The following is a 71,428-nucleotide window of genomic DNA, read 5'->3' on the forward strand; positions in this document are numbered from 1 at the left end:
CATTCATTAAAATAAGTAGTTTGGATTGCCTCCAAAAGAGAGGGCATTTTATATGGATATATCATGAGATCATGAATTATATTTTTGATGTTTCAGTCATTTGTTTCCCAAAACATTTCTACCATAGGTCATACAAATCTTAACTGATGCAACGACTCTGGGTTATCCTGATTATGAATGAGAATATATGGTCATTATTTACGGAGCCGCTATTTATCCAGTCCAACGCAATTTTAATAAAGCCAACATGACTGATTACACATGCAAGCGTGCATGTTTTTTAGAGAATCAGGCTGCTGTTGTCTGATTGCTATGGAGGGGGGATCTGTATAATATTTGTTACCAGCGCTCTTCCTTCCACAGGTCATTTGTCTTTGAAACTCTTAAATTCAGAATTCCTTTTATATCAGTCATGTGTTGTGTCACCTTATAACCCTAAAATCAGATATGTCCAACAAAGTTTGTGTCAAAGGAATAATTATCTTTTAAAAAATCGTCACAGTCATTCATTAAGGCTGAGGAAACTGTATACGCAATGATCAAGTGTCACAGTGTATCAGAGTGGTTCAGCCTTTCCCCAGGAAGTACTTGAAAGGGCCCATTGAGGAGACAATGCCATTTCCCTCCCCACACATTTCCTTGAGGGACATATAATGCTTCCTCTTAAAATATAAAAAAGTTGAGAGTGTGATTATAATCAGTTTGAGGGATGTGAGCTTCAATGATCTTGGTGTAAAAACGTACCTTGTAACCCTATACTATAATAAAATAAACCAGCCAACCTTCAGGCATTCTAGAGGGCTGAGATTAAGATATATATATATTTTATTTTTTATTTTGTTATTGCTAATTTTTGTATAACTCAGTGAACAAAAAAAGTTGTTATCAGTGTGGTGCTCTGAGCCGACAAAGATAAAGATTCACATTGTGATGCTGTGCCTTCCCACCCTGGCTGTAGGCCTCCTTGCTTTGAAATGCTGCCACTGAATATCTTTTACACCCCTGTAAATGATGGACCAGACGGCTCGAACAGATCAGGTCTTTAACAAGTTCCACAAATGTAAACTTTTATTCTCTGACCTCGGTGGATAGCTTGCAATCCAGCCGCTGAATCGGACAATTTGCGCCCTGTCAGCAGTTCTGCCTTACTCTGAGCCAAAAGTAAAAAAAAAATGACTATGTATCATTGGACTGACCCATCATTGCCCAGCTGTCATGCCCTTTGAATGACTTCTGCAGAATAGCGGCTCATTGACTTTTGGATGCGATTCATTTTTGCCACTCAATAAGTCTAATTGTCAAGTGTACTTACAAAGAAAGCTTCAATCAGATGATTTGTATAATTTACTGAATATGAGATCTTGAACTCAAATCAGCAAAACCACTGATCCTACACCAGTTTAACGCTGTTATGAAGGGCATTTTACCTTAAGATGAATTAGCGAGACTCTGCCAGCTCTGCAAGGAGACAGTGCACGCAGTATCAATGCCCCGCTGAGAGCTGGTGCCGTTGCCCTGACTTCTCACCTTGAGAAAGACCCAATGAACAGCAAGAGGTCTGCTGAACACGGTGGATAAACACAGCTCAAATGACAAACCTGTGTCCTCTCTTTGCCTGCGTTGACCTTTTCAGAATTTCAACAGCACCAACAACAAAACTCGTACATGTCAACTTTGAGGGATCAAGTTTACTTTTAATGTGGTTTTATGTTTTTATGTTGCTTTTTCTCTCACTCTCACAGCCACCAGGTTTGTCGATGCCTTTTTTTTTTTTGTCTGTTCGATATATTCATTGATGATCTTGATTGGGTCACTGGGTAGCTAAATTCCAATTCACCCCAAATGTACTGTGCCAGTTGAAGTGGGATATTTTTAGCACTGTTGTCTGGCTTTTCAATCCATACTTACTGTACTCAAAGGGAAAGTGGGGTAACAATTGTAAAACCGTTGTATTTTTAAGTCTGTGCATTCAGCGTGGTTCTTTTTTGACTCAGGACAAAATATACCACGCAATTTTAAAATACATTAGAAATGAATCCGATTAATCACAAAGCAAGAAGCAATTCCTCAAACACTTTCTGGTGGACAGTGGGCATGTAGCTAAAGAAAATAAACATTTAAATAAACACAACTACAGCTTTTTGTGCCTCTGGTTTCATCTGCTAATGCAAAATGTCAGTAATTCAAATGTAAACTGAATCTGGGTAATAATAAATGCCCGAGTTCGTGTGCATGTTTGTGTCTGGGCACGCAAATGGGTTTTTTGTGGCGTCATGGGAAATGCAAATAATTCATTTGGATCGGCTCGGACCAATGAAAGGTAATACGAGGACACAAGATGGTCACGACCACGCACATAAGAAAAAACAAATATGGGATATTTGTCAAGACTGCATTTCTGTCAGTTCAAACGGTGAGTTGTTCGGAGTCAGGTTTCTCAACTGAAATGAAAATGCCCCTTTTTGTCACTTTCGGCAAAAACTGCACCAAGTGGAACGACTGAACAAAGCAACGCTTCACGGTTTCCGTGAACACCATTTGTTGTGTTGCTATTGAATTACTACTAATGAGGAACCACACAGCAGTGAATGCCCCGTTGTTGCATAAGAGATTAGACGCGCTTGAACGCCACAACGGGGGCCACGGGGAGGCGATGCTTCTGAAGCAGCTCCTGCTATATTGAACTGGGGATTAAAATCCAATGTTGACAAGTTTTTTTGGAACGAACCCCCCCCCCCCCCCTGTACTTTTCCCAAGAACAATTCAGTGGCAGTTCTTGGCGGGGACTTTTGCTTCAACTAATTTACAGTCGGCCTGCCCTGCAGAACACGTTCACAGAATCCCCGATAAGACACAACAAAGCTTCCCCTTGTACATCTTGTTTGTTTGCATGTTATTCAATGGAGTGGTATCTGCTTTCGTGATGACTTAGCATTACCACGAACACAGCAAGATGTCCCAGCATGGGTGCATTTCATACAGGAACAGGTGCGATATTGTCCATTCAAGAAGAAAGATTCTTCTGTGCTCCTTTAATCTACATTTTATTCATTTGTAGTGATTTCCATTTGCTCTATAACCCTTGAGTGGGACTGTGCTCATTGTTTTACTGCAGAAAAGTGGATGACATAAGCATCCTTTTTTTGGCAATTGCCCACGTTACATTAATTGTGGAACGCAGCCAAAGTGGTGACTATGTGATATATCTCACTGCTGTGTTTGCCGTATCCGTGGTAGCTGCAAGCACACTGCAAAGCATGCTGTTGGCTCAGTGCTGTCAGTGAGGGAAAGTAATACCCTTCATTGACTAAGATAAGGCACACTAACAATTCTCTCTTCTGGCAACATCCTGAAAAATCGGCTATTTCCTTTTTCGTCAAATTAAGGATATTTAAAGCTATTCTGTGCTCTTTCCCAGCTATTTTAGCAGAGGAAAGAGAATTTAGCTTGTCACCTGAAGGTCTCAGTGCTACAGTTTGTTTACTTACTTGTTGTGTTCGCAGTTGTAAGTTAATACTTCTTCACTGACTATCAACCAAAGAGAAGTGGTTGACAAATATTGACCAGTAAGGATTATAGACGAGGCCCCTGAGGTAACAGCCAGCCGCTGGATTACTGTGAGAGAACACGCCACTAATTGGTCTCAAGGGCTTTTGCAAGTAAACAGGAACGCAGTCTTGAATGCTCATTTGTCCAAACAGGTTAATTGCTAACCTAGCTGTGTGCATCCTTCCTTAATAAAGCACCGGCAGTTTCTACAGTGCTGAATTTCTGCGTCGTTAAACCTGATGAGAACGAGCGCACATTGCTCAGCGATCATTTTCCGTATGTATTTATAGAAGAGATCAGAACTTCATTCCGGCAGTCAACTTGTGATCCCATCCAATTAAATATCCCCAGCAAAGTTACACGCAAACCCACACAGACAAACAAGCCCGCTCATCGTTGTCTGCGGAGAAGGAGCTTCTGGGATATTGGTTGGTCATGTAGCTCAACCTTTTAGCAGTTGTCTGTGTCAGCAGCAGCATGCTGCACACTCAGTGTTAGGTGCTGTGTGTGCAGATGGAGACCCGCGGGACCTTAGCGTTACAACATGACAGTGAATGCAACAGCAGCACAGTCCATTGCTAACTGCTGATGAAGATGCAGAAGGCCAGCTGCTCAGTTGTAGCCCGGGCCGGGTCACAGAGTACAACACATTTAGAGGAATGATGAAGTTTAGTCGAATTTGACGTCTCTCTTACTTCTTGCACACAAACAAATCCCGTCACGTTACCGTCTTATCGGGCTTCTTGTTACATAACAAGTGGTCACTCCAGTCTGATATTCCTATCAGGTGTCTCTAAAAGCAGCTTCTAAAAGGATTGCCCTGCATTTGAGCTCACTGAGGCTCCACCGTGCTATCACCTCACTTTCCCTGATGCTCTTATCCCCAAAAGCATGACAGGGTTAGTCTCCTGCTTAAGTACACGACAAGATTGCAAATAATTCCTGCCTTTCAGTGTGGGACAGTCAGTCCAACCACTCGGCCAACCTATAGTCCAGTGCCTGCTTTGCCATTGCATGCCAAAGTAAACACGCCTGGGAAACTGGTAGCAGTTCGAGACATTCATCGAATAGTTTTGCTGCCCAACCGCCAGCCAACGCTCGCAGTCCCTGCCAATAATATTCCGTTGCTGCTTTTTGGTCATGGCTACAATCAAAGTTCAAAGAGAGTTCATGCCTGCCCTTGATGAACACGGCTCAATATTTACTGTGGTGCTTGGCAGAGCTACTGGCCGGTTGGTGTGTTGTACATGCCGTGCTCCTGAAGAGGCTGGCAAGAGGAATTTAATCGGACAGAAAAAAAAGCAGTGGCACCCGGGAGCTGCACATTCCAACGGGTCTCCGACAGAGGCGAGGAATGCTGATGCTGGACTGAATCACAAGGCTGAGAGGCATTTAGCCCACGAGTTCCTTTTTAGAGAAAGAGAGGATGTCAATAACTTTCACAAAATCAAACACAACCTTTTCATCAGACAGAGAGCACTCATGAGAATGCAAATTTTGCGAGCAATTGAACTAAATTGATTTTGCCGGATAAAGTGGCATCCCCTATAGGCCTAATGTTATTGTTAAAACCAATGTGGGTGAAAGACCTAGAGAGATTTGACAGGTAGGTCATCGATTGCCTTTCAAAGGCTCTAAACACGGCGACGGCTGAGCCGGCGTCTCGTAGCTGACGATGGTAAGGCAAAAAGTGCTGACAGAGGAACAGTGTTAACCAGAGGGGGTACAAGAGGGTGGGGGTGAGAGAGAGTGAGAGAGAGAGAGAGAGAGAGAGCGAGATACTTTATTCTCTGCTCAGGTAGATATTACTCCGCCATATTAATGTATACAATATATGTATCACAGACCTGTATCACAGTGTTACAATAGTTTTGTTATTCTTCAGAAATTGTTAAAAACCTACCCAAAATAAGCAGACAATGGTTTAGGACAGGCACCCAGCCCGGGTCACAACAGGAACACAATGTTTGCCGTCCATCACCCGGTTTACAAATCAGACCCATCGCTTGCTTATCCGACGTCAAAGCGCAGTCGTGTATCACTACGCCACGTTATCTAACATACAACACACTGGTTCATTGACAGACCGCTACACCTAAAGTGAGATCGAACCCCTCCTAGTACAGATCATCCTAACTGACCTTCAGACTGTCCACCATTCAGCATCCCTCACATCACATTTTGAACATTTTACACCAAACCTACAGTTACCAGCAGCAACCTAATACTCGCAGAAAGGTCAAAGCAGCTTTAATCTGTGGTCACAATGGAAATGAATGAACATGCTCTTCCTCTGGCTTTATCCGTGGACTCGAATGGTCAGTGATTACAATGATAATGGACACGGAAAAAAGGGCTGTAATATATTTGCCGCAAGTTTTCTTCAGCAATTAAAAACTCGTTGAAGGAAGTTTGTAAATACATACAATTAACACAACATAATTACTCAAAAACTTGAAATTCAAGACAGGGCTGAATATTTCACTCTGCTCTTCTTCCAGCTGAATAAACACACGGCGAGCTCGCTGTACATGAACCTGCAGGTGACTTTCAAATCGGTTCGCCTCTTTTCGCTGAAGCCTGTTATGTCTGTGATGAATTCCTAAACGCTGTTTATTAATAAACAGACAGACAGATAAGGAGTGGGCACGGCTCATCAGGCTGCCCTCCCCATCAATCATGTATCGTCGGTCCCTCACACGATGCGGTAACTGATGGGTTTGCATACAAATTGAACACACAGGCACGGCATCATTCACTCAAGTGATCCTTCAGTGTAGCTCAGACCAACTCACTGTGAAATGATCACCCGGGGGGCATGTTGCGGAAAATATGTTACCGATTTGCGTTCATGTCCAAATACAGAAGCATCTCGAAAGCGTGCATATCAGCAAGTTTTAGTGGCAGAAAATGAAATTCAAGCACTTCTGTCAGACTTGTTGCATTCGACACCATTTTATTGAGCAAAAACCTGTGTCTGCAAGATAAAATACTCTTATGCACATTCATTTACAATACATTCCATGTGTTCTCTGCTTACTGTACAGGATGATTCATTCATTTTTAAGAGCAGTGCAACAGTTAACATCCCTGGAAAACAGTGGGATGCTGCATTCATGGTAACTTGAAGCTTTTCTCTCTCACTGACTCTGTCCCGTCCGTGGCGTTACCCTGCCCACCTTCACCTCTGGTGCAGCAACTACGTAGACAGCATCTCTGTGTGACTTCATCACGGGTTCAAAGGTCCTCTGACTCAGGGATGAGCACGGGCTCAAGGGAAACAGCAGAGAGGGGGATCGGACCGCCGGTCGACACCCACCCCAGAGCAGATCTGTTGAAGGAGGGTCGATCTACCTCCGCGTCCCCCTGGAGCTCAGGGTAGTCAGGGAGCGGTTCCACCTGGAGGGACTTGATGGTGGGATGTCTCGGTGCTTTGCCGAAACCACCGAACGGGGTCGCCACCCTGGAGGCGACGGAGTGACAGTGTTTTAACAGTAGTCGTCATGTGCTAATGAGAAGGACTGCGGTGACATTTGAAGTGACTCATTAAAGCCACGCAAAGACTTTGACCGGAGGACATGCTCTAAGAGATGGCTGCTTTGAGTGAGAAGCACACTTTTGTACATCAGGAGTTAGATGAAGGACAGTACTCGTTTTGCCCACTCAGCATTTGTGTGCATGCTAAATAAAAGCAAAGCTAAGTCAGTTTTGAATAAATAAATATCACAATTTCATCAGAAAAAATTAAAATGACAGAAAGTCACAAAGGCTAAATAACAGTTCAGTTTACATGTGTATGCTTCTTTAAATGTGACATTTTGTTGATCATTTCATTTTATTAATGACTTGCCGTCCACATGTTAGATTGTACCTGTTGAAACTTTTGTATCCCGGTTTGTCTGGTCTGGGCTCCGGCTCCAGCATATGGGCGATGAGCATGTCAGCCAAGGCCGGGTCACTGCTGATGGCCTGCTCCCAGGGTGAGTGGTAGGACTTTGGTACAGCTGTACTGTTGAACTTCTCCGGAGGGATGTCTTTCAAAGGACCTCCGTACCCTGGGTGGGTTTACAACATAGAGAGTGATTGATAATAAGGGCTGATCCTTCCCTTTGATTTCCTATTGTATGAAATGATGACAGGCTGGTCAGCTGGTCATGGGTAAATTTGAGTAGGCGTGCATGCAGTCTGCTGATGGCTCATCATATGATTTGTTGGTACTGAAGTTAAAACAACCCAAAGTTCAGACCAGGAAGCAGAGTTGCAGTCTTTTACACACTTCTCTGAGCTTCCATTAGAGCAGTTAGCCACCCAAAACCATAGAGACTGTCTGCCCCACGGCCACTGAAATTAATTAAATCAAAAGTATACACACACACACACACACACACACACACACAGATATATAGTGTTCAATACATGAGAGTGCAACATTGCAGTACTTTCCACTGGTTTTGCTCTCGCCATTCATTCCTTGCCAAAGCAAAACAAATCACGGGGCAGCCTCCCTGTATTCTGTGTGTGCAGGCCTTCATGTATGCCTCCCTGCGTAGTCTATGTGTGTTGACGTGAGAGGCCTATCCAAAGCACTATCCTTCAAACCTAGTGCTTCACTCAGGGGGGGCTTGCAAGCTCAGGCATTACATAACACAGGGCGTCATGTCACGTCCGAACCTCTCACAATGAACAATCCCCCCCCCCCCCCCCACCCTTCCTGACTTTATGTCTTGCCCTGAGGAGGAAGCAAGAGAGACCAAACAGACCCGCGGGGAGGTTTACAGATTTGGGCGAAATCGATGACAAAACATGGTGGAAAAGATTGTCTGAGGCCATGGAATATTGTTCTTGTTGTTGGCTGAGTTATATGTGAATGTTTTTGAGGGAGAGGACTGTCACACACCCAGCTCTGTGTACTCTATGTGGAGATGAAAGTGGGATCCCGAAAAGCAAGAAAAAAAGTGTTTTTGCTCGTTTTCTAAAACAAAACAATGGTCCTATAACGAAAGACATGTATCTGTGCTTTGTTTTGCTAAGTGGCACAAAACAATTAAAATGCACATAGGTGACCCTTTATCAACATCTATGGCACTATGCCTCCTATTGGAAATTGTCATACACTCATTTTTCTCAGTTTCTACTTTCTTCCATCTTCAGCATATTATCTGTCTTCACCGTATAACACTGTAGCCTGGTTAAGACATGTTGCTGGACAGGAGTATGGAACATGCACCCCTGGGTAAACGAGTGCTATTTTAAGAGTTCTTACCATTTGACACCTAATGCACTCTGGCCTGATTTCAGCGAAGGCTGGAGTGACTTCATTGAGACACTGAAGGTTGGTGTCTGGTTACCTACCCGGGGCGATGCTGTCTGGATTTGGCCCCATGCTTGCATCTGGTGTGTCAGAGGGCACAGCAGGCGGATGGTCGACATCCACGTTGTTCTCGCCGCTGTGGTTGTCCGTGGCACTCCCATTCTCATCAGCTTGAGAAAGTAGTATGTTCTGAAAGAAAGATCCAAGAGGTGAGTTGAGTTTAAAAGAAAAGTTAAACAGGAATTTAAGATTGAGATTTAAGTTTAAGATGTCAATCCGTTGAGATTGAAATTTCAATTTTGACCCAGAACAGGAGTGGATTTTTGAGCTTCTCCTCAGCAGGTGTCGTCGCCCAGTTGTCTTGGAAATGTAGATGTTTAAATTTCCATTTTAACAAGCATGCGTCTACCAATTTATTTTTGATAGGTCGTGCAGTATGATTGAAAGCTCCAGAAGAGCTATTTAAGGTGCAGTGTGTAGGATTTAGCGGCATCTAGCGGTGAGGCTGAAGGTTGCAACCAACTGAAACTTCTCCCATGTGCTCAGCATGAAGGATCTCACCACTTCGTATGTAGATATGAACGGCTTATTCTGAGGTCACGTAAATATAACGATTCTTATTTTCCGGTGATGATACACTGAAGAAAACAGCTCTAAACATTATATTCCATTTCTGTCAATAGATACCCCTAAATGCTACACACTGTACCTTTAAGTGGACCATATGATGGCATTGTTTTATCAACAATTTCCTGTCTCCCAGCTTTCATCCCTCTGAAAGATATTCATGATGATTTACTCCAGGACTTCCTCAGGAAATGTTGACAACTTGAAACAAAATCCCTCTGTTTGCCCCGAGCAATAAACAAACCAGAGATATGAGAGTTCTTCTCACTTCAAAGATGAGGCGAAACATTTCCCTGGAGCATATTAATTATTTTATCGATGGACTTCATGAGGGCAATAAGTACACAAGTCACCACACAAGTAAATGAAAGAGGATATAACTAGTGCTGCTAATTAATTATATGTAACAAAGAGAAACGTAGTTTATCTTGATTCAATTTTACTGAGAGCTTTGGTACATAAATTGCTTTATGTGCAACCAGGCCACGCGAACATAAATGCTGACTTGGCACACTGCCCATCTATACACAAAAGGGCATTAATAACGTTACTTATGACCGACTGGAAGACTTTCGTAACTCCTATTCTGTGCCACTCAGAGTCTGCAGCACGAGTCAAATAAACACTTCGAGTGCTTAATCTTTCCCACGTATACTTTGTCAGGATGTAAGGTATTGTGTGAGTGTTTTTCGAGTGATGGAGGGGAAAGATGTGGGGAAGATGGATGAATGTGCTTGAAGAAAACACGCTCTGAAGGTGACAGTGTAACAATAACCTGCTCATTAATCTGTGTTTTACCGGTGTTATAATAATCCATATTAATCTGCTGTGAATTTATGAGTTAAAAAAAAAAGCATTTAGGGAAATACAATTATTTGCTTGCTTGCTGAAAATTGCCAGAGCCATGCTAGCCGTTTCCCCCTGCTTCCATTCTTTATGCTAAGCTAATTAACCTGTAGCTCAACAGTTAACGCAGTACTATTGATCTCCTCATCTAACTCCTGGCAAGAAAGGGGTTCTGTGTATTTCCCATAAATGTGCAACTACTCCTGGAACAAACAATGTCGACAGAATTGACATAATAAAATGATTCTTCTTTTCTATCATGCGTGTGTTTTGTATGCATCCATTCACAAATGATTATTGCATCACGGCTTCTACTTACATTGAGCTGTTGGTTGTTCTCATTACGGACGCTCTCAAAAGTGTATTTTTCGGAGCGTCTCTGGCGCATTTTGAAGAGACGGGAGCCCCGGTTTGAGGCAAGAGACAGCTCCTCCAGCATGATGTCCTTAGGCACGTTCATTTTCTTCCCAAGATCCATCTCTATGTCTGGACACAAGGAGACATTCAAAAGACTATAAACGGCTTGTGTACACAATATATACACTTGTAAATTGATCTGATTTCAGACAAGATATTATCCAATTTCCCATACTCCCACCTATCAAACCTCATTGAACATAAATTATATTCCCACAGGAAAAAAACTAAAAAAAACTGCTGCAACAAAAGCCCTCGACATGGACTGCTGACTTGGTACTACTGCCAATATGATGAATGAGCAATTATCTTCTCTCGTAATCCACTCGTGTCTTGTTTTGTGGTTAGCACCACTCGCTACTGCATGCTGATCATGGAGATGTCACAGGCCTATATCCAAGTATGAGGCGCATCATTTGCCAGAATATCTTTCAGCTGTCGGTAGCCTTCAGACCGAGCCACACAGTTGTCCTCGCCCTGAAATAGCGCGTTCAAAGGACAACGACGAAAGGGATTCGTTACTTTGGCCCATAAAAGTATTCATTTACTTATTTATAGTCAGGGTCATAGAAGGGAGGGTTGGCAACTGCTACACTGGCAAATGGTGGGCTCATACCTTCTGTGAAGTGAATGTGGCAGTGTCCAGTGCGTCTGGCAGGTTGATCCGCCGTTTACAGGACAGTTAATATGACTGAGAATTAAATGTGTACTGCAAGGAAAGAGCAGGATGTGAGGAGAAGGAGAGAAGGTGTGAAGGAAACCGAAGCAAAGAAAGGATGCAACAAGAGAAAGAGAGAGAAACTGAGAGGTCAAGGGGGGGATTAGAAAACAAGGAAGTGAAGAGGAAATGATACGGCTACCTTCCTGGGCTTGAACCTCCTTGCAGATTGCTGCCGCCTGCATTTTCCTCTCCGTGGTCGTCATGGTGGAGAACTGTGACATGGCTGCCCCTGGGGAGTCGGGGGGGGTGAAGCAAAAAGTCACAGGAGACAAAGCACATCAGTGCAACCTGTTCATACAATGAGACACAAAAGCAAGACAACACGGCTGCACGTTGGCCATCGATTTGGCCGACATTGAGAAGCCACACAGCGCACAAAGACCCACCAAAGCAGATAGAATTCATTACGGCAGTGAAAAGGGGCGAAGTTAGCACATCCCTTTAAATAACCTCGGGCTGTGAAACGCCAAGCACATGCTGTTCAGACATGGCAACCAGCTGTGTCAATCCCTCATCATTGTTTTGGTTCAGTAGATATGAGGCAAGTTTGCAAAGTTTTCAACAACAAAAAAACTTCAGAATACTATTAGTTGTATTCACTTTGAAAAAATAGATGTAAGCTATATGATTTATGTATACTTGCTGCTGTTAAATCTGATTATTCCCCACATAAAAACGTCAAGCAATAAGACGAAAGGGGGTTTCACTCTTCAAAAACACAATTATAAAAGAATATCGAAGAGAAACAGTAACACGAGGCAAGCAGTTTGATTGACAGGAAAATTAAGAGGGAGCAACTGTAGGTGGTTGTGAGAATCATGCTCGAGTCAAAGTGGAAGTGTCACGTTACAACTAAACAGCACACCTTTGGAGAGGCCCGAGTGATGGCTTACCTGTCCTGAAGGACCCCTCTTTGGGCGGAGTCTTAAGTTGTGCCCGTCTCCTCAGGGAAGGAAGTCAGAAAGGTAAGCGGAGAGAGGGTCAGACAGGGTAGTGCAACCCGTGTGGCTGCTCGTGCTCCACGGCACTGGGGCTCGTCATGGGGAGGGCGAGCAGAGGGGGCTGCAACCTAGCCCGACTGAATGGGTGGGTGGGTGGGTGGGTGTCACTTTGACTGTTGTCATTGGTATTTAGTTCACAAGCAGAGGGGTGACTAAATTTAGAGCAATGCCACTGCTGCTCGCTTTGCCCTCCATCTAGCTATCCATCTTCCTGCCAGTAGCAGGAGGATCAATATCACTGATTTCAAACCAGGAGTGCCCCAGGAGGGATGTCTGCACTTGATTAAGAGTATGTGAAATAAAAAAATAAAAAATGATATGAGCTAAAAATTGGCATGCTGGCAGAAAAGTTATGGATAAATGGTTGAAACTGATGAAGGATTCTAACATAAAATCCAATTCATTCAAATGAAAAGAAATGATGGGGAGAGTCTATATTATTCCTGTTTGGCCCACTGTGGTTCACCTCTTCTAGTCAACATGACTGCATGAGAATGTGCTTTATCTGTGGCATAATAAAGGTCAATAAAATGTAAGCATTGGAGTAAACTGCCCACATAAACAGCAATAATCTGTTGCATTAGCGCAACTTTGCACATATAAATGAATTAAAAAGCACCTAAGGGTTGAAAACACTCTCAGAAACTACTGACAAAGCTTTCACATAAAAAATAAAGTTGTGTCAGCGCTCCAGGATTGTAGTGCGCAGCTAACAATAATTATATTCAGTGGGAAGGCGACCCCTTCAGGGCCTACCGGCCAATCAGATACTATTTGTTTTACAAGCCATCATCTGATATAGGAGCAAGGCCTAATAGGGTGCACTCACGTTATAATCCAGTCACCATGTTTTAATTGACCTTGCTCAATTTAATTTACCTCCAATATAATTCTTAACTTGATAACAGAGACAAATAAAGGACGGCAGGTCCGCGGGGGAGCAAAGCATTAGGTTGGATGTTAAAAGCAGCCAGTTCACTGGCATACTGCGATGCCTGGCATGACGAAAACTAGTCCAGCAACCCCATACACAAAATGAAATATTTCAAAGCGTGCATTGCGCTTTCCCCTTTTAATGACATTTGAATCCCAGACACAACATTTTCTAAATCTAAATGAGTAGGGAAATAATTTGTGTTCGTCATCTCCCTCTGCGTCCTTATCGCTCATCCTCTAATGCTTCGGCTACAGTCGGTACCCACTGTTATTATGTAACTGGTGGTCACCATGGAAACAAGTCCCTCCCAACCCCTTCGCTGGATACGGAGCGAGTGACTATTCAATACAACACATCGTACAAAAAGCTTCATGGGACGGTCCAGCAAGCAACAAATGGCCCGGAGCGAAGTATTTCATGCTTGGAATAGAGAGCAAAGAGCACAAACACACAGTGCGATTTGTGAAATAGTGCGATTTGGTTGTGTTTATTTTGCAACTGGCTTTATGTGAATCCATATCTGAAATGGTTTGGGGCAGAAATTGATGACTGGTATTGCATTGTGAGCATAATAAGAGTTGTCTGAATGGAAGCAGTGCAGTGTAACCCTCACAGATACACTATATGTCAGGATGCTCAGTGAGTCAGTTGAGGCCCGACACAATGCCGTGTGATGAATCTTATTCACGCTCATGAGATTGCTTGGTGAGAATCACATTAGGACATTATGTACTCTCTGTGGAAACAACAACCTCTCTTTAATCTTAGGAGTCTATAGCGAAAGCCCAAATCAAACGCAAGCCACAAACCCATTACATACATACCACAAGCAATTCTCCCAGTCGCAGCAAACCCATCAACAAGAATAATCTGTTATTGTAGTCATAATTAGGACTAATCAACATTCCTCAATTCAAATTTCACACCCAGCTATGACTGGAATGGGCCAATTCATTTCAGGTGCCCGAAAGAAAAAAGGTCAGCTTCTCATCTCCCATAGTTGGTGGTGAAATGCTTATGCACTAATTAAAATGCACCTGGTGAATAAGTATATTAATCGAACTTATTAGAGCTTACACAACATGCTGAGTTATAGCACTAACCTTTTAAGCCTCTTGTCTAATGCATCAATAATTGGATTTTGTGACAGTGAAAATATTTGCTGACCTGGAAACACTGCAAATGTAGTCATTTGTTTGATTGAAAATCAATCAAAACCAGCAAAAAACAAGTGCGCAATCACTGCATGCTAAATACATACATCCACGGCAGAAAATTAAACCAAGAGAATGACAAATCCACCAGCTCAAAACAATTGGGGGTCAAAAAGGGAGAGAGAGAGAAACTGTTCTCTCTCCCTTTTTGTATCCTCACAAATCTCTTTTCTTAAGACACTGTAATAAACCTCTGTCCTATATTCTGAAAGCTTAACCGAACAGTTGTTTTTCAGATATCATGAACAATCACTGAATTTGCGCCATTTTTTTTGCACTGCACATGTCTCTTCACGCTCATTCTAAGCAACATACTCATTGCCTCATCTTTCAGGCCCCCTTCAGTGTACTTACCAAACTACAAAGTCAGTTTAATGTTCGAGAAATTATCTTTCAGTCTCCATATGTTGTGAGAGTAATCATCCCTTTTTCACATTTCATTATGGCATTCATTAGATTGGATCTAAAACAGTTTATGCTAGATATTTACCGGGCAAAAAGCTTAAAGAATTAAAAGAAACAATATTATCAGAACCACAACAATTCTAGCAATCTCTCCAGCTCACTCTCCTCACTTACCATATTATTGCTTGTTAGAATATATATGAGTTAAAAAAAGGAAAAGTACTTCAATGCATAATGGAATCAGTGCAACTTGGGAGTTTTCTTCTATTGAAAGGTCACACAGGTTGAGTTGTTTTCTATCGCCTCAAACTCCAAGTGTTGCTGGTGTACACAGACTTGTAAGTTGGTTTTCCCAAGGGCCTCTGAAACTCTGAGGAGGACACTGGGGGCCCCATGTTTGCCTGTGTAACTGACCTCTGAGGCTGCCACTGTCTGGGCAGAGACCTGTAATCAGCATGACTGGCAGGGGCGTAGACAGTGCTCCTTGTTAGGGACCCAAATGATGGTAGCGGGGCTCGACTCTCACTGCCGCGTCGGCTCTGGCTCCAAGTCTGGGCGCCTGTTTTCTGCTGGGCTTCGTAAGACACCCTGGCCTTCCACTCTGCTGGCGGCTCAGGCAACATTTTGCGCTGGGCTGCCAAGCGGACATTGGTGGCTAGGCTTTGCTCGAGGTTCTGGAAAGCAAAGGCTTCATCCACCAGGCCCAGGGGATGGCGGGAGGCGGCCTCCCAGGGCATAAGTGGTTTGCGGCCTTTCTGTAGCCAGGATGCCTGTCTTGCTGGGGGGGTTGTGGAGGCCCGAGCCGGAGGCTTGGGAGAAGAAGAAGCCGAAGCTGTGTTCTGGCCCGTGGATGGTACTCTGACTGGTGGGGAAAGGGAGTAGCTCCTGCCAAGTAGCTGTAAAGAAAGATCCAGACATGTTTATTTTCGTAAAAATTCCCGCAGCTTGGAAAACATAGGAAAATAGAGTAGCTCTTTGACAACACATGTCTTTTAGGTGCTGTAATTTCATGTTTCATTTTCATCTTCTTTATTTTTCGTATAACTTTGTAAAACAATGTAAAGATCTGAAATAGCCAGCAAAATGAATGAACTGTTGCAAACTCTATACACGTATTATTGTTAACTTATTGTGGACTTGACCTTCCATTCCACAATAAGACTCCTCAACCCAGTGCTTTAGCATTTGTCCAAACATAGCGGAATGCCCTCTTGTTTCTCAGAACAACTGGATTATGGGAGAGCATGGGCTTTCCAGAATAAGCTGCATTCCCCTTGTTTTTATTGGATCTACTCTGCTTTATAGCAACAGTTGAACACTTGAAAGTATACCTTTCTGTACCCTTTATGGTCTCTGACGATACATTCTTTTGGATATGGCAGACATGCAGAAAAGGCAGTGCTGCCATCATCTGGCGGAAGATGTGTAAGATCAGCAGAGAGCAAGAGATTGTGAAAAGTGAAAGAACAGAGCAGACGAGAGTGCCGTCATGAAGAAAGAGAATTGTAGCTGAATGAGCAAAGAGGGAATAAATGATCTGCTGACTCAGGTATCTGGTAGGCCTAAAATGCCTCCGGCAGTGTTATCCTGGATTGGAGCTGACACAAGAAGGGACGAGCAGATTAGATGATGATCTACGGATATGTTTTCATACTGAAGAAAATTGATGAAATAACCATACAGTATGCCTTAAATTGTCTATTTCTATCACGATGCAGATTTTAACATATCTCAGAAAAGACTGGTTATATTTGGGGTCCCAAGTCTATTAGATAGACTATTTGCGAGTAGAAGGTGTGTACAAAATCTGTCCTGCATTTCTTGAAATAAAAATGAGATAATAAGCATGAGATACCAAAGTTTAGTCGTATCAACACACATTTAACACGTAACTAAACCATTATTGTGTGGTCTCTGAACCTAGAGTAATTATTTTGTCTCTATTATATTTAAATTGTATTGCATAAAAGGATTTATGTCTCACACAAACACTTAGATGTCTTTAGGGTGCACTGAAAACAAGTACAGCTGACATAACGACCAGAAAAGCTGGGGGTGAAGTAGGAATCAAATTCCTCCAGATATAGCCAACCAAGGACAGATATTAAAACTTCCACTGAACAAATAACTGCCCTTTCTAAAAATGCATGACTCAACTCAGCAGTGGCCCACTCACTTGTCCTCCAGAATTGTCCAATGAGGTCGCCTGTATTCCTTGAAGTCACCGGTCTCATAATACCCTTCATGAATGCATCATCAAGTTAGTCATTCTGCAGGAATGTGCTTTTCAGCCATTCACCTCAACTGCTATAAAAGTAGGTGATTTGGATAACGAGGTGTTTCTGGCTTAAGCTCTTTCTAGTTGATATTGACGTTGAAAACAGATTTTTAACCTGCACAACCTTTGCAAAAAGATAGTAGGTATTATATAGGTAGGAGTTAGTCTGACATAATGGTACTTGAGAATAAACTGACTGATTTATAGCTTTTTGTTTTAGAAAATATGGAAAATGGAGAAGTCGTGAAATTCAGCAAGATGAAAAGAAAAAAGTAGCCCAAAGAGCATGCTAAAAGGACAAAAGAAAGGAAAGTCAAACAAGGATAAAATACATTTTAATGGCAGTGCAGGAAAAACATACAGAAAGAGCACTATGAAGAGAAACACACAAAGGAAAATGAAAAGAACATAAAGAACAAAAGCAGCCCTGTACCAGCAATATATTTGTGAACATTACTGGGCTGGATATTCTTTTAACAATTCCTTTTTTGTATGTCATTCATCATCTATTTATATAATACAATAGCGGGAGAAGACGTATGAACGAGTGAAGATACGATATCTTTCTCTGTTATCAGGGAAAATACAATCAGGGCCTGAGTAGCTCTTACTGGCTTAAGCTGAAATTCAAGCCTACTATCCCTGGACTTCAGCACTCCCTCTTATAAGGCAGTTTAAATATAGTACCTAACATGACGCAACAGCTGGTAAAAGGCTTGGAATAAAACTAACCCACTTAAGTAGGTGCTATGGACAAGACACTCGGGAGAGCCACTGACGAATAAATCTAATTTGACTTTTGAAGTTCAAGCAAGTCAGGGCTAGTTGTCACTTTTTGTATGAAGTAGTGCAGTATTCTCCAGCCTTCACTTACATCTCCAGAGTTGTTACATAATCTGTACTCTGAAATCACTGACATTCAAACTTTTGCCTTCATGTTGGTATCATTGAACCCCAAAGACCGACCCTTCTCCATTACTTCTCATTGTTGTGTTAATTATGCGATCCAACTTGATTATATTTAAGTTGTTTTGTCTGTTTATTTGTTTGTTTATCAAATAAGATTGGAGACAGTAAGCATTTTCTTCTTTTCAAAAATCTAATTCCTGTTGTCACTGTCCGATACCATTCACTTCTGAGTTCTTTTTTCTCTCACACCCTTCTTTCAATTCTTACTGAGCAGATTGCGCCCCCTACATTCTTACATTGCCACGACTTTAGCTTTTCCCCCCCGACATAATAGTACATTCATTTTAATTAAGTAACCATATGCATAATTTCAGATAAACATGTTGAAATGTACATGCTTTATAAACATGTAAAGTTAATTTTAGCTCCTTTGTATCTCGCTTACATCCAACTCTTATTGTTATGTTCTCATTTGTTTGCAATGCCATTTGTATTAGTTCTTCAAACCGTGAACACCATCAAGCTCTGTGCTATGACAATAACGAGAGCGGGTGGATGTAAATATAGGCCTTGCAAAAGCAAGTTTATATGCTCAGAATAGTCCACTTGCAAGTGGATTGCAAGAGCACCAACCCTTTGACTCTAGCATATTATGATTCTACCAGAATCACTCTTCATCAACTGTGGCAGGCTTCCAGACCTGAGCGGAGCTCTTTTTAGCTGTGAACTTGGGTTTAGGAGCAGCTCCAGAGTTGCCACCTGCTGCAGATTCAGGCCTTGCAGCTACAGGAAAACTAGGAGCAACATAGACACTGGGAGGCTGTGGCTGGTAAGGTACTGAGGGAGGTGTCAAGTAGGGAGGGCTATTGGCTGGTTGGTAAAGGGCCTGCGGTGCCTGTTGGTAGCTAGGGTTTGGAGATTGAGGAGCTTGGGGATGATAAACAGGTGGGGCAGGTTGCTGATACGTTTGTTGATTATATGCTTGTTGGTATGGACCACCAGGGGGGTTAGGATTAGAGGGAGGATAAACATTAGCTGGGTTTTGCTGATTGTGGTCATCATGCATCATGGGCTGCATTGGCATTCCATAGGCTTGCTGGGGGTATGGGGCATGTAATGGTCCAGCTGGCTGGGTGAGGGCTATTTGCTCATGTCTAATTGGTTGGTTTTCAATAGGTGGATTAGGAGGTGAACAGTCTGGCTTAGGTTCAGGGGGCTTGGCAGCCTCTGCTGCTGGGCCAAAGATAAAGAGTGAGGAATTGAGTTGATAGGGTTGATGCTTCATAACATCGATAACATTGAGTTTAGGTACAGGCTTATGTTTCTCTTTGCCTTTTTTATTGGCTTTGGTTAAAGGGCTACTTGGAGGGAGCGCCTTTATTGCTGCTGGGGGGTAAGAAGGGGACTGAATAGGATTATATGCCCGTGAAGGAGGAGCACGTACGTTGGGTGTATATTTCCACTCATTCGGTAAGGAAGCAACTGGCGATGTCGACCGGCAAGTCTTGTTTGCTTGTACAGTCTCAGAGTCCACAACATATTTCTCCATACGAGACTGCCTCTTGGCGAACATATCGGCTCCTTTCCCTCTGACAGCTGGCATCCCACAAGATGAACCTTGGGATGAAGGGTTTAAGACACTGGCCATTGGGTTGATAGGCAGTGAAGCTCGTTGATCAATGGTTAAGGAGTGCATTCGATGTGGCGGTGGCGGAGCGGCCCGATTGTGTGGGGCATTTTGTTGTGGATGCCAAGGTTTTGGAGACGGAGTATTCACCATTGACGAGGAAACATTCACAGGCGTTTGCTGTGGCTGTGGTGCCCAAGCATTAAAAGGTGCCTGAGGTTGTGTCGGACGTGGAGGCCATGTATTTATTGGTGGCTGTGGTGGAGTCTTTGAAATGGATTGTTGCCAGTTTGGTTGTGGTGTGGGCTGGGGTGGAACTGGTTGAGCCCAAGGTGGTTGATGTTGGGCCTGATTTTGCTCTGGGGCCCAAGAATTCATGGGGTGCTGACCATGTTCTGAAGGGTGCTGGGCCCATGATGGAGGGGACTGAGCCTGAGCAGGTACTGTCGGCCATGGATTCAAAATGGCTTGAGGCTGTGCTGGGGGTTGTGCTTGGGCTACTTGGATCCAAGGTGGCTGAACTTGGGCTTGAGTTTGTGATGGAGGCCATGCATTAATTAAAGGTTGCTGTTGAGGCTGAGTTGAGACCCACGGTGGTTGGGGCTGACCCGGCACTTCGGCCTGTGACCATGCTTGTTGTGGAGCCTGATGCTGCGGTGGCTGAACCCATGGCGGCTGTGGCTGGGATTCGGGCTGATCCTGTTGAGCCCAAGGAGGTTGTGCTTGGGATTTCTGCTCAGGTTGTTGCACCCATGGTGGTTGATGCTGAGAGTCTGTTTGTGATGGCTGTGCCCATGGGGTCTGGGGCTGCATTGGTTCTTGAGGTTGACCCCAGGTTGGTTGCATTTGCTGCAGATTTGGCTGCTCATGTGAGTGTGCCCAGGGTGGCTGAACCTGTGGATGAGACTGTGGTTGCTCTTGAGGCTGAGTCCAGCATGGCTGAGCTTGGGTCTGGGCCTGTGCTTGCCCTTGAGGCTGAGTCCAGGATGGCTGAATTTGAGGCGTCCAAGTAGTTGTGGGGGGTTGAGGCTGTACTTGTGTCTGAGAAGGTTGTCGTGTCATCCAAGGTGGCTGTGGTGGGGACTGACTATGAGGTGGTTCCTGGGACTGCACTTGAGCTGGATGCCAAGAACTGGTAGATGGCTGATACTGTGCTTGGGTTGGTGCTGGAGCGCAGCTAGGAACAGGAGCAGGTTCAGGCTGCAGGGTAGAATTTATATGACTATTTTCCTCCTGAGCTGTGACTTGCAGAGGCTTTGGTTGAGATGCAGGTTCAAGGGGAGTCCATGTGTGCTGTTCCTCTGTGGTGGTGCTGGCAGGAGTCTCCTTTGGGGCAGGAGGGGCAGAGGGCTCAGGGGCAGGTGCTGGGGTTGGCTCTAGTTCTGGAGCAGGGGTAGTCTCTGTGGTGGGGGCTACAGCAGGTGTGGATACACTATTTTCAGCTTGTTGAGGCATGTCCTGGTTTGTCACTTCTATCTGTGGCGACCAAGGAGGAGAGTTGGGGTTGATCACAGGCTTTGGAGCTACTGGTGGAGGTGCCTTTTGTTTCATTTGTTGAGACTGCAAGAAATTACAAGCCTCGGCCCCAAGGCTAAGGTAGTCTTCCTCAGCTGCTGACTCAAATCCCAACTTCTTATCCTTTCTGTTGAGGAGGTTTAGCAGTGCTGGGTTTGGCGATACTTTTGGTGCTTCTTTAAATGTGAACATAGGCTTGCCAACATTTCTTCTCCTTGCCTCCGACAAAACACCAGTCCGACTTGCAGGGGTAGAAATGCGCTCATCCCGGGAAGCTATCTGCTCTCCTTGGTACACAAAATCTTGATTGGTCCCACTCATTGTGGGAGAATAATAAGTAGCCGGCATGTTTTCTACTGAGAATGGCTTTGCAGTACGATTGCTGAGAGTTCTCTGCATTTCACTGGTTTGATGTTGGACTGTGCCATTGATGTTTGTAGAATACTGCTGCATCTGCTGTTGCTCTTGATGATATTCTTGCTGCTGATACATTTGCTGTTGTTCATACTGTTGCTGCTGATATTGTTGTTGTTGGTAGTTCTGTTGTTGCTCATAGTACTGCTGTTCCTGATATTGCTGGGACTGTTGTTGGTGTTGGCTTTGTTGGTGTATATTTACATCCATGTAAGCATGGCCCTCTGTTGTGGATTGCATGTAGGAGTGCTCTTCTGTCTTCTTTTCAACCATCGGCACTGCTTCCACGGGAATCCCCTGACGCCTAAGCTCGTCATGTTCAGCTGAAATCTCATCCATCCTGAGACGCCGTTGGGCAAACATTACGGCACCCTTGCCCTTGGTTTCGGGCAAACATTCCATCGCAGCTTGGTTGTTCAGGTTCCTTTCAATCTCAAGGAGACCCTTGTCCCAATTGATAGTTAGCACACCTTTGCTACTACGGGCATTAGTGAGGAAATGCTTGTCTATTTCAGAACCGTTTGGAGCCACAAGGGTAAATTCAACAGCATGAGTTTCTTGTTTCTCGTCTTCGTTTTCCTCGTCGTCTTCGTCGCTGTACTCTGGTTCGTCTTCTCCTGTGCCGTAGCTCACAAGTGTGTATTTCTTGGCCCTCTGCCGATGTTTCTTGAACATCAACACCCCCTTGTTGTTAGGGTTGGGCGGAGCAGCCGTTAGAAGGAGAGCGATGCGTTTACATTTGGACTTGGCCTCTTTCAACTGCTTATCAGACAAACTCTCGCTGCGCCTGAGCCCTGTGTAGAGAAGAGAGTTCAGTGTTTAGAATAAATGGTCCTACATCGGGGAATCCAAATCAGTGCTTCACCTGACATTATAGGTATACATAAAATACAGTGCAGTTAGAATCAACACAAATCATATTATCTGCTTGCTTTTCTATGTCTCCATTAGAAATGTTTACTTTCCAGCTCTTTGATAACAAGAACAACTTCAAGGCAGTCCTTACACACTGTATCTGCATTAATCATGTCATTGAAGATGACTAAATTACCTTAATTATCACTGTTGAAATGTGTTTTTCAAAATAAGCCCATCCTGAATGTCAGTCAGTCAATTTCATCATGTAAACCCTATTTTGGTTCATCACTCATCTGCAGAGTAAAAATAGACCTTGCACAAATAACAGGTTGACAGATGACAAATGAAGTTTCGAAACAAGTTTAGCAAGGCACCAGAATATAACATTATACTGATATCAACCTTCTGCAAATAAAAAAAGAAATCTGCAATACGTTTAAAAAATACATTCAATGTTCACATGAAAAGCAGAAACAACTAAAGACTAATAAACGATTTATACTGTATGCACTGTGGCTGAACTGATCCAAACACACAACAAATATGAGCTGAGCTATTAACTGATTCCATCACATTCTTAGTTCACACATATTTATCCACCTATAACTATGTATTTCCCAATTTTCTCATTCAGTTGAAAATAAAACATCAATCCATGAAGCAATAATTAAATCCTCTGACGCATGTCTAACATCCTCATTTGTCCACAGGCAATAAACATTAAATCAGTTGCGCTTCATAAAGAAGCCAGGAATAGGACCTGAGAAAGATTAAAAGAAAACCTGCATGCCATAAATTGACCAGGACCAGAGTGTCCTTACCAGTCCTTATCTGTAAGTTCACAAGCTGTCCACTAAATCCTTCTGTTCTTCTTAAATCTGTCACATGTGCTGACAGTTCGACCAATATATTAACAGAAATCACATGACAAAGCCACTCTCAAACCATCCAACAACGCAAGTTGCTGAAATAAAAGAATACGTTTGCTTTCTTTTTCATATTCTTGCAAGACAAACCTGAAGGTGGAGGAGCCAGCGGGAGTGAGCAACGGACTCACTTTTTTAGCTCAGTTAAAGCACCCAGTTTGAAAGGATCAGGTAACGGGCTAGGGGAGCACATGCTGGTGTCTGTCAAAGGGCCACTTCTGCAGGCATCATCAGCGTGCCGGTGTTATATTTATGTCTTCTACACAGCTCAGAGCTGGACAGTTCAACGGTTTTATAGATTTGAGTAGCTTCCTACATGTGATCAATGAAACATTTTTTCGTTTGATTCTTTAATCTAGCTTTTGTGAACTGTTGCTATTCTTTCTTGACTGTGCCTCGGTACTGTCCCTTCCATTTGACCCGGAAGTATGCGCTTCCATTTGAAGGAATGAGCACCCTCCTCCAACTGCAGTGAAAGACACACACTATTTTGAGGAGCACACACACTGGACATCAGGCTTTGGAATGCACACATGTTGTTGACAAATGCAGTTTACTGTTGACCTATTGGCATGCAGATCCCCCTTAAGGAATAGGTCATTATTACGCACACTCAAAGAAAGAATGCGCACCAGAGAGTATTATCCATGGAAATAGTACATAGGTACTTACTGGCGTGTCTTGCCCGATGCTTGTTGGGTTTGTCTTGATCCCCCTCAGAATCAGAGTCATGCTCTTCAGCTGGTGTCGCCTCTTCTGAGGCAATTTGAAAAGAAACAGTGAAAGACCCAGGAACTCCCTCGCAGTGCCCTCCCCCTTCTTCTCCTTCACTTTGGGATCCAACGCTTCCACTGACCCTGGGGCCACCCACACTCAGGAGGCCCCTCCCTGCTCCCGATGCTGCTGCCTGCTGCAAAATGACCTCCACCTGCCCCAGCATCGAAGGAGAGCTGAGCACCACTCCATGCTGGCCGAGTGGCTGTCTGACAGAACACGGTACATCGTGTGACACAGTGGTGGTGTGGATCATGTCAACAGCCTCTTTGTTTGAGAGCTCTCCGTCTATCCCATGAGCACTCCCAAGAGAGGCGCAGCCCACACCGGCCAAGGTTTGCTCGGACAGGGACACCTGGAGCTCAACCATGTCCCCAGGGGGGAAGCACTGCCGTCCTTCTCCATCATTTTCCTGAAAGTCATGGTCCCGGTCTCTCCCATTCCCAGATGATGGAACATGCAGCTGGGTGTAAAGCAGCTGGGGTCCCTTGTGAAACTCTGTGTCGCCGCCCAACCCATAGTATGCCTCATCCTGAGACTCAGGAATGAAGAGTTCCCTTGGACTTTGGGACCTGTGCTTCGGGGTAAAGATGTGGAGGGTGGTGCTCTTTAAAGCCTCACCAGAGGAGTCTCTCCCACCACCGTATGTCTCTTCTGATTCAGATTCTTCTGGGGGGATGGTGCAGTATCTTTCAGAGAAAAGGGGAGAACGAGGAGTGAGTAAGTGGAGCAACATTTCTTTTTTCAGTAACCATCGTTGATCAAAAGGTCACCTCTTATCTTATATTATCAGTTATTTAAACAAGGCATTGGGCTTTCGAACAACTGCATTTAAAGATAAGTGACTTTTAGAACAATACAAAGTCTCTGTGCTGCCTTTAAACCATCAGATTTTTGTATCCATTTCTTTTTTTCCTTCTTATAAAAAGGTGTCCGCACATTTACAATACCATTTAAATAAGAAATACATCAACACTGAGGACGGTTGAGGACGTAAACCCGTCTCCCACTGCTTAAGTTATCAAGTCGATTTAATCTTCAAGTTAAATGAAAGGGTCAGCTCACTGAAGAGGAGAGTAATCACCATTTCAACATCGCTCGGTCTAATTTCCACTTTCACGGGCAGCAAGGAATAGCAGAACAGAATGTCATTACCTCTGACTGCAATTATTACATTGAAGTTGATTAGACCTCAGTGAGTACTCTCTGACATATCATAATACATTTTGATCGCTACAAATTGAGGTCATTCAGATTCTATGGTCACGAAGTCGGAGAAGCGATCCTGCTCTGTGCTTATAGTCCTGCTATATAGATGTCCCTCTGCAGGTTAAAAGTGGGCACATTAAGGCATATGCAGCAATATTTGAGGACATGTCAGCCTGATGAACACACTGGCAATACCCACTGAGTAATGGCTGAGCAGCTGCATGTCAATCACACACACACACAAATCTGTAGCGCCTTGGCCAAGCCGGTTTGAAGGTCAGCATGACTGACACGCTAATTCACTCGCTAATTCACCCACGGACACGAACGCACGTAATACACAGTCGTCGGTTCACCGAGCAATGCAAAAGGGCACAGGTCATAAAACAACAGGCCATCTAAATGGTAATACAGCGGTGCAATAATTAGTTTTGCACGGCTGTTGCGAATGCCAAGAGCCTACAGTACTGCATGGCTCATGGTACACAGATGCCAGATGTACAGAGTACCACTTCGCTGTCATTAATCTCACGTGTGGCCCTACCTTTTGACAAGAAGCTGCAGAGAGTCGATCAACGTGTCGATGAGTGCAAAGGCTCGTAATAAGGTGAGATCAGCGCATGGCTCTCCGTTGAGTGACACCACCTCATCACCTTCTCGCACTCCGGCAAGGAAGGCACGGCCCCCTTCTTCGACCTGTGGACGACTAAATCTTAGTAAGAAGGCAAACAAATTGAAAAAAAACAGACATATCAAATACCAATCAGCGTCTATTATCAGAGGTAAACATCTTCACTGACAGCGTTAGAACATCAGGTAACAGTAACTTCCGCTCAACAAGTTGAGTTGAACAATGTCAAGCAACAATTTGCTGGGCTAGAGACACCCACAAACACAAACGCACTTTCTCAGATAAAGATCGAGACCAGCTGGAAAGTGGGGATGCCTCAGGTGTGCGAATTGCACTCTCACCCTCGCAAACAGCCCGGCTATGACATTGCCGGGCTGCGACATAGCAATAACAATAGATCATCTTTGAAATGTTGTCAGTAGCTACTGAGGTCTTCAATCAGAAACTTCTCTCCAGACCAGTGTCACAAATTCATTTTTCCCTGGAAAGTGAGAGGACAACAGTGTACACGAAAGCGAGGTGCTGGCCTTTTGCACTAATGAATTCAAAACATTTGGAAAATAAGTATGTGATCAACAAGTCACTGTTGAGGCAAGCAATATGTGCATAATTCACACCACAATGTACAATCACTGATGTCAAAGACATCAATGATAAAAAAAAAGTGCCAGTTCTACCTCGTATGTTAACCACGCATCTGCATAAAATTGCTGCAGACCAGCTATGCACAGACACATTTAAAAGGCACCTCTTTATACAGTTAAACAAATGACTGATGGATTCATTCCCTTGTAATTGGTTCCAGAGGCCAATAAAATAAGAATAAGAAAAATACCCCATAAATATTGCAGAAAACACCATTTATACAGCGAGGTAGAGAAATGAATTGTCAGAGGACATGCTTTCAGGAAATATGTTAAGATACTTTGCAAACAAACAGCTTTAGAATGAAGGTTGATAACGTCTGCAATGGTTTACTATTTTTTTGAGATTGGTAACCACATAAAAATGCAGCAATAGTAGCAACTGTTTTTCTCCAGTTTAATTCTTGTTGCATATAATCCCTCTCTGCCTTCTCCGCGATTCTTGTTTGTCAACTGTCAAATAAAGACAAAATGTCATACAAATAATCGGATAATATTTGAAGAGATAACACTCCACAACACAATTAATTCACCAGAATGAAATCATGTATCACAGTCTTTGTCTTGGCTACCTGCCCTCAATAATGAAATCACAAATTGACACAGTAATGTCACTGATACATCAGAGTCAATACAGGTTAACCTTTAACACTGAGCACGAGTAAACGGCCATGCTGTTCTACCCATTGACCATGCAAATGTCCCTGTGCTAAAGTGTTAGCACAGGTGAATTGAAATTTTTCATTTCATTATCGCGACACAAAAACAAAATCTTCTAAGTTTCTTGTGTCAATGTTGTTATTACCCAGAAAACCTTCCTGGCAAGCAGCATCCACATACATTGTGGAACTGCTGTGCTCATTTCAAAGCGTATCCATCTCCCGGTTTATTTCAACAACACTACCCACAGAGTCTATGGAACTATCTCATGCGTAGCTTGTTTTTCATATGTTACAGTCATAAAGGTAGACGCAGAAAAGAAAAAAACAACATGCCAAACAGTTATCTCCATTGACATGCATCCAACTTGAGATACTTGCAGTAAAACAATCTTGTCACTAGATGGCAATGCACACACAGATATGCGCACATACACACACACATCTTTCACTGGGGGAGGAGGATCATCTCTGTGTGAACATAATATAAGCAGTATGAGGCAATGAAATGAGTCTACTTTGCTATGCACACAAAGTATTTTATGCGTCAATTTATAGAGCTGGTAAATATCAGATAAAACCCCTCTGACTCCATGTCTGAGTTTTTAAGAGTTAACGGTGTGTAAGCAGGCCCTATAAGGCAGCCTGTGTGTTGGGTCACCTCATCACAGGGAGGATGGTTTGTCTGCAAGGCCGTGCACAGCGGCCACTTGTGCGCCGAAAAAGGAGGGGAAACATTTGCCGTCGTCTCTCCTCGCTACACAGGTACACAGTTCGTCAGGCAACGTTCGCAGGAGGCAAATACCTCCGAGTGTGTCATTCTTGTTTGTCACATGCTGCTTGTAAATAGAAACACTGTCTGTTGTCTTGCTGCAGGAAAGGAAAGGATAGCAAACAACTGCTGTAGGTGTCAGAAGAGGAGAACATAAATGGTGTTGGCTAGATATTTCAAATAAAGTGCTTCCCAAAAATACCATTACCACTGACATCATGTTGGGCCACAATTAGACTACATTATATGGCCTTGTTGTCCTGGGTTGCCCATTTTCAAATGATATGTTTAACAGGCTTCAACACAACAGAAAATCACAGGAAATACGTGACTGCATAATGTGTCCACAGAGCTCCCGGCGGTTCCTGGCCTTCACAGCTTTAAGCAATTACGTGTTTTACATTTAAGGGAAACATTTTCCAGCTGCCTTACAGGTAGCAATAATGACATTTAGACTCTTTCTTCTTTCATTTATTCTTCTTTTGTCTTCGAGGAGAAACATGTCGAGAGCCAGAAACACTGCAACTCACAACTATATCATCAAAAACATTTCGCAGTTGGAGCACCGTTCTTCATTTGTTCAGATGATGTGAAATAGAAAAGTGGGAAAACTAGCACAGTCATCATCTGAGGTCGATGCTTTCTCCCGGGACCAGGGTGTAGATGTTTTAACACAATGCCAAAAACTCCAGTAATGGAAGGAGCCGTGAAGCACTTTGTTTATTCTGGGAAAACGGCACTGGATGAATGAAGTAATGGCATTTTGCTGATTACTTGGCAGCTTAATACGGTTCCTATGGTGAACTGACTGAAAAATCGTCAACAAGAGCTCTTTTTGCTCTGCAAGTTAACCCAGGCAGAGGACTGGTATTAGCTACATGTATGAGTATATTTCAATGGGATAAGGATAACATTTGGATGAGTTCATATTAGTATGGTCTCTGATACGTTTCAGACTTGCATTAAGATTCCATTTGCTTTGTCATTCAGTGCTCTGAAACTGATCTGATGCATGATGACATTCCACATACCAAGATGGCATACCTTCGTAATTAGGAGACCAAAATGTCTCCTGTTCGGGTTGGTAGGATTCAAGCAATTAATTTGTTTTGGTACATCTGTACAAATAAGCTTATTCACGTTTGCTAATGCATCCAAAACGAGACAAAACTATTTCCAGCCAATCGTAAATTGTTCCTGTTTGTCTCAGTTTTGATCGTGTGTTTGTTTGTCATCTGTCACACAATCTTGTGTTGTGTGGTTTCTGGAGCTGTAAAAAATAAAGTGACCTCATCCACTTTGTACTCAGGCCAGGACTCCAGAGAAGAAGAAAAATACTGCCTCCCTTATATGGACAGAACCTTTACGGAGTGGATACCCCGTGCCCTTACACTGTGCTGCCTGTCAGTACACTGAACAATCACTTTCTCTCAGGAAACACAGGATCCACGACATTCAACAGAAGCTTTAAAAAACACACATTTTATCAGACACAGGAGAGGCTCCGGCCTACGAGTATTTGTCATGATCCTGGTATGTTTGCTTTTTTGACTTTTAACGAACAGACGTGGCTCTCTGTCCCTCTTCCCTCAAGAAGAGTTTGGAGGTTTAGAGTTATGCCTTCCAGATGAGGTGGATTAAAAAACCCAGATCCCTACACCGAGGCATAAGCATCCTATAGCTACTTCACCTTAACAAGCAAACACTTAACATGTAGTGTATTCACAAGACTGGAGGCTACACTATTCTAAACGCCTCATTTATGTCTCAAATTAGACAACAAAGTTTCAAGAGACACTGAAACATAAGAAGAAGGGGGCATTCTCCCGTATCGGGAAAAGGACAGACATTCACTGCAGTTTTTTTGTGTGTTCAAGACTTTGTGAAATATGTGCAGATATGAAAATGAACACGCTTGGAAGGTTGTTGTGAATCTACCTGAATTAGTTTGTTTAAGAATTACGATTGGATGTTCAAGTTGTCTGCATGCTACCTTTGTGATTGTCTTCATGTCCTTTTGTTTATCATACAACATGGGGAAACTATTTAAACAGAGACCTACAGTGCAGTAAAATGCTTTTATTTTGATATAAGCCACTCACTAAATGCAAGAAACAATGATAATTAGCAATTTTTCTGTCTCTTAAAATCAACTAAGCAGATGTTTATGAGCTTATTTGAAGCTTGAGTCAATGTGTATCCACTCGTTGAATTGAAGGGACTATTTCTTGGCTACAAATGCAATAATACAATACAAAAAAGCTAAATAACAAGTCACATATGAACGGCAGAACTGTGGTTAAGCGTCTGTCTTTGGAATGATCTTTTGATGATTTCAGAGTGCACTCTTCTGGCGGAGCTTTGATGTCGCAGGAATGCAGCTTAAGAAAAACATTTACATGTTCACCACATGGAAGACAAGTTGATAGGGATCTGTACAGCTTGAGCACTTGCAAACATGCACTGCTACACCATATATAGAGTCACAGCAGCTCTTCAAAGTAAAAGGCACTTTTACCTTTCTCTGTGCACATTAATGTCACCGGAAAAATACCGAAAGGTCATCTTGAAACATCTGTCTATATGTCTGCATTAATAAGAAAGTTCTGTTTTACATCTTTATTAATCGGCCATTTGAGCAATGGTGCAACAAAACGTCTGAATGTTACCAAATCTAGTTGGAGTTTATTCATGCAAACGCACAAACGCAATACATTACGGATAGAATGAATATAGCATGGAAGGTAGTCCAGAGGATAAGCTGTTCATGAGCATTTTGCAGATTGTTTTACATCATGCAGCATAATTATGTCACCACAGCTTATCAGAACTGAATTGTATTTTATAGTATTTATGTGTATAAAAACAGTTGCACAATGCAAGACATAACACTTGAGACAGACGGGCAAAAGTATGAAGAATTGACACGCACAGTCTGTGCAAATAACAGCCTAATGCAATGATCCGTCGATGCTGACATAAAATGTCTCATTTCTGTCGATATGCCTGCATCATAACAAAAGTAGCTTCATCACAGGGCAGATGAAATCGTCTACTTATTTTACCTGTGAGGTTTATTACCATACTATCAGGCTAAACACATATTATGGAGCCAAAGCAGTTGGAGCATAACCTACAATTTTGCCGACCCTCTTCTCGATTTGAATGTTATTCTAAAGTGACATCAGCTTAGTTTTTGCTGACTTTTCTTGTTTGTTTGCATTGGTATTCCAGCAGAACGACCACATTTCACTCTTCAGGTTGGTTACTCGTCCGAAGAATACCTTTGCTTTCTTGCTGAAGTCTTTGTGAGCGATAACAGATCACACTGCCCTCAGCTTCACACTCTCTCTTGGCCTTGACCATATAAGGGTCCCGAGGAATCTCGCACCAAAACACAGCCAAAGCGCTCGAAAATGCAGCGACGCGCACTTCTTCGAATAAATTCACTCCCACCAGGGTTTATCCAACAGCATAACTCAACAAAACTCGATAAAAACTGATGCCATAGATATGGCACTTGTGATCCAAACTGGAGAATTTATGGGTTTTATCCTATGAAATCTTCATTCGGCTATTTGTATTATAATGAGAGCCCAGAATGATCAAACAGCAAAAAATACGAAATAGCGCTGTTTTATATTAACTGAAAACTCAGCGTTAAAAATACATTTATCATCTAACAGATTGGCAGAGACAGAGAGAAATGTATAGATACCTGGGAGACGAAGAAGGGTCTGTAGGTGTCCCCCTCTCCCTCCCTCAGGGAGAACCCCCAGGGTGCACCACCACGCAGCGTAACGCAGATGTAATCCCCGGTGCCCATGCTGCGAACACCTCCTCAGCCAAACCGCCACCGCGCGATCATCGAGCTGTCAGCCGGACCAGCAGCACTTTGCAAAAACCACCTCCACCACACCGCTGTATAATCCCCATCATCTGAGTCCAGCCCGCTCAAGAAACGTCACAGAGCAAGGACCCGCCTGCAGGCGTTGCATGCAACTGGTGGTTCGTCATAGAAAGCATTTGGAGTTAACATACTCGAGCATTGGTATCCCAATAAACATGGGACAACAGCTACATGATCTACTTTCAAAACAATACAGGTTAACGTCTGCAGAAAGCAACCCTAAAACGCATTTTAATCCAAAGAATAAACCACATACAGTCTTTAATGACCTATTATACAAATATGATGATGATATTGTGTATTAATACATAATTGTGAGATCGCATCTTATTATCAGGCTATTGTAGAAGAAAGGATGGCATGCCTTTTTCATCTTTGTTTGTTTATTTTGGCCATAATCTGCAATAACATCACTTCACTCACACTATCGGATAAACGTGTCAAAGGCTGCAATACAAATGTATAGATATAGAGGCGTGCCTATCATTTAATTTAAAAAAAAAATCTTTATGATTTGTCTGTAAACGTGGAGTGTACATTTTCACAGTTTGTGTCAACCCCAAGGAAAACATTTCCTTCTGATATCATCCATATGTTAAATCTAGTCACGCTAGAGTGTATCTTTTATCATCTCAGACTGAAAGCTGTTGTGCTCAGTGTTCAGACAATGATGAAGGATATTACAGCATATGAACCTCACAGGTCCACATCACATCCATAAACTGTGCTGACGTGTATGGGTTCCCTCTCTTTCACGCATGCGCACAGCGCCAGACACGACAGCCACACGGCCCTCTCAAAGTTAGCTAAAAACACATCGACCACAGTCAGAAGTTCAACTGTTTACTCTTCAGCATAAAAGCACTATGTGACGTTTCAAAACAAATATATAGGTAAACAGAACGTATAATGTGTGGCGATGTGCTGTAAAATCAGTATATGTAGAAACAAGTAGTGCGTTTGTGTCATTCATATCGTATAATAACTAGTATTTGTCGTTAATGATTTTATTTTGAAATGTATAACCGGAAACCGTGTCTTTTCCTCCTTGATGCTTTTTCCGTCGCATTAACAACGTAGCGACCGGTGCTTTGGTGGAGTTTGACGTGGCACTCTACATCCACTGAGGGCAATAGGCGTTGAAGAGGACTCTGCCCAATATCCAGGTAAATACTATTACGACAATGTATACACATACAGCCAATACAAATGTGTCATTCTGTCTCCCGTGTTTGTTAATTTGAAGGCATTTATGGTTGGAATAAACCCTGTGCAAAGGAAAAGTTTGTGGTAATTTCCGCGTAGCTAGTAAGATGTTTTCTGTCAACATGTGACGTTAATCAACACTTGGCTGAGGTGCTGTCACGTCACTGTGCTCTTTCCACACGGTGTTAAGCTGTCAGTCATACGGTACTAACGTTAAGATGGAGGATAAACATGCGTGTCCGTTCATCCGGGGTGTGAAATGAAAGAAGGCAGGGATGCTCAACTCATTAGCTATCATAACGGTCTTTGACGTGGCAATTCTCAGGAGGTGGCAGACACGATGAGGTATCGAGTGAACAATTTACCACGGTTATGTATTGCTCTTTGTGAATGAATTGGAGTTGAATGGTTTATTATGTAGTAGTAAAGGGCTTTCATGGAGTTGTCGTTACGCAGCTGATATTTTTGTTGACACCAGCTGTGCCGAAGTTCAACTTGTTTTAAAAGGTTTGTCACCCTGAAGAAGTCCACGGGGCAGGCCCATTGCTTTAAGAACTTAAAAAGTGTATTTAAAAAAAGTGTATTTAAATGGCCTTAATTACAGGCCTGTACGGGTATTCATATTTCCGGAATTGTGCAAATGTGAGAGAACATAAAAACTGACTCATGTCGTCACTTGAAGATAACATTGGCAAGGATATGCCTGCCTTATCTCTCAGCAACCAATGTCAAAGGTCCATGTTACATGAGTGTCGGTGATTGGACGAGGTCAAATATCAGTTGTTGGTGTGTGTGGCCTTGTACATATGCTAGATTTATGAATTTGTTTTGAACACATTACAGACTAAATAAAAATGCTTAACTTTCAAATGTCACTCTTTCAACTCAACAGGTTGTCAAAACTCATTCATCCTGGCATGAAAAGGCAGTGAAATCCCATCAAAATGAGTCAACAGGGTTATGTTGCCGCACCCCCGTACTCCCAGGCCCAGCCAGGGATGGGGGGCTACCAAGGTGGATTTGGAGCTGGTCCTGCACAGCCCCTCTATGGGCACTATGGTGGACCGCCTCAGGCATTCGCCACTCCACCAGCAGGTAAAAGACTCTGAAATAACATGGTTGGTAGGCTTTCATTCAACAAGCTTAATCTTGTGACCGAGCATGATCAGCTCAATCATTTTTGAATTGTACTAATTCGTGATTAAAGTCCAAACAACTTCCTAAAATCTCAGTCGAACTACTGACATCTTTAGAATGGAAGGTCAAGACGACATCAAAGAAGCTGTCATGCTTTCTTGGCAACAACGTTGCCACTGCGATCACAGTAGACACGATGGACATCACTGGAATTAAATGATCACCCGCATTGATGACCAAAATCTGACCCTGTTCTCACTTACATATTGACAGTTTCAAAAGTCTAGACACAAAATAAGTCGTGTTCAGATTATTTGGCGAGCTGTATTTCACCGGAATATACTTGAGTCTGTGAAGACTATGCAAATATTCTGCACACACTGTGTCCGTTACTCACCACAGGTATGATGAAATCACCAGTTTCCTCTGCTGCCGGTATGCCTACACCTCCAGCGTCCAATCAGTACAATCCAAATGTCCAGCAGAATGGCGCACATCCACAAAGGTAAACATTTTCACGAAACAGCAACTGTTTGGACAGCTTGGATGTAGAGTGCCACGTCAAACTTCCTCTCTGAAAGTATGAATGGAGAGTATGAATGTGCAAGTATTGCAGTTGAAATAGATGTCTGCAGTTGATGAACCATAAGAGGCCACAATTTTTGTTCTTATTGTTAAACTATATAATTGTCCAAGTAAAACGTTTTTTATTCCAATCAGCAAGGATTAGAAACGGATCTAATTGGACGATGTTATCAAAATGACATGCTGCATGTTTAAAAACAGGTTCAAGTATTAAGCACATCGTAAGACCACACTGTACCTGCTTTATATTAAGGCTCCTTATATTCCTCAGATACCCTGCTCCACCAGCTGCTTCTGCTTATGGACAACCTCTACAGTCCCCATACAACAGCATGGCTTCTATGGCCCCGCCTCCAGCACAGCAGCTCACCAATCAGATGAGTTCCATGAACTTGGGCAACTATGGTAAGTTTTCTATTTACTGATTTATACTTGTTACAGCATTGTGTGGCATACAGAGAAAAAGAAAAATAGAGCCCAAGTAACTATTTTTAAAAATCTGATGATAGTATTTGAGTTGACAGACAATGGATTTGAAAAATGACAGCAAGAATGACCTCACCAGATTTCTTCATTTCACTTCATGATTGTGTAGCCCCAGGTCCCATGCAGAGCCCACCTCCTCCAACAAGCTCTGTAGCCCAGCAGCCTTTCCAAACTTCCCTTCCTCCAGGAATGGGCCAGCCACAGATGCCTCCAGGCCCACAGTCACCCCACATGTCTCCACCACAGTCACCCCCAGCAAGCATGCCGATGGCAGGTCCACCGATGGCAGGTCAACAGATGGCAGGTCAACAGATGGCAGGTCAACAGATGGCAGGTCAACAGATGGCAGGCCCTCCAATGGCAGCCATGGGTAGACCCTTCCCCGGGCCACCTCCTTCAGGCCCCGGAGGTTTCCAGCAGGCTGGTCCCGGAGCTTTCCAGCAGCCTGGTCCCGGAGCTTTCCAGCAGCCGGGTCCCGGAGCTTTCCAGCAGCCTGGTCCCGGAGCTTTCCAGCAGCCTGGTCCAGGAGCTTTCCAGCAGCCTGGTCCAGGAGCTTTCCAGCAGCCTGGTCCCGGAGCTGCTGGTCCACCAGGATACCCACAGCAAGCAGGTAACCGTGACATAGTGAAGCAAAAAAAAAAGAAGACATCACACCAGTAAAAAGAGAATCATTTTTCAAGGGATATTACGTTTTCTTTTTACGTAAGATTGTGTTACTTACTGGCCAGTCAGGATAGAACTTTTTCTACAGCCTACATTTAGTCAAACAAAACAGAGCTCTGCTGCACACAATTCTACAATGTACCCAATAAATATTATTAACAGCCAATATATCCGATTTTAACGTATAGGTCAGTTTGGGGGACTCATGACTGGGCCCCAAGCAGGCATGCCAGGGGGCTTCCCTGGCGCACCAGGCGGACTGGCAGGACCACCTCAAAAGAAACTGGACCCTGACTCTATCCCCAGCATAGTGAGTAGACGGCTAATCCTCCTGAGACCGCATACCACCAACATACCACATTTCTGTCTTGGCTTTCTGTCAGCTTATTAATTCTTCAAAAGGCGTTTGGCTTGTGCGTGTTCTCTTTTTGATTGTGCTGAAATGCATAACTTGTCTGCTTTAGACTCAAGTCATCGAGGATGACCAAGTAAAACGAGGGGGACAAGTCTACAGCACAAACGTCAGAGGACAGGTTCCGCCTCTGGTCACCACCGACTTCACAGTACAGGACCAAGGTAACTCCTCATGACATTTAAACCTCTCTCCAATCACACACACCATTTGTAGTAGATGCCATTTTTTAGCAAATGTAGGTGAGCATCCAACTATAACTATTAAAACTTTTTTTTTTTCAAGTTTTCCTACAATTTCTACATAAGTCTACAGCATGTATACTTGTTGTGCATATCGAGTTCAGTAACTTGTCTGTCATTTTTGGTATGCACTTAATAATTCACAGGCGTTTGCTTAAAATGTAGATATTTCTTTGAGACATTGACTCTTTCTGGTCATCGTAACATGGAGACTTACAGTCCACACTTCTAACAACGGTAACAGAAATGTGCTCTGTCACAACATTGACGTCATTGAGCCTTCTGTTTGCTAATCCCAGGCAATGCCAGTCCCAGGTTCATGCGCTGCACCACCTACTCCCTGCCCTGCACTGCCGATCTGGCCAAACAGTGCCAAGTGCCCCTGGCCTGCATCATAAAACCCTTTGCCAATTTGCCAAAGAACGAGGTAAGTCATGGTTCATCGATAACAAAGCCAGTTGCTCCATCTAAAAATAACATGAACAATGCATAATCACCTGCTAAGATAAAACAAACAAAAAAAGAGAGGAATACTGAATACATTTGTTGTGGCTTTGCTGTGACGAAGCATGTTTTCAGGTGGGCTGTGAGTCAAACTCTTGCAGGGAATGATGCATGCTCATCGACACCAGTGTCTCACACAGATTGAGAATTTATTTTGGGAAGCAGCCATCACTTGAGTAGGCTGTGACACAGCACTGTGTCCAGAGTTTTGTTGATAGATTCCCCACTCTGTATGTTGACACATTGATGCATCACACATACGTTCAATCAGTCTGTACCTTCCATACAGACTTTTCAGAAGGAATAAAACTCCTACAACACAAAATAATCTTCTTTGCTGGCCCGAAATTCTATAAATAGGAAACATTGCATACAACACAATTCATCCCACACCAAAGCAATTCTATCCCCAGAGTGCAATGTGTTTTCTAAATGCTGTGTACTTCATTTCAAGAATGACTAATGACACTTACAGGAACACTTGTGGGAGACTGTGTTTTTCTGTAGTAGGAACACATGATAATTGCATTTCTGGTGGAGGTTTTTAGATCTATGTTACATTCTTAGCAAGTTAAGGCCACAATTGAGATGCATGGTTTTGTTTACGAATTCCATCTATGGTATTTACTTGTAGGATAGAGAATTCAGGACATCTACGATTTATTTCTAAAAGATTTAAAACAAATGAAAGCTACTTTAGAGTCCGCACGCACCGAATAGTCTTGATAAGATGTCTCTGTGTACTACACGAGTCAAGTTGTCCTGTGAATGGCCTCTTTTTGGATCATATGTGGTCCAACAATCCTGCCGAAGATATTTTCCTCCTCCACTGGCCTCGTCCCAGCCGTCCGTTGGCCTTTTTAGGCAATGTTAGCGTTCTCTCATCTGGCTTTAGGCTAATTAGCCAATGTCAGATCTGCAGGGACAAGATGTAAAACAATCTGAGTATTTCGCACTCTGGTTGTTTTAAATCGAGTTCAACATGGAGCATATTCACACTTCAATTCCATTACAATAGTAAACCTTAATCAATGCATCTGAGTTTGTACAGTACTCAAAAGGGCATGCTGTTGCACTTGGAAGCTGTTTGCATTGTTCTGTCATCCACAGGTTTTGTTCTCGGCACTAAACAGCTCCAAGACAATGTAAACACTTCTGCTCTCCACCTTGAAGTATACAGTCTAATAATACACCTACTTGCTCCCTTGTTTGCATGTGTTTTATGGTCGTCGAGTTCATTTTGAAGCAAACGTTTTCAATTTAGCCTGCCGGGAGTCTTTAATAAATAGCGATGAGACAGTTTCCATCTGCAGGCTGCATATGATGCACGGTAACAGTGCTGTGGGATGTATAGTAAACAGCTTCATGCTGAGCCTTTACATTCCTTGTGAGACAAATGTTCTGTCTATGAAAGTGCAATGTGTATCGTTTGGCTGCCATGGAATCACAGACAGATCAGAATTTGCATTGGTGTACTGTCCAGCAGGTGTACGAGTATGATCTAAATACAGTAAATTCTGCATTACTTAAACATCGCCCTTTTAAGGCAAAGATTTTGAACGCAAGGGCTAGCTGTTGACCATAATGTCTTTTTGTGTCCCTGTATAGACGCCTCTCTATGTTGTGAACCACGGTGAGACGGGCCCAATCCGCTGCAATCGATGCAAGGCCTACATGTGTCCCTACATGCAGTTCATTGATGGGGGGCGTCGCTACCAGTGCGGTTTCTGCAACTGCGTCAATGAAGGTAGAGTACAATGCAGAACATGTTGAGCAGCCTTCAATGTACTTGAAAGAAAATGAAAACAGGTGAATGTTAAACTATCAATAGGTCTACACTCAATCATATTGCTTTGTGTTACCGTAGTGCCGGTCTTCTATTTCCAACATCTGGACCACGTGGGCCGGAGGGTGGACTTCTACGAGAGGCCCGAGCTGTCCCTGGGATCCTACGAGTTTGTAGCTACCCTGGACTACTGCAAGGTACAGGAAAACTACCAAAGATCTATCAACTCCTGTCCAATGCACACCATGCAGAGTGGGTTCAGTTCATCAATAGAGACAAGCCCTTGAATTCATGGATTGTATGCTGGTGTAAAGCAGACTTTAATGCAGAGATAATGCATTAAAGTCAGTTTCCTATGGTCCTGTATCCACAGAATTGCATTATTGACGTTTCTGAGGGACCTTTTGGCACTCTACATTATTCATCATTGAGCTGCTTATCAAAACTGATGACGTGACAGTGTGCAACTCAAGTTGTTTCGCAAACAATTGAAAGACAGCAATGCCAATCAAGTTCACATCCCCATGGAGGCTGTGGCTGTTGAGAACAACAGAGTGAGCTGGCAAAGCTGAGTCACTTCACTGGCCTACTTTTGCTCTGTTTATTAAGACTTATAAACAGCCTCTGCAGGGCAGCTCTTAAACAAAAGCCTGCAAGGTAGTTACTGTGGAAATGTAACAATGTCTTACCGACAGTCCCCCCCACTCGCACACACTTTCATTGCCTTCCATTCAGGAGTTTATAACTGTCTTGGTCTCCTCACCGCTACTCCAAAGTTATAAGCAAGCACCAACGGCAACTAAATCTCTAATATTTGAGAACTAATAACAGAAACGGGAGGGGGAAGGCTGACTGGCAGGTCCCAGGTTCAGGGCCTCTGTTGATATGGTATATGAGTAAGACCTTAAATCAGAAGGTACCGGACTGAAAAGAGGAATATTTTTTAGTTTATTCAGGAGCTTAAGAACATTTTTCTTCATTTACTTTTCTAAATCGGGGCATTTTATGCTGCATGCCTATTGTGCCATGTTAGCGTGAGAAGATTTCATTCATTTCTCCTGCTGCCTTCTTCTCGCACAGAACAACAAGCCTCCGAATCCTCCTGCCTACGTCTTTATGATCGACGTGTCCTACAGCAACGTTAAAAGCGGACTGGTCAAACTGATATGTGATGAGCTGAAGACTCTACTGGAGAACCTGCCCAGGTACATGGTACACAAACACGGTCACACAGTACAGGTAGGAATGTAACATGCATCGTCTGCTTCTACACCGAGGATAGGATGATGCACGTCACCTGGTTACTCCTGAAATAACTTCTCTTTTCTCTGCGTCATCAGTGCCAAAAGCAATACATTCACATGTGTCTGCTGCCATGACATCATCCCTAAAACCCTAAATAGAAGGGTACTCCAGATAAGCCTCCTTGACTTCACTCGGCATTAAATACAGCATTTTCATGTTATTCTGCAGTATTTGCCAAATGTGTTTAGTTCACTCAAGATAAGCTGGAGCCCGGTTTAAGTAAATGCAGATGTGGACGTACCGTAGATTTCTTTTTTTTTTTTTTTTTTAAATCATCGTCACTGGTAGTTTTTAAATCACTGTCTGGTGGAGAAATAAATTCATCCAATCTGAATCGTTCTCTTTCCAACAGCACCTGTGACCTCCGCTCACAGAGAAGCTGTGGGCTCACGGGTGACCAGTGGCGTATTTACTTGTGCAGCAACTGTTTCAAGCCACACTACATGTTCCTCAGTGTGTCGGCATGATTTAAGAAGAGGGAATTACAAACTGCAGTTGGCAGTGTCATGAAAGAATGCTTTTAAATTACTGCGATGGTGAAAGGTTTTGATATGTGGTTTTGGTTTTAAGATAGCGACCACGTCCCAATTCAGAATGTTCTGATGGATGTCGGGGGGTTTCAAGTTTGCAGTAATAAATTAATAGGAACTTTATTTTCAACTGTGCAGTTCTGTCAAAGAAGAGTATATGCTCCCTGTAAGTATTGCCAACATGTAACTTAATGCTTTCCAGAAAACCTCTGAGGAATTTATTCGGAAAATACAGACATGCCAAACAAAGTATTACCCTCTTATTAAAAGAAGTCATTTGATTGTTGTAGACATGACAGCTGCACACATGCAGCCATTGTTAATCCCATTTCAACTGACTTACTAGAAACATCCAGGAATTTACCGAGGCCTGTTCTCTCTCTCTCTCTCTCACAGTGAGGAAGGTATGGAGAGCTCCGCCATTAAGGTTGGCTTTGTCACCTACAACAAGGTCCTCCACTTCTACAACGTGAAGAGCGCTTTGGCCCAGCCCCAGATGATGGTGGTTTCAGACACAGCGGAGATGTTTGTCCCGCTGCTCGATGGCTTCCTCGTCAACTATCAGGACTCGAGGGCCGTGATCTACAAGTGAGATGCGACACGCGTCATTCGACCAGGCAGTGAGAACAATGTGACATGTCAATTATGCCCAAAGCCTAATCCTGTCCCCTCTCCTCTCCAGCCTCCTGGACCAAATCCCTGATATGTTTGCAGACACCAACGAGAGTGAAACGGTCTTTGTTCCCGTCATCCAGGCCGGCGTGGAGGCATTTAAGGTTAGCCGCAGTGTGACATCTGTCAACATGAAGTGGGAGGCCAGGGGCCTGCTGGAACCTCCCCGAGTCATGCCTGGCTGTTCTAGCTTTGCATAGAGACTATTGGGCGTGGGAAGGGAAAGATCGTACGTCATTAGCTTCCTATTTAATTAACAGGCCACATTTGATGAGCTGGTCCTCTGTATCTTTTGGTAAATTTCATCCCTATACTGATGGATTCCAAAAACATGTTTTTTTTTTATTCCCGATATGTTTGTGTTTACTTTCAAGTCCAACAAACGTTCCCAGTAATATGAGGTCATTGTTTTGGCGCGCAGTCAAGGACAAGTTCACACAGCTTTCAATTGGAAGCAGCTGTGGCAATACACAACAGCAAACTGCAAAGAGTTTGGGTATTGCTGACGTCTTTATCTTTCAGTCGTCAGTTTCTTTTGCAATCTCTCTTAAAAATAAAGTTTTATTATTATTATTATTAGAATCTAATCCTCTGCAGAAGTGGAATCTTGCACCTTGTGAACTTGTGGTGTCATTGTAAAGAACACACTACACACCTTCTTGTGATATTCTGTTGGAGATCTTATCCGTTATTCTCTCCCCTCCAGGCAGCAGAATGTGGCGGAAAGCTCTTCATCTTCCAGTCCTCCATGCCCACTGCTGAGGCTCCTGGCAAGCTGAAGAACAGGGATGACAAAAAGCTGGTCAACACCGACAAAGAGAAAGTGAGTCGCTTGTATTTTACAACTTATTCTAAACACCAAATACAGACTGCTGGCAGTTTATGATTGAGTAAAAGTGTCGGGCTTAATTGCAGTAAGCATAGAAACTCACCTGCATGAGTGGAGACTTGTCCAAAAATAAATTCTGTTTTTTCTTCTTAGACCCTGTTCCAGCCTCAGAAAGGAGTGTATGAGCAGCTGTCGAAGGAGTGTGTGGCACAGGGCTGCTGTGTGGATCTCTTCCTCTTTCCAAGCCAGTACATGGACATTGCAACCATGGCAGATGTGCCCTCGCACACCGGAGGCTCCGTCTACAAGTACAACAACTTCCAGGCAAGCACACCCGTTTACAGTTTGTTCAGGCCACTGAAAACACATGCAAAGATGCTGCAAGCAAGCCACAGTGATGCAACACTTCATATAAAGCCTCATATATCTGGTGCAGTACCCACAGCGTATTATTGACCCGTCCCATAGGAATGGTGCAACAAGCGTGGGAAAGGACTCCCTCAAACTGTACAAACACGCCACATACAAAGGCAGTACAATGTAATTTAACACAGACCGACAATATCTATAATAAATAGGTTTATAATGACAGTACAATGTAGCCGGTTAACACAAAACAGTACAGCATTTTATTACCATTAAAAAGAAAGTAATTAAGTGTGGTAGAAACACTTTGTTGTTCATTTTGGCCCAAGCCGACATTTCAGTCAATCATCTCTCTGTATGAGACAAAATGAGTCCAAGGCTTATTGTCATTGGCGTGGGACCAATTCTGTGACATTACTGCCATCTGCTGGTTAAAACCATTACTAAGATTTGCTGCTGACTCAAATATACTCGATGTTGCCAGGTGGAGACTGACGGCGAGCATTTCCTGAGAGACCTCAGAAAAGACGTGCAGAAGAGCATCGGATTTGATGCCATCATGCGTGTTCGTACCAGTACAGGTCAGGAATAGTCTTCAGAGACTTTGCATTTGGTATGTGCCAATGTATCAGCGAGAGTTTCCTCTCAGTCATCTGCACTACTGTGCATGTCTGCCCTCAGGTTTCAGAGCCACAGAGTTCTTCGGTGCCGTCCATATGAACAACACCACAGATATCGAGATGGCAGCTGTGGATTGTGATAAGGCACTGACCGTAGAGTTCAAGCACGACGACACGCTCAGTGAGGAGACTGGGGCTCTCATGCAGGTAGGTGTCTTTTTTTAAAACCCCCACATGTTTGCCGTTTGGTCAGGAGATAAATGCCCACGCTTTGGTCAAAACTAATGTTTGGACTCCGTTTCCCAGTGTGCCTTGCTGTACACCACCATCAATGGCCAGCGACGTCTCCGCGTCCACAACCTCAGTCTGAACTGCAGCTTGCAGTTGTCGGAGTTGTACAAGAGCTGCGAGACAGACTCGCTCATCAACTTCTTTGCCAAATCAGGTGACTGTCCTCGTTTACGTCTCTGGACTGACACTTATCCATCTCATCCACACTTACAGCTTCATTTTATCACTATAGCCAAATGCAGAAAAGATGTATTCTTCCTCCCATGGCTTGTAAGCAGTCAATTATTTCATGAGGCAGTCATTCCAGACAGTCGGCTTGCTTTCTTTGAGGGTGTCATGTAGTGCAGACGTAGCCTGCTGATGTACCTTTGTTGAATTTACCCCATGCATCACTCGATAATCTACTCATACCCACAGACTTACGGGTGAAAGAAGAATGAGTCATGGAAATGAGGACCACATGTTTCAGATGAAGTACAGATGACAATGAGCCTTTTTGTAATTCGCACATAGTGAGCCCTAAGTACAGCTGTGTTGCCGACCTTCAGTTGCCTTCTTTCATTTGTCCGTCTACTCTTCAACTCCCCTGTGCTCTCTCTCTCTCTTCCCCTGCTCGATTTTTTTTCCTCATCTTCCATCCTTTGCGGTTTACTCCACTACGCCTCCTAAGCTGCCAGTTAGGCCCGTTGGTTCCTCTCCGGTCTTTGAACTTACCCTTTCTCATGCCCACTCAGCTTGCCGTGCCATGTTGAACCAGCCCCTGAAGAATGTGAGGGAGATCCTGGTCAACCAGACGGCCCACATGCTGGCCTGCTACAGGAAGAACTGTGCCAGCCCCTCCGCCGCCAGCCAGGTCAGTGCAGGGCAGCAACTGGATTCAAATTGGTTGTATTTAGATTTTAGAACACAACAGAACTCTTATGTACATTACATATGTGACACAATTAATATCTGTGACCACAACCGTTATCACACATCCATCTCTCAGAAAGTAATGTTTTCATGCCTGTATCCATATATAGCTGATCCTGCCTGATGCCATGAAGGTGTTTCCGGTCTACATGAACAGCCTGATGAAAACTGCTCCCATGGTCGGCAGCACAGAGCTCTCAACAGATGAGAGAGCCCATCAACGGCTGTTGATCATGGGCATGGGGGTGGAGGACACACGGCTGCTGCTCTACCCACGCCTCACCCCACTGGTACAGGAAAAACCTACATACACGCCGTGCACAGTATCTTTTGTGGAACACTATCAATTACACTGTTGAGGCAAATCATTTGTACATTTAGCGTGTATATATATCTAATATCAGACAATGTTTTAATCCAATACATTTGCTGTTTTTAGCACAACATGGACGTTAGCACCGAGGCTGTGCCTGCTCCGGTGCGCTGCTCGGAGGAGCGCCTGACAGACGCCGGCATGTTCCTGCTGGAGAACGGCCACTCCATGTTCCTGTGGCTGGGCCAAGCGATCCCTCCAGATCTCATCCAGAGCATCTTCAACCTGCCCTCCCTCGCCCACCTGCAAGGACACGTGGTCAGAATTGATTTATTCGCATTTCCACCTCAACATATTTATAAACCAAATAAAAACAAGTTTACTTCAGATAAGAGATATTAGACGAGACATTTCTTACCTTTTTGGTGCCTGTATACGTTACATGTGGGAGAATGTCTGGATGTTCGGTTGGGCAAAATGACAAGTCCACTTGTGAGACACTTCACAACTCAAAAACTTTATTCATAATGAATCTTACATCCGACCATGATTTACATCCAAATAAAATCAACTCAGCAAGTTTAAACTGAGCCAACATTATCACAACACAAAGTTAAATCATGGACATGTATTGTCATGGTAGAGCTCAAACACTTGAACATTTGGCACTGGTACTTAAGAGGACGAATCAAGGATGGCAAATAGTAGGCAGCATTATTATTTCTAGTAAAAAGTACCAACTTCATTGAATCAAGGCTGTTTGTTTACCATCCTCCAATCAGTACATCATGATGTTCTTTGATACCGCCAAGGACAACATGTTGCACTCGTACCAGTGACTCATTAACCCTCATTGTAGACTAAACCAACCGTGGAATGTTGTTTTCAGTGTGCGCTGCCAGAACTGGACAACCCATTGTCAAAGAAGGTCCGATCCATCATCAACGGCCTGATCGAAGCGCGGCCGAAGTCTATGAAGGTAAGGTACCCAGAGCAGCAACATAGTCCCAAACAAAGGTCAATGTGCACGTGGAGCACAGCTGGTATTGAAAGATTCATGGAAACCGATCACAATTTGCTTATGTTTTCCCCCCTCAGCTCCATATCGTGAGGCAGAAAGACAAACCGGAGATGGTGTTCCGTCAGTTCCTGGTGGAGGATAAAGGCCTGCACGGGGGAGCTTCCTACATGGACTTCCTTTGCTACGTTCACAGAGAAATCAGGCAGCTGCTCACCTAACCACCACGCCGGCGCTTGGCCTCAGCGTCTCCTGTCGACTGGCCTGGGAGGAACGGACCATGCACAAACCTCACAGGGTCAGTCTCAGTCGGCTCAATCGTAAGGATGGTCCACAGAAAGAAACTTCCTAAGTGTTTCACAAAGACAGAGGAAGAAAACAGGAAGCTTTTGAGATTTATCCTCGAGTCCACAGCTGCCTTTCCAACATGCTTTTGTCCCCCTTAAGTGTACACACAGTATGATCTTCAAATAGCCACTTGTCACTTGAAGAACGTCGAAGTAAGACATGGACAACACATCCAGCATTTCCCGCACAGATACTTTGTGTGATGAACTGTGGAGACTGGAATGAGATCAGTGTCTGAGGCTGTAATGCATTTTGGCATAAAGCCCATGGGCATAAGCAATACACCACATATCTCCACAGGGCAGTCGATTGAGTTTCACATTTCACTTTGTAGATGTACAGGCTCAGACGAGAGGTTATTTGTGGGCAATACTGTAGATGTTCACTTTGGAACTGAATAAAGCTGGCCAGTCTTTGTTATACATGAGTCTCAATAACTCATTTTAAAATCTTAATATCTTTTTTTTAAACTAGTACAGAAATTGTACCATATTTAAATGACTTATAGAGGCTTCCACATTCATATGTGTCACACTTTTGCCGTCCGAGTGGAAATTGACTCAAATAAGCGTACACACGAGTAGTGCATCGACAGTATCAGGTTATTCATAATCTAGCAGAAACATCGCAGCAGCTGCCAGGACTGAAAATGATTCCTGTCATCACGCCATGAGTGATACAAAGCAGTCGAGTCGCACATACCCCCCAAAACCAAACAAAGATTTGGATTTTCTGACCATTTATAGCAGAGACTTGGTCTCTGTGACGCAGAAAACATTTTGTTTTGGTGTTCTGCTGTGAAATGATCACAGCTGTTTACATAGAGAGCAAGGACAAACTCACATGTCCTGATGAAAAATTACTTCTTTTTTTTTACACTTCGCGAGTCAGAATTTGAATTAAAAAAAGGGACGCATAAGGGAACGGATTTCTAATGATGCCGAGAGACATCAGCGGAAAGCAGTTTAGGGACCAAATATAAAGCTTTTACTTAAAACTGCCACAAAAAAATAATGTTGGGAGTGACACTCTTTTTTTTTTAAATACTTTCCAGCCAGCTCCAACAATGCCATATTATGACAATACAACCACCAGTTACTGTTGGACTATCAGATCTGTGTCGGCTCACTCTTCAAACCAAATTCAGCAAAATCTTTTTACACTAATAAATACAATCTGCATAATTTTCCATGATGAGATTTAACATTTGAGTCTTGTGTACAGCAACAGCATCGTACTGCATTGCTGGTTTTTATTGCGATGATCGCTCTGTGTAACTCATGTATGTATTTGATATACGTTGTACGATTCTTTGTGTGTGTGTGTGAGGCTCACAAAAAGTATTTTTGTACATGAAATACACAGTGTTTTTTCAAAATATTGCCATCTGCCTTAAGTTGATGTAGTTGTTAAAACACACACTAAAGTATACGTCTGAGACGTCTTTGGCTGATTTCAATCGTTTTAGTTTGTATGCAAACTGATCTCAGGTAATTTGGGTACCTTATTAAAGTTGGAAGAAGTGATTTCAATAGAACTGGAAAGATGGCCGGTTGTTTTTTTTTGTTTTTTAGCATCAGTACCGATGGGTTTGGTCTGCCATGTATATTTTTTCCAAACCCGTAACAATGTTTTGCTTGTACAGTTCAGAAAATTCAGCCGATTAAGAATTTCTTTAAGAACATGTTTGTCAAAATATTAAAACACAGAAAACCCACCAGGTGACCTGTATGTTGCTTTCAAAGAAAATATATTCAATGCAAGCCGGAATTAGTCCGTATTGAAGGTAGCACTCATCAAAATGTACACATTCAGTCTGCTGATTGGTCACTTTCCTATAAGTGAGACATCTACTGTGCAGCACACACAAATGACTCCAGACACAAGGGCACTAGAATCAATACACACACAGCCAACAATATTCATTTTGTTTCTTACGTCATTAACCTTAATCCAGTCCAGGGTGCAAAATGTATTTTTGTACCTGTGTGTTATCCACTTGCCACCATGAGGGGGCGTCACATGACTGAATATGATGGACAATAAAAGTACTTCTTACCATAATCGTGAACAAATGCTGGTTTATAAAACATGCACGATAGATAGATAGAGAGAGATATATAGATAGATAGATAGATATATATATCGATGTCTCTCAAAGATAGAACTCCTCTCAGACGTCTAACGAACACCGAATAGAAAGATTTGTTTCTTGCTGAATTCCACTTTCATAGCACACATGTAAACAATAGATGTTAAAGGCTCTACAATATGTAATTTAACACAAATTTGAAAGTTTCATGTGTATAGTTTATTTTTTTCACTTACAGAAGAAATGTAGAAATAAACATATCTACATCCACCGGGATATATTGTAGATATGCGAAGAAGGGGGTCGTATCCATTGTATCAGTAGCGTTTCATAATCATAATGCTGAGACAAAATAAAGATTTGTACAAACAGTAAGGCACACAAACACAAATCAAGGAAGAAATGGCAATTTCTTGATGGAAATATACAGATCATGAGTAAAAAAAAAAAAAAAAAAAAAATTGTATTTATCACTCTCATTACTAAACTAACCAGCACAAACCAGATTTGTTGCTGTTTGTGATACTGTTTGAACACTTGATAATCTGTTAAATGCTGCAAAGTATTCACCACAAATCCAAACAATTCAAAAGTGTATGTCAGATCTCCGGCTGGTTTGATGGATACTTCCTGTACCCAACATCCAAGTCTTTGTGAAAAAGAAGAAGAGGAAAAAGTCAGTAACTTACTTACATAAAGTTCAGACACTTCAGTGGTCCAGTAGATTCCAACAAGCAACAGGAAGTCCCGTAAGTGAGACTTGTCCCCAGCATGCCTGGTGTTTGATCACATTTGAGGCCAAGCAAAGCTTTAATCACATACAGCAGGAGCCAATCAGGCTGAATAGGTGTGGGCGGGCCTTTGGCCCAGAGGAGGAGGAGGAAAACAGCAGGAAGAGTATCAGCCGACAACCCCAAAAATACGAGTATAATACAAAGTTACACCAATCAAACCCCACTGCCCTTTCTTTTTAAAAACAATGAATTATATGAACAAATCTAAAGACCTGAAACTCACCCGAGAGCAAACTTTCATTTCATACTGTACAAGCAATCTTTTGTACAATGGCCATAATACCATATAAATAACCTCAAACACTGCTCTTAGGGTAACCTCCTGAACAGTGTTTTCAAAAACAAAAACAAATTCATAGATGGTTTGCTTTACAGAGAATATACATACATAGGCTCAAATGAAAGCAGCATTTATCTTATGACAAAAGATCGTCTAATGTTATACTGGTGGTAACTATCGCTACCCGTGTGCTTCTGTCGACCAACCATCGATTTTATGGTCCAATTTTGACATCAATACAATCCTTGCGTTGTCTCGTTCTAGTTGGCAAGTAAACATGAACAAAGTTGTGAAGTTTCTCATAGAGTTCTAATGCTTTATCAATGTAAATACAATTGAAAATGGTCAAATGTGGAACTAAGTTGGGGTAAGAACACTCTGGAATCGAGAGCCAGTCGGGCATGTAAAATGAGAGAGGGGTGTGAAGTGGCCGTGTATACTTTTGCTCTTATTCTTTATGCTGTATAAAGTCACAGTGATTTCACTTGGCAGTAAATAAAACAAGTCAAGGCTGCAGCAGAGTGAGAGACGTCCTGTTTAAAGCTCTTCATCACAAATCTCCCCCGAGTGTTTGTAACGTCGGAGGCTAATGCACTCTGCAGCACTCGCTGTTCAGCAAATAGAAAGACACTCCAGAGACAAATGGTGGAAATCAACCTTGACGTTCAGATGCTTTCATTTTGAAAGTTAAACCCGAAAACACTCCCCCCCCCCCCCCCCCCTCCTTTCTATTCATTGTCATATAATACAGTTCAACGATTTATTTACTAAAAATGTTCAAAAGGCAACTCATTCCAGAGGGTTCGCACCGTATTGCCGACTCCTACTTGTGGCCCACAGTAATGAACAATATTATACACATGATCAAAAGTCTGCATAGCAACACTGTACACAGTTAGGAGTCAAAGTTGGGCCGAGTTCTCTTCCAAAAGCCTCCGCACTCGGCCAAAAGTTAAAGGACGTTTTCAAAGAGGTGCATGGATCGCATGATGTTTTCATCCTGCGCAGGAGAGACAACGTAATGAGAAAAAGCAAGTGCGCCAACAAGCAGTGAAAGAGACGCGTCGGGATACCCAGCTTACGTTTTGGCAGCAGTCGATGAACTCGTCGATGGTCACCACTCCGTCTTTATTCTTGTCCATCTTCTGTTGGAGACGGAGAGAAGCAGAGGTGAAAAACAGCCTCTCTTTACTGGGACTGACACTGAGGGTGCAGGGAGGGCTGCCAGCGATACACACTTGCCTGAAAGAATACTTCCACATGCTGACGCGGCGCCTCTTCTTTGAGGGCAGGGTATGTGCATTTTCCCATCATGTCGTAGATGGCCTTCATGATGTCCAGCATTTCCTGAAAAAAACAGAAAAGGGTCAATCCACCCAAATTACGAGAAAAATGAATTCCACATTTACCCCTAAATCGGCAGCAACGCAGATCATTTTGGTTGCTGGAGAGATTTCTGCAGTTACTCCAATGCAATCAATGTGACTGGATATTGTGCTGTTTAAAGATTTGAACAGCACACGTGGCTCTCGGGATTGTATTGGCTGGAAATCAGTCCTCAACCCTCGGTCCAGGCTGATAAAATAAATATCTCAACTGCTATTTGATGAATTGCCATGAAATATCATACATTTACAACCCAAGAGGATGAATACTGATGACTTTGATGAATTCCGAACATTTCTTCTCACACGTTTGTGGTTTTGATTCTCCAGAGCTATTATTGGATAGAGTTCAATTCAATTTGAGGCCATCATCAGTTAAAAACTAATGTCCATTCCACCAGCCTGTACTTTGTCTTTAGAGCTTATCATCTAATGTTAGCGTGCTAACAAGCTAAACGTAGACGCTAGATGGTGATGAACATAGTGCACATTACACCTGTTAAACAACATGTAGGCATGTTATCATCCTGATGTGAACTGACCCTTCAACAAAAACTCTACTTCACACAAGAGAGGTGGATGTTTGGGTATTTCACTGCTGATGCAGTTTGAAGGGGACACACCTCTTTGGTGATGTATCCATCTTTATTGATGTCATACAGGTTGAAAGCCCAGTTGAGTTTCTCCTGGATGGTGCCACGCAGGAGGATGGAGAGGCCCATGACAAAATCCTGCAGTGAGAAAAAGATTCACGGAATCAATACACAGATTCAAAAAGTATCTTGTTGTAAACAAGACATGTTTGAAAACCTATGAGGTAAACAACAACATGACATGAACAAATATTCACCATGCACATTACACGTAGTATTTCCGCCAATTTCACGCATCAACATTTCTGCAAGGATATGATGTCATGTATGAATTCATTTAGAATTATTGGGGTTGCGGATTACATGATGCCCCACAGCAAAGCCTTTGGGGTTTCGCAGTGTCGAAACTTTAAAAACAGTTTGATGCAGTTTTGTAGGAGACTTCGGTGACGGACAAGACAATACTTCTTTAGTTTAGGAATATAATTATGACAGTACTTTGCTTACCTCAAAACTCACAGAGCCATTGTGATCCGTGTCAAATGCATTGAACAAGAAATGCGCGTACGTTGAAGCATCTACGGAGAGAAGAAATGAAAAAAAAAAACAATCTGCCGCTCAATCGACAACAGCAGAAACACCTCCTGCAGAACAGAACAACGGTTCAAAGGAAAGTTTCGTAGCTTTTATGGACAACTTCAAAGAATCAGAATGTATGTTCCCTCATGATGAAAGAGGAAAACAACATGCTGAGAGCTAAGACTTGCGTCATTGTGACTCCTCTTTGGTGAGCCAGTCTATTTACTGGTCTGCCTTTCCTCTCTCTCTCAACAGATATATCAAAGCCTCCTCATGTTTTCTCTCTTGTACCTCGGGTAGAATCTTTGCATCATGACGAGAGCAAACAGTGAGCAACTCCAGCCTGCATATTAAATACAAACTACTCTCTCCCTCTCGCACACATTTTCTTGGATGGAGGTTAAAGGACTCTGGAATTGGTGCAATTGTTCTAAACATGAGTGAAAGGCAATTTGTGCGATAAGAAGCAGCAACACAAGCTGCAAAAAAACAAAGCAGTCGGCTCACATGACACAAACCTCCTTGCGGGAAGAACTGTGCGTAGATCTCTTTAAAGGTTTCTTCGTTGACGATTCCGCTGGGGCATTCCTGAAAGACAAAATGGAATTGCAAAGGCCATTCAGCATCCATGTTAAAGACTCCCTCTTATATTAAAGTCCTTGCTTTAAATCTGAGTTAAGACGTGCCAATCATGGTCCAATATACAACTTACACAAGTGGGACTGACACTCGGCACCTCCGGTGCACATACTTCGCTGAAAAGTCAATTCTCACTGTAGAAGGAGACATCTTGCGTCCAGTGATTACATTTGTAAAATAAGCAATAATTGATTCTAGATTTTTTGAATGTAAAATTTTTTTTAAAGAAAATTTCAAATAAAATATGTAAGAGGCTAAATGTAAACCAGCCTTCTAATGTGGCCAAACGTTACCTCAGTATTTTTTTTAAAGTATATTCAATTTGATGACAAAATATAATGTTTAAAGAGCAACTTAACAGTAGCTGCAAATCTGGTTTTTGCTGACCTATGGTGGTTAGACTTATTTGGGTCCTTTTAAATTTGTGATGCAGAAGTGTACTCCAGGGTGTGTCAAGTACACTGTGACATCACTGTTTGGTTGAAAAATGCACGTCTGTTGAACCAGAGAGGGCAGTGTAACACTGTCTTTCCGAATTAATGTTGAGTTGCTCTTTAACTTCAAATGAATAAATGAGCTGCTCGTTTATCTCTGGATCATTATATGTATCCGTCTATGGTGGAAATATGCATTCAGAAGAGCAATATTGTATCCTTTCAAGGATACAGCATTCTATTTTCTTCCTCACCTTCGTTTTCTCAGACATTCTGTAACAGGTAAAGGCTCTTGTTCAATGTGGTGGTATTCACACTGCAAACCATCCAAGCCTCAATCTTTATCTTGTCCGCAGTCATTCCGTGTCACCCACCTGTGGTTGTCGAAAAAGCCTGAATACTCTTACATAACGCCTCCAAGAAGGATGCTTTTATCTCCTTTAAATGAAAAGGGGGCTAACCAAAGACTGAGTGGATGACATTGCTCAGGGCAGCGTGGTGATAACGGCAGATAGTTTTGCCGGTTAAATTTCTGCTTGGTGTGAGGCTGCACACTGCTGCAGGATATTGAATCTTTGGAACAGAGGAAATGCTCCACCTACAGAGACAATTTCCAAACGGGAAGGCACATGCGCGTCTGGGTTTTCGATACAAGATAATAAACCACATATATAGTGGAGGTTGTTAGATAAGGAACATACTGTATGTAGGATGGATACGAAAACCTCTCTGATATAATTCAACAGAAATGAAACAGCCAGAAAATAAAGACATATACTTTCATACGTTCATTTTCTATATCTTTATGAGAATTAAATGTCTGAATTTAAAGAGTCAAGAGAGTTTCCTAGAGACAGTTATGTGCTATTTCACTGGGATGATGGGAACGTTTGAGACAAACTATTTTCTTAATGTGAGCAACACAGCGCACACTAGCTTTGCTCTTCCTGTGACCATGTTTGATCAGCCGCGTAAGGAAACAGACGAGTGGGGATGAAAATATAAAGAAGAAACACTGTTGTCTCGCTCCTTGTGTTTCAAGACGATGCTGCGAGGTTGTCTGAATGATTCCCCGACACTCTTCTTCCGTTGTCTCACAGAGCCAGTTACATATCTTGCCGGGTGAGGTGAGGTCAAGAATTTGGGGTAAGTTAGAGACACAGAACGAGCACAAGTCTGTCTCCATATTGGAATGTGTGATGCTGTTCATGTTAAACTAGCATATGATGCAGCATGGGTACAACCTTTCCATGGTGAATGGACTGAGTAGCATTGGAATTATATTGGCTGATTGTGGTATGAATTGAAAAAACTATTCAAGCTAAGATACTTGATTTTGCCCTTTTTGGATGATATTATTGAGCAAAAAAAAGTGCAAGTGCAAACAAATTTTAAGTGTATTGGTCAACTTTTTGCTTTTTTGATCAGATAATTTGCAGCAAATTAGGGGTGAAATATTTCCTTGACAAACTCTCGTAACTCAATTACGAAAAATCATAAATTTTTGGCTTGGCTTAATGCTAAGCTAGGCTAACCTTCTAATTAAACGGACCGATGTGAGAGGGGTATTGATCTTTTCATGATCCACAACACTTCAGTGAATGGGTTGTCAACAGTCAACCATTTGTTGAGGGAGTGCAAGAAGATGTCAAGTAATTAAGGATTTATAGTGGGGAGGGGAGATTTTTCAAACACGTAATTTCACGTTGCTTGCCTGTGCGTGCCTCTCTGTGTGTGTGTGTGTGTGTGTGTGTGTGTGTTTCAACACAGATGGTAATTGCAGCTGCCAACACTAATAACACACTGTTTAAGTGGGGCACTAATGTACAAATGGCTGTGTTCCAAGTCAGCTTATTCTTCCTCTAACCTGGCTCAGTCATCCTCACAAACTGTCAGTAAAATTGCGATTGTTGAACTGTGTCTTACACCGACGGCAGAATTCATCTGATCACATTCCATCGTCTCTTTTCAGCCTCGGGGAGGGAGGCAAGTTTTTCGATTGAGAATAAAGCCAGCGCGTTATCTAGTTATCATCACGTACAACACCGTGCCCCTGCAATTCAATTTAAAGTTCAGTGAAATAGTCACACTCACTCAACGCCTGAACTGCCTTAAGGTCCCGCCAGCACAGCTAAAAGTCAGGGCCTCATTCACATGAGTCAATAATATTGAGCTTTTTGGAAAACGGTTTTCCTTTTAACACATTTTTCTCTGCATCAGTGAAGCACTGACAGAAGAATAAATGACTTGTTCATTTACATTTGGATATTTTACATCTACTAATTATGGAATTAAATTAAGCATCTTCTGAAACTGTGAATGGAATTCACCAAGGTTCTATATCTTATTGGGTTTTTCATATCTGTGTATTTGTTTACCTCTAAACTCAAACTGAAATTGTGGGCAAAGAGCTATCGGATGAATTTAAGTCGTACGTTATGTAGAATGATAACAAATGAGGGTGTCATTTTTCCCTTGCCCTTGCATGTTGCTCCATTATATACATTATTAATTGACAATCTCATTAGACGGAGTGAGAGTTCAGAAAATGTATTTGTATTCATTTGATATGCTTGTAAAATGAGCTCATCCGTGATGATAAAACAACAAATACAATCTGTGAAATGCAAAACCCGGCCAGGCATGAAATTCCGAGACTCGTGAAAAGTTGCGGCAATTAGCATATGCAATGAAATAAAGCTGTGAACAGAGGCATCATCACGGATAGAATAGAAACGGTGAGATCTTAATCTAATGCCCAAGGCAGTGCACTGGACTGTGGACTGTGAAAGCCTCAGCAGACCGAGCCAGACGTGAGGACAATACTGTGTTATTTTCTGAAATCTGGGGTCAAGGGATTTGTGAAACAATGGATTCTCTCATACCTTTATAAAAGGTGACCTTTGCTAAAATTTCTCCTTAAGAGCAAGACCACAGTGCCGGACGTCTTGTTTTAGTCCCTACTGGACACATTGCTGAATTATGCTAAAAGTGTTGTCAGGACAAATAACCTCGTTTTGCCACCCACGGGCATTTGGTTTGCTTTGAAACCCTGGACAACAAGGACAAAGGGACACATGTATCAACATCTGTCTAATTATACAGCAGTGATGAGTAACTCTTAATAAAAGTAAAAAAAGCCGAATGTTACTGTAATCTGTGATGTAACAAGTCTAAGAGTCGACAGCAGCTCTTTACTTAAGCACCACAGTTTACTGTCATAGGATTTGCAGATATTTTGCCAATTAGAGAGTATTGGACAAACTGAAATCTTGACCTGATGAAGGCTAGATGAAGAATCTAAGGGATCACTGAAGTTATAAACAATTAATTGTGATGGGAACATGAATCCATTCAATAGTTGTTGAAACATTTTACACAAATGTCAACCTGACGATGGCCATAGAGGAAAGATTTTTCACCAGATAAGTTCAACTTTGACCTGCTGATGGTGCCAGATAGAAAGCTAAGGGTTGACCAAAGTCAATAGGATTCATCCCGTGGGCACCATGCAAGTCTGCACAAAATTGCATTGCAATCCATCCAATGGAATGAAGTGGACCAACTGACTGACCAACCAGCCGACTGACATCCCCAAAACGATGCCACTAGTAGGCCCTACGGCTAAACTTAAAATAAAAAAACCTGGGAGGGTGTCTATAAACATTGTGCAAGATTCTTTCCCTCAGTGTTATAGGAAGTCAGGCAGAGTGTGCAGCACAAATTAAAGGACTCATTAGTACACTTCCAACCTCTTAACTCATCCTCAAGTGGAAGTGGACTAATGGGCAGGCTTTGCAAGGACTTGGCTGGAGCACAGTGCCGGCTCAACAGAAAACTGAAGCCCCGTGGGAATTCCTCCATCACAGGACTCTCGCTCTCCTCCTCGCTTTCAAAGCCAGACAATTTGGGTTGAGTTAATTCCGGGTCATCTCATTACGCCTCACACCAGAGGTGACAATGAAGTGATATGGGCTGCTCGGGAGGACTTTGACCTGATTGCTCATTAGTAATCTCACACCATGCGTTGGAGGTGTGAACTAATTATCCTTGGCACAGTGAACAATGTACAGAAAATGAAATTTTCCGTGGTAAGCTCAACTGGACATGATACCAGAGATGATTCAGCAAAAATAGCATTCATCAGAGGCTTGATTGTAATGTATTGCTACACAAGCAGAGTGGACATTGAATAGTTTTGAGAACAAGAAGAAAGGGCTGTCTAGAACTCAACACTCCGAAGGTTATGAAAAAGAATAAACCAAATGAAATCAAAGGAAAGCCAGTTTTTTTCATGTCAAGGAGAGGTGTCCAAGAGAGAACAAAGCCCACTGAGCTGTACATTATGTATGGTGCCGAGGGTTCGTGGTGGCCACGTCACTCACATTTTTGAAGCCACGGTAAAGGATCTGAAGTTCTTTGCGGGAGAAACGTGTCTGAGCTTCAAGCTGCTCCAGTCCCTCGGGGCGATGGCGAACTGTAGACAGTTCAAGCTCATCTTCAACGCTGTCTGGAGAGGAGGAGGAGGAAGAAGGTCAGATGTGAACAAATGCTGGTTCGTCTTGGCAAATGAGCATGTTTGAGTCTGGAATTTGAGATATCCCTGTTACACTTGCAAATATCAGCTCAAGCTAAGCAAATCAACCTAGATATTTGCATTTTCTACATCCAAAATGTCACATTGTGGCATGAAATGCTCACAAATTCTATTTCACCTTCTTGACAACAAAGAACATCCATTCCATGAGTCCATGTTATCCTTGTTGTGCGAGGTCCTTTTATTTGCAAATGTTACTTCACAAAACAAAACAAAACTCGAAGTACCCATTTTTCTTCTCTACGCCAGATTCGGTAGCAGAGATAATTAGTGTTACCGAGGCCTCAGAACAAAGTCCTTGTGGCAGTGAGCCTCTTGATGAACCCTCTGATGGAGGAGCCACTTGCTTTGATTATCGGAGGATGGCTTTTTGGCTGTGGAGCATGGAAATAGCCTCATGAGTCGAGCCCTCACCCCGCGCTTGTGGACAATCTGAGGGTAACCTGGGAAATACAGAATTAGGTTTTTACGGTTACCCAGGCAACTTACAGCCTCAGCTCATTTCGAGGAAACTGGACATGCAACAAGCGAGGGTCTGTTAAAGTACACATGGACATAGGGCTGCCTCATAGGTGGATCCTCAGGACAACGACATATTGAACTCAAGAGGAGTTCCCTCTTGTTTCACCGTATCTATCTACATGTGAAGCAGCAGCACAAGTTCAAAGCCGCCGAAATATGGCATCACTTCAAGTCGCGAGCAACTAGTTCACTGGGTTACATTCCTTATTAACAAGTCTCGTAGAACGATGTAGGTCATCGGTGTGAAAGGAAGTCTCTGAATATGATACGGAGCCTGTGACCTCGAGTCTGGGTGTAAAATTACATCTCACACATCGCCAAGCATGCTTCCTTGTCAAATTGTTCTCGCCTGTCCCCCTAAGCAGCTGGCTACATGATGAGTAAAATAAAGTGGTGCATCCAAGGTTTGAATTGATGAACACAATACACAACCTCTTCTGTTCCATGCAGCACCACTCTAAGTATGAAAGTCATTATGTAATAAGTTCACAGCCTAAAAGCCCATTTCCCCTTCCTATTCAGAACATTTAGTGCCAGGTTTAATGGCAGCGGCGGGCATTAGGGCGGGCTTTCGAGAACCATTTGTCAATCACAACAACACATAATTCATTTCGATCACAGGTAAGAGTGCTAGCAGAGGTAGAGCCAGTCAACCTAACGTCAAGATGGCGGGTGAGACTGCGATGAAAGAACTTAGTGGTAATAATTACGCCACTGAAAATGACATGAGAACTCTGTAACCTGGTCTGGCAACAGCATGGCAGTCCAGTGGAAAATTGGCTTTGAGTAGAAGAATAGCTTCATGTCAAACGACTGGGCAAGAGAAAAGAACGACACCTGACAAAAGGTTGCTGTATCAGTCTACGGCTTAGGTCAGCATGCTAACATGCTCACAATGACAATGCTTACACGTTCAGCAGGTACAATGTTTACCATCTTAATTTAGCATGTTAGCATGCTGACATTTGCTATTTAGCAAGTACAGGTGACGTTGATGGGAATAAAAATGAAGGGATTACCAAAGTCTGAGTGTCTACACAACATTTCACGGCAATCCATCCAACAGTTAAGATGTATCAAGTCCAACCTCATGGTAGCCTCGAAGTCTAACGTGTCGAATAATTACTTCTTTTTTTTTTGTGTTGTTACTTATGCTGTTCTATCATCTTGAACAGATGCATATACACAATGGTGATATCTACTTTAATGATCAGTTAAATGACAACGAGCCGTTAGGAAATGCTCAGCTAAAATGGCTGAGATTGGGGTCGATTGACCAAAACGTGACCTGAAGCAAGATTTCTAAATCTTTGCACACATCGTTTTCACCAAGCAGCCAAGGAACCCTGAGAGAAAGGTTGTGAAATAGAAATGGAAATACCACACGGTCCGAGCCTTTTCTGTGCAGAGTTAAAGACGGCACGGCTACTGAGCAGATGGCTAAAGAGCTCTTGGCTCAGATCTGGCACAACGTACACAATAACTAACATCACGGTGCACAACAAAGTTCTCATAAAAGACATTGTTGATTCTGGCAAAACAGTTCACATTGCCCTTTATAGTGACGCAATAACTGTGTGATTTAGAGGGTAAAGAGACCAAGTGAAGCTCCCATCTGTTCTCGTTACCTGCCTGGCACACAACGTCCTTCCTGCGAGAGGAGGAGACGTCCGAGTGCCTTCACTGAGGTCGAACTAGACAGATGTTGGTCTTGACGGCAAGCTTGCTCTATTTGGAAACATTACTGTACAACTCAGACATCTTTTTCTAACTTAGAGCTCAAGCGCATCGTGGTGGGCTTCAGTATATTCTTTAGGACAGGCACAATGACTGAGTTATGGGATGAAGTGCAAACATTATGACTAATGGGGCAAACGATCTGCGCTATCGCTAATAGATGTGAAAGCATGATCGTTGGTGAGAAGCTGAACGAACACGAGGGCGATAAACAACTCTCTCTAAAGTGGAATAAAGCAAGAGTGTGAGTGACACAGCGCTTAATCAGGCAGGAAAAGAGCATGCAGTGAAGGCTCTCTGATTAATGTTTGCCCTTTTAGTTTATTGACAAAATGGCTCCGACGCTCGAGTACGCGTGCGATAATGGAGAGAGAGCGGCGCGTGCTGTGCTCTGTTGCCCTTACCCGCAAAAGGTTAAAGATTACCTTTTCGCTGTTACAAAAAAACAACAGAAATGGGTGTTGTTGTCCTGAGGAATCAAGTATATCAAGCAGTAAATAATGATTCTGCGGAGGCTAAACATTGAACCGATTCAGTCATCACATGCGCACACAAAGCCATGCCATACTTTTGCCTTCCTTGAAAGAAAAAACCTGACCTCAGCAGCTTGTTCGGTGCCTGCTGCTGTGCAACTCATCAGAGATGCAATTCATAGCCACCACTGAGTAACAAAGCTGCCTTTGCCATTTTAGCCCGCAGCAATACAAGATAATGAGATCGAATGCCTTTCAAGGGTTATAAACAAAGAAGAATGCCTCAAAAATTAAATGACCACGGGTGTAGAGTGTAACTGGCTCTGAAGACTAAAAGCCATGATATGGACTAATGCGCAGTATCGTCTTCATCAAAGTCGCAACAATACTTAAACCCTGGAAAATGTAAGCCACCGAAATGAGTCTGGACAGATGAGTCATAGTTCAACTAGCACGCTCGTTCAAGATTTGTCAATCAAGAGTCATTCATCTCAAAGGTAAAGTCGAGCTCGAGGGTACAAACCTCCCTTCATCAACCGGATCCATGAACCGAAAATAAGTGGCCAACAAACATTTGACGAATCGATATCACGTGCAAACTAAAACGTGTTCAGTTGACCGCGAAATGCTGCTCGACATCGATAAATCTCGGGCCTTGTGCTGAAGCACGCGGTTTGATGAGCGGTGGTGCTGAGCTTGCTGCTTCTTTGTTTTGGCATGAGGGTGTATCTGCAGTAAGTGCTACGCAGAGGCAAACGATAGCCTGGAGGTCCACATAGGACGGAGGAATTTAACAAAGTAAGGGCAAAAGCCCCTTACGCGGTGTGAGATTAAAATTAAACATATTAAATGGATCTGTGATGAGGGAACTGGAGCTTTAATCTGTGTGAAATTGGGCAAGATAATTCTAAATTCCAGACATTGATAGCGTTCATCAGAGTTGTATTTCCCCTTTTGCTTAGTTGTGAGAAGCCTTTTCCCCTCGGCGTGATGACCAAAATAGTGCAGCTGCATCTGTGTGTGTGTGATACTAGCGCCGTAGTCATTTCTCAAGAGCTCCTGCGTGTTTCTGTGTGTGTGTGTCTGAGACAAGGTCTTAACTTCTACAATTTAGCACCAGCTCCTCGCTGTCCCTTTAGCGCCGCGGCGCCAAGAAAGGCGGGGCTCCCCGAAAGTAGGCCATGACTCCCAGGGAGCACAACTTATCTTCTGACAGTTTAAATGATACTGTAGCGTACCAGGCAACAGCACGTGAGCCTGTGCGGCGTCAGCAGTGGTCTGAAGATCTTTCACCACGCCTGCACAGTGGCTCTGAGACACATCTGATGGCTGAATTAGTCTAATTGAATGAGTCTCAGGGACTTTCTCTTAGTTTCACTTACTGTGTTGACTGGAAAGGCCAGTTTCCACACAGGCCATGTGAATTTTAGAAGCTGCATGTTCAGCAGCCACTTAATAAGCGTGTATTTTCAGGAACACGGGCAAAAGTTTTACCGATAAAAGTGGCAGGTTTGTAGGTTTGATTTTTCGGCTGATCACACAGATTTTTCCACAAACAAAGGCATGACATGTAAAATATAGAAGCAGTACCATTTTACAATAGCACTGTTTATCAGGTTAGTTCCACAACTCTTCTGTCACAACCATGTGATGTAAATAAACCACAACATGCAAATCAAAACACTGTTATTACAGTAAATGTTGTGCATCATTGCTTTTTCTAATTTCTAAGGTTTCCACAAAGGCTGCAAATCACTGTTGGCTGATTGACTGCAACTGATATTAATCAGACTTCTTCACTTAAACCATGAGGCTTCGAATCAATAAGCTACCACTGTTGATGACACACCATCCTGACAAACGTCACACCTGGACCGAACTCAACACTGATCTTATCTCAACCTGAGCTCACTCCTAATATAGCCTGCTCCAAGTCCTGGCAACACAACACAGAACAATCAACCAACAATCTCAGGGTATCCAGTTGATCACAAGGCTGCGCTGTGTCTACCGCTGTCCATTTAAGGGCAAAATATGTAAAACAGTCACAAAACAGGTGTGGAGTATTGCAGACCAAAGCAGCATTAGTTAGACATGTTACTGTCAGGCTTTAAACTGATATAACCGGAATTTAATTTATCAGGAGAATTGAAATTGGAATTTAAATTCTTGGGCTTCACTCTGATTTTATCATTGCTTTAGGCATGGTATAATCAGAAGTCAATTTCTGGGACATTTCAAGTCCCTTATGTGAGTGATTGTATCTGGCAGTGGACACCAGTGCTGTCATACCGTCTTTCGCCATCTTAATGTGACTCTTTGGTTATCGTTCTAACTGGTTTCAAGTTCAGACGTCGTTCATTGTTGCAGGGAGCTGAATCTCAAATGGGAGTATTGAAACAACTCCCCTTGATGTTGTTCGCTGTGTTGATTTATTTAACATTGAACGCTGACTGTCCTCACACCAGGCATTGCAGTCAGTGGTGTCTTCGTCTCTTTACGCCTTAACCCGTCTCTTGTACATCTGGAGGCAGTTCAATGCAACTGCAGACTGAAATTGATAATTTCCCTTAAGAATCCATCATTTGTAGGTGTTTCAAACGAAAGATAAATCGTGTTTCATCAACATCAGAACCAAAAATGGTCATATCGAGTAAAATCCTGGGAGTAGCTAGATTATTTTTAAGCCAAATATTTATTGGGTCAGTGTGTCGGGCAGCAGTTTCACTCCAACACCTCATTCCGTGTTTAAGTCCCAAGGCTGCATGTTGTCTTTGAGTGAAACAGGGACAAATGTGACACTTTTCAGCTCGCAATCAGCTGAAATTACACCCAGCGAGACAGAAACGAGGACAGCAGATGAGCGGCGTCTGGCAGCCGGGCCAGCCTTGGATTTGATCCACGCTGGCTTTCCCTCGAAATAAATCAAAAGGAAGAAAGTCTGAGGCCAGTGTGATATCAATCTGACCCGATGCCCAAAGTTGCACCAACGCTACAGGCGTTAGTCACCTCCCAACAGAATACTAAATTGGAAATATTGTCTATTTTGATTCAGTGCTCAGGAAATGCCTCAGTCACAAATCTTACGGATGATCCATTTGCCTCTTGAATTCAAGACATAAGGAAATTTGGTGTAGTGCATCCATACAACATGTTGAGATTTGGAGCCGAGCCACATTAGATTGAAAGGGAGTTTACTATAAATGTAATACTTTCCACAGCTCAGACGGATGTTTTTACTCCGCTTCACTGGAATGGGAAAATTTGGATATACACATTTTCACTGTACATATTGTACATAGGACAGAAGATTACACGTTTAACTCCTTTGCAATGACTCACTGTCTTTCCTGGGGTGGAATGATTTCCCCTTTGTAAAACCAAATATTTTCTGATGCTCCAAAACAAATTATGGCCGACATCCAGAATACCAGAGCTGCCAACAGTGGACATCAGCTGATTACAACACTGCCTTTTGCAAATGTTAGATCTGCAGAGCAAAGTCAATGAAAGGAAAGTAACTCAAACAGTAATGATAAAAGCTCATTTCATATCAGATGAATCACATGGAAGATGAGGGAGGTGGATCCAGATCTGCCATTTGTTTCCATTTGGTGGGCCCAAATACAAATAAGCCCAAAGATTGGAGTCGGGGAGAGCGATATGTCTTTGCTGTTATTTAATAAAACAGCTTCCAGTTTCTTATGGCAGGCAGGAAAAATGGCTGTGAAATCGACTTATGGAAGAAGAGGAAGAGGAAGGCAGAGTAACCGCATCGTCTGTCTTCAACCAAAAGCCGATTGGGAACATTGATGAGAATACAAAGGCCAACGGTCTGTCCAATGATCCTGAAGAATAAAAAAAAACTCTGTGTTTTCAGCCAAATGGACTGAAGCCTCGATTATTCCCTTCAGGTTCGCTATTGCAAGACAGACGGCAATGTAGCACAATCTACAGCAGCTCTACGATTGCAAAACGAACGCACTCACCATCGCTTTCTGCCATTGGTGCAATTTGCTGCAGTGCGTGTCGGCTCACGCACTTACAGTAGATTTAATCAGTTTCAATCAGAAAATCGGAGGATGTAAAATGTCAGTGTGGACGTCAAATAAAATGCTGTCATTTGCTGTTCTGAAGTGCGTGTGACTGACTGGAGCACTGGGGACTGGAGGCCGGCGTTTTGTAATGAGGGAGATCATGTTCTCACGCTGGCCATAGTGACACCATCAGAGGGCCGAGGCCTTTATTGGAATCTGGGGGAGAGCGAGCAGCCTGTGCTTCTAATTGCCAGCATTTGTCACTCGGAAGTGTTTCAATGTTCAATGTCTGGCATTGGAAGAAAAGGTCCTCTGCCCTTTCTACTACAATCATTTTTAAAGATTATAAGGTGGGACACAGGATTAGAGACACTGTAGAAGAGGGGGGCGTCTTTGTCACTCATGTGGAAGTGAGTCATCCGTATCCCAGCTGCTGACAGGAAACTCACACAAGTTCATCAATGGGTTTTTTTCTGGCACGATATTCATCGTTGATATTTCACATATGCAGCCTGATATCCCAAAATGCTTGAATTAAAATGTATTTTACTCTATTTACTGTCGCTCAGCAATATAGTATCTGTATTTGAGACTGTGGAACAACTGAAACTAAATTGGCTTGGAGGGTACTTGCTTCGTTTATATTACTTATATTATAACAAGGCTTTCACTCACTACTGTAACACAAAAGGTGCTAGCCAGTGTTTTCTGGAATCATTATTTTGTGTAGTCAGACGCAAAACACTAAAAATAACTTTGCTCCGTGGGTTTAACAGGTTAACGGTGTCAGTATATAATAGAGAGTTCACTGGTAATGAGATAGGTCCACTATAGGTCCAAGTCAGTCCAATTATTTTAACACTAGTGTACCCATCTGATGAAAGTACAGTGGTGTAAATAGCCTGGTCTCACTGTAGTCGTCATCAGACATGTTATCCTCAATCAGGAGAAGGAATAAATGAACTGTCCTGTTCCAGTCAGAAACAAAGCGCATCAACATGAACAAGGAAGGCAGGATGCAGACTTCACAAAAGAAACAAAAATGTTTTTTCCTCATCTGTGAAAATGAGAAGGGGCTCTAAAGCCTGGAATATTTAATCCAGCTGAAAAATACACAATTAGCTCTATTGCGGGCAAGGAACTACTGCATTATACATGAGAATCTATTTCCTTGGCTTAATATTGTTGGCGGATTCATGTGGCAACTTTGTTGGCGAATTAAAGTGAACATGCTGAATTGTGCAACCTTGTTTGACAAATAAACACCACATGTGCAGCTCCAAAGCACTCGGGATACTTCAAGGTTTTCCGAAAAAGTGATTCTTGTTTTCAGAACAACACTGAAGCTCAAACTACGGAACAATCTCCTTGAATAAACACTCACAATCTGCATGGTGTTGTGGTTCAAATCACAATGGCGTTCAGTAACAACCGAGGATATCGCAAGATAGTGCTTTACAGACATTGTACATCCTTGCACTGCTATAGCACACATGTCATTTAATTAAATTCACCTTTAAGAAGACAGTTTTATCTCCAGCTCCCCTGCACGGGATGCCTTTTAAGCACAGCAATTAGCTACCAGATCCTTGACTTCGGCATCTGTCATCCTCCTCCTATCACAATGTATTACCATTGAAGTTTTGGTGAAGATTGATTGCATGAGTCATACTTGTTGTCCTGACTCAAATTGACAGGCAGCGAGTCCTCTCACTTGCAATAATCTCCGCCGTGCCCTTCTTCCCTCTGAAGACACCAGAGAGACCTATAACTTAGGACGCTCAAAGGTTAAGTCAATCATGTCACCGCTCTCAATAGGCAGCATGGACAATAGCCAAAAGGGTAATTGGGCCAGTTGGTTGTCGTCCTTCAACTAGAACACGTAGAAACAATTACATTTAGCAGGGGAGCTGCTTGTAATACATCTCACACTTCTCAACCTGTAATTGAGTCATCGTTTCCGTCGTTTAATCTTTTAAATCCTACCTGAATTCTCGAGTGATAATGCAATTTATTTCCCCAATGGATTTTGCCAATTAAATTAAATCAGCTGGACGGATTTAAATGCCATTGTTTGAAAAAAATAACTTCAACTTCTACTCACTCAACTTTGATAATGGATGTGTGACTCAACACAGAAAACAATCCTATAAAGATGCAGTTTTTACCCACACCCATAAAACTTAGTGCTGGAAGTGGACACACTACTGCACTTAACAAAATGAAGTAGTGTGTACACTTCCAGTCAATATTTTACTGCCTTTCAATCTGTTGGCTGGCAGCCTACTTCAAAACACCATTAATACCTTTCCAGGAAATGAAAACCACTGTGACTGCCTTGGAGTCTAAAAGATAACTGCGTTTCTCCTGCTGTTCATACGTGCATGACGTGATCGTCAACGGCGGGCATGTCAGAATTGCTGGATCGCAATTGAATGCCACCAAACAACAGCTGAAAGGTCACTCATAATTCTGTATCCTAAAAATGAAGCGAGCTTGCGTGATGTTCAAAATTCATTCTGAGCCAAAGAAAACCCAAAGTTTCGCCACTTGCTTCAAACAGAAGAGCAACTTTTCCACATTCCAGTGTTTATAATATCACAATATCAATATACCCGGTGACATTGTAAACGTTCTTGCCAATCACGTGATACAAATAAGAGGAATGGTTTTTTTTTGGGTTAACTGAGCAAACTAATGACCTGAAAAATCTAAGTACGTCATCACTTTGCTGCAAAAACCTCTGCAGTCTTTACAACACCATACAATGGTATGATATATCTTGTTATGGTGTACATCGTCATATTTCCCAATCCAAGAATCCCATGTCATCAAACCAAAAATAGCTAAAAGTACCACCATCAAAGCAGACGTTCAACCAGCCAATCAGCTCACAACCTGGAGCAGAAGTCCATAAACTTCTATTGGTCATGCTGTAATTAATTAGAACAAACAGATGGAAAAAAAGGCTATTACTATATTATAATATTGTTATTGTCAAAGTAAATGTGACAATTTCTTGAGACGTTGACTTTTGGTTACATTTTCAAGCCCTATAATATACAAGGTTTGGTTTAACTTCATTTCCTCAAACACATTTAGTGGTTCAACGCGTTAACCCCTCTGCATTTAGCACACAGGAGGGCTTTTAAAGCAATACCTCTCCCCCAGATGCCTCGGTTGAGTTGGTTCAGGTGGCCGGCAGTGCAGGGATGTGACCGTACTGGGCAGCTCCCAGCTGCGAACGTGTCTGACTATGAATGTTAAGCGGAGCATGCACGCTCAGTGAAACATTTCCCGAGAGGTTTTATGAAAATAAATAGGTGAAAAACAAACGGTTGTAGTTCTTGCACAAGGTGACAGCTGCAAAAGGGGATTGGTGTGACAAAAATGGAAAGAAAAGGTAATTCTTGTGACCGTTGGGTTTTCTTCTTCTTCACCTTGAGCACTGTGACATTGTGATGTAGGTTTCACTATTGTCTGTCATTTCATAGATGCCAATGATTTGCTGGTTTCAGCTTCTTCAATGAGAGGTTTTGATGCTTTTTTTTTTTTTGGAACGATAACTCCGGGTCTGGGAAATTGAAATCGGGATATTTACAGATTGAGGATTCGACAAAGTTATCAACATATTCATCTAAAATATATATTATATATATTTTAGATATATATATAATTGATATCCCTTTCCCTCCTTCCTCTCCTGAACATGACATCAGCAATAACATCAATACCTGCATAGTCTGCTCCTCACGTACCGCAGGCTCAGATAGCAGATATTCTGGCAGTAATTAAACCCTGAGACACCTGTGTGGAATACAGATCACACAATCAGGCATCAGTGGTTTGACGCCTCCATTATCTCACCACGGAAAATAATCAATATCAAGTCGGCTTCATCTGTCAATGCAGAGCGAGGGGGGGTGGAGGACGGGTGTTTAGTGAAGCATGTAAACTGTTTCGCGGAGCGTGAGCGTGACAGTTCACTATTGTCTGTCATTTCATAGATGCCAATGATTTGCTGGTTTCAGCTTCTTCAATGAGAGAATTTGAATCAGCATTTGACAGTTTTCAAATGCAAGCACAACTTGTCTGTGTAGCTTCTCGGATTTCTGTACCGACGCGTCGTTCCTGCTCGATAACCTCCTCCCTCCAGTCACATCACAACCTCTTTCTGTTTTCACAGCTTCAGTTAGTGAGATAACACAGTCCATTTGTTTGTTTTTCCTGAGTCCCTGACTCCTGCTTTGGTATGGTGAACTCCATCAACTTGTGAAGTTTTCAAATGGAAACAGAAAGGGTGTTCAGAAGGGTTCTAGCAGCCAAAGATGAGTTCCTCTTTGCTTGCTACAACTCCTTTGAAACACACTTGAAGTACAAGTTTCCATTTCATGCGTCAAGGGAAATGACTGATTGAAAATGCATTTGCAATTTTCACGACACATTCTATCAGTCAGCTACTTCTTTTTTTTCATGATTTCTCCAGTTCTGTGTCGTCTCTCTCCTCGTTTCTGTCCTCCTCTGCCTCAATCTCCATCAGTGTCTTACCCTCTGAGAAGCTGATGAGCCCCAGGAGGTGCAGCAGCTTGACCGAGGCGAACACCAGCGCCACGATGCCCACCGTCTGCAGCCCCTCTGTCTCCCAGATCGCGCTCAGCATTGCTCCACCCTCAGCCCACTCCACGCCCCCGGACCCGGAGCCCGAGCCGGCCTCTTCGCCCTCCGGAACAGCGCCAGGACGAGCGCTGCCAGCCGGCCCTGCGCTCCAGTTCCCCTGCACCCACTCCAGGACTACACCAGCCCACACGCAGGGGCCGGGAGCCTCCTGGCACCCGCCGACTGCTCGCGTGCTCCCTAAATCCAGTCTGGGTTGAGCTAAAATGGGATGCGGTTGAGAGCAAGAAATACTGGTCTCAGGTTTGTGCGGAGCCTGACGTCATTAAACCATCTAAATCCTTCCTTCTTTTTCTTTCCTCTCCTCACAAATGAGGAGACATGTGGAAGCGGTGGAAAAGCAAGCAGAGAAAATTCTGCTCTTCTCTGACAGTTTGTGGCTCTCTCTCACACTGACTGCTCTCCCTGCAAAGTAAAGGGAGGGGAGATGAGAGGGAGCGAGGAGGGAGGGGAGATGAGAGGGAGCGAGGAGGGAGGGGAGATGAGATCGAGGCAGAGGGGAGGTGTGGTGCTACAGTGGAAGACGCACAACCCCTCACGAGCTACAGCCCAATTGTTCGAATCAACTTCAAACATACTAGGAATGAAGTTTCGTCCTCGCCTGCCACTACGGCAGGTCGTTGACCATTTCTACCGGCCATTCTATCTTCGTGGAACACTTGAGCGTCAGTGGTACCAGACTGTGGTCAGACACTTTTACCTCTGGTCATATCACGAAATCATAAAAATGGCACTATTTCCAGGCTATCTGAGGGATTGAAGACGACGATGACGAGGAAAGAAAAGGGAAATTATTCCACTCAAGCTGGACGGACAGCCAAAACAACAGCTTTCTTATACGGCAGTCATTATAATCTACTTCGAAAAGACAACATAAATCTCTCACGCTTAAAACTTATTGAAAAGAGGGTTTTGGAAATCGTACTCATACGGGTTTGTAAAAGTTTTTTAAAGGCTTGAAGCTGTGAGAAAACTCCAATGCACATAATCCACACATAAAACAGTTACAGAATACACAGTGTCATAGCACCGTAAAGGAGAATTCCTGAATGTAAGTGCGTATAGAAAGGAAGGGGAAAAATTGTGTTGATCTAAACCACTTCAATAAATGTAAGGAGTTTGATTCCACTGAGATAGTGGAGTGTTGAAGAGGACAAACAAAGCCTGAGTGTGTGTGTGTGTGTGTGTGTGTGTGTGTGTGTGTGTGCGCTACAATGTTTGTAGCAAATGAGTGAAGACACCACCATCTACTGCCCTTGTGTAGTCATCGTCATTGTCATCCACCACCCAGGAATTATTTCCTCACAACCCTAATAATAATAATAATTGAATCCATTCATTTAAAGCTCAACAATTTTAAAATCAATTTGCAATATTGAACAGTTTTTCACAACTAAAATGCATTTTGAGCCAAACAAACGTCCCGAGCTGCGTTTGTTTTTTGTGCTTTTATTCCATCGAGAGTCAAGTCAGCCGTTCATCATTGATGTAAATGCACAAAGCCACCCGAATTACAATCATCACGTTGGTGTATTATTGTTATTTTCCAGAACACAAACTGTGACTCACCACTTTACTCAATTGCTCTCTGATAAATGGTCAATAAGAGATGGAAAGACCTCACACGCAGTCATTTACATTCATCCATTCACTGTTGCTTTTTCCCCCAACAACACAGAATGGAAAATGAGGGACGTAATCCTGCTTTAGAAATTAAAAAAAATCATGAATAATTTAGCATGATGGCGTTTGGAAAAGAAAAATGATATTCAGCGGACACATTCCACTTGATCTGGATGGCCCCGGGCCACGTGAAGAGTCATTGCTATGCGAGGCTCATCCACAGAAAGTGAAAAATACACACTGACAACAAGCCTGCATGGACAGTTTGAGTTTTCTCCAGAGACCAAACTGAAAGCTCCTGTTGCTCCGTGTCTGCTGAAATGTGTAGAAATTTTTTGTTTGCTGACATGTTTACCCTATAAACTTTAAATATGACGACATGTGTTGTGCTTAGAGCTCGATTCCACTGCCACTAATTGGCTAAATAAATCACTTAAGGCAGGACAAACTAAACTTGTGATAGCAGCAAGAGTACACATAATTACTCATTTTGAATTTGGTGAGGATCATATTAAATCTGCACTCTGTGGAGTACATCTCAAAAAGCACCGGAGGGCCAAAATTCGAAACAGAATAAAACCTAAATTAAA

General features: G+C 42.8%; 4 protein-coding genes across 8 annotated transcripts in view; 1 reads left to right on the forward strand and 3 right to left on the reverse strand.

Moving 5' to 3' along the window:
- Positions 1 to 6,484: 6,484 nt before the first annotated feature.
- Positions 6,485 to 12,610, reverse strand: myoz2a (myozenin 2a). Its single transcript, XM_079295377.1, is given in 10 exon segments — positions 6,485 to 7,012; positions 7,421 to 7,604; positions 8,902 to 9,049; positions 10,653 to 10,819; positions 11,611 to 11,700; positions 12,365 to 12,380; positions 12,383 to 12,415; positions 12,419 to 12,475; positions 12,478 to 12,532; positions 12,534 to 12,610. Coding segments are annotated over 10 exon segments (1,038 nt in total). The 5' UTR covers positions 12,596 to 12,610; the 3' UTR covers positions 6,485 to 6,786.
- Positions 12,611 to 14,144: 1,534 nt separating this feature from the next.
- synpo2a (synaptopodin 2a) lies at positions 14,145 to 32,094 on the reverse strand. 2 transcript variants are annotated; one of them, XM_079295657.1, is made up of 5 exons: positions 31,963 to 32,094; positions 26,083 to 26,234; positions 24,228 to 25,018; positions 19,660 to 22,565; positions 14,145 to 15,924 (listed from the first exon to the last, which is right to left on the reverse strand). In XM_079295657.1, exons 1-5 carry the CDS (start codon positions 32,068 to 32,070, stop codon positions 15,325 to 15,327), a joined length of 4,557 nt encoding a protein of 1,518 aa, XP_079151783.1. In that variant the 5' UTR covers positions 32,071 to 32,094; the 3' UTR covers positions 14,145 to 15,324. The 2 variants fall into 2 exon arrangements, with proteins under 2 accessions (XP_079151783.1, XP_079151782.1); XM_079295656.1 differs by lacking the exon at positions 14,145 to 15,924 and having other exon boundaries at positions 17,625 to 22,565.
- Positions 32,095 to 33,249: 1,155 nt separating this feature from the next.
- sec24d (SEC24 homolog D, COPII coat complex component) lies at positions 33,250 to 48,419 on the forward strand. 2 transcript variants are annotated; one of them, XM_079295207.1, is made up of 23 exons: positions 33,250 to 33,320; positions 34,253 to 34,455; positions 34,900 to 35,002; positions 35,354 to 35,487; positions 35,678 to 36,178; positions 36,420 to 36,541; positions 36,696 to 36,807; positions 37,185 to 37,312; positions 38,998 to 39,136; positions 39,257 to 39,372; positions 40,256 to 40,380; positions 41,407 to 41,598; positions 41,693 to 41,786; positions 42,389 to 42,505; positions 42,665 to 42,835; positions 43,362 to 43,458; positions 43,559 to 43,704; positions 43,804 to 43,942; positions 44,523 to 44,641; positions 44,811 to 44,990; positions 45,140 to 45,331; positions 45,903 to 45,992; positions 46,112 to 48,419. In XM_079295207.1, the coding sequence occupies exons 2-23, from the start codon at positions 34,305 to 34,307 to the stop codon at positions 46,250 to 46,252; spliced, it is 3,309 nt and encodes a 1,102-aa protein (XP_079151333.1). In that variant the 5' UTR covers positions 33,250 to 33,320; positions 34,253 to 34,304; the 3' UTR covers positions 46,253 to 48,419. The 2 variants fall into 2 exon arrangements, with proteins under 2 accessions (XP_079151333.1, XP_079151334.1); XM_079295208.1 differs by having other exon boundaries at positions 36,456 to 36,541.
- Positions 48,420 to 50,329: 1,910 nt separating this feature from the next.
- The window catches only part of kcnip4a (potassium voltage-gated channel interacting protein 4a), a gene marked incomplete at its 5' end in the record, with an annotated part of 133,261 nt that continues 112,162 nt past the window's right edge, over positions 50,330 to 71,428 (reverse strand). The window contains 8 exons of one of the 3 annotated variants that reach the window (XM_079295204.1): positions 50,330 to 50,545; positions 50,628 to 50,690; positions 50,788 to 50,892; positions 51,554 to 51,661; positions 52,031 to 52,101; positions 52,621 to 52,690; positions 57,561 to 57,681; positions 58,116 to 58,215. In XM_079295204.1, coding sequence (XP_079151330.1) covers positions 50,498 to 50,545; positions 50,628 to 50,690; positions 50,788 to 50,892; positions 51,554 to 51,661; positions 52,031 to 52,101; positions 52,621 to 52,690; positions 57,561 to 57,681; positions 58,116 to 58,215 — 686 coding nt within the window. In that variant the 3' untranslated portion in view covers positions 50,330 to 50,497. Of the gene's footprint in view, positions 50,546 to 50,627; positions 50,691 to 50,787; positions 50,893 to 51,553; positions 51,662 to 52,030; positions 52,102 to 52,620; positions 52,691 to 57,560; positions 57,686 to 58,115; positions 58,216 to 69,089; positions 69,217 to 71,428 lie in introns of those variants that run through there. The other 2 variants (XM_079295206.1, XM_079295205.1) reach the window with 2 other exon arrangements.

This window comes from Melanostigma gelatinosum (assembly GCF_949748355.1).
Source record: "Melanostigma gelatinosum genome assembly, chromosome: 23".
In the NCBI taxonomy this organism is placed as follows: Eukaryota; Metazoa; Chordata; class Actinopteri; order Perciformes; family Zoarcidae; genus Melanostigma; species Melanostigma gelatinosum.

Coding starts and splice junctions, on each gene's coding strand:
- synpo2a (XM_079295656.1), bottom strand. CDS start 32,070: ATGGGCACCGGGGATTACATCTGCGTTACGCTGCGTGGTGGTGCACCC. Junction 26,235..31,962: donor GACCCTTCTTCGTCTCCCAG/GTATCTATACAT, acceptor AGTCGTCCACAG/GTCGAAGAAGGGGGCCGTGC. Junction 22,566..24,227: donor GCATCGGGCAAGACACGCCA/GTAAGTACCTAT, acceptor TTCTCTACACAG/GGCTCAGGCGCAGCGAGAGT.
- sec24d (XM_079295207.1), top strand. CDS start 34,305: ATGAGTCAACAGGGTTATGTTGCCGCACCCCCGTACTCCCAGGCCCAG. Junction 36,542..36,695: donor CTGACTCTATCCCCAGCATA/GTGAGTAGACGG, acceptor TGTCTGCTTTAG/ACTCAAGTCATCGAGGATGA. Junction 39,373..40,255: donor CTACCCTGGACTACTGCAAG/GTACAGGAAAAC, acceptor CTTCTCGCACAG/AACAACAAGCCTCCGAATCC.